This window comes from Schistocerca piceifrons, chromosome 1 (genome assembly GCF_021461385.2).
Source record: "Schistocerca piceifrons isolate TAMUIC-IGC-003096 chromosome 1, iqSchPice1.1, whole genome shotgun sequence".
In the NCBI taxonomy this organism is placed as follows: Eukaryota; Metazoa; Arthropoda; class Insecta; order Orthoptera; family Acrididae; genus Schistocerca; species Schistocerca piceifrons.
The window spans coordinates 571,466,830-571,538,918 of NC_060138.1; positions in this window are offsets into that span (position 1 = coordinate 571,466,830).

Here is a 72,089-nt window from a genome sequence, read left to right on the forward strand (position 1 = left end):
ACCAATTTCTCCAGTATCGTTCTGCGGTCACTTTTCATTTGCACTACAGGAACACAACTGTAAGGTGTTGTGAGCCCAATGTCCTTTCCAATAGAAAGCCGAGGAACACAAAAATGTAGATAAAGGCTACTACTTATGAAACATCCCCTTAGAAGAATTAATGAATTACGTTATTTGATTTTCAAACAGCTGAGTAGAACTGAACGTACTCAGACATTTCTCTCTTTACTTATTCTGCTCAACACTAAACTGACACACAATATTTTTTAGCGCAACGCAATCTGACTTTCAATAATCCCTACAAAAGAATGGCACTGACTAACAATAACCTATACCTTTCATGAATCACTTACCTCACAAAAATCGCCGTTACTCGAAATACTGCAATGCAGCGAGCGCCAATACTGCCAGCTAAATAAAAGATTCTAACTACTGAAGGAACTAACTACTGATAGGCATACTTACCAAATGAAAGATTTTGATAGAGAAAAAACAATATATTTACCTCAATAGGGTTCAAAAATTATGATAAATATATAATTTTGTGTAATCCAATTAAACAAATTTCCTTTTTCTGACGGGTACACGTCCAGATCGTCTGCTCATAGTAACCTCTCAAAATTCTGGCACCTCTCTCCAAACATCCACCACTGCTGGTGGCTCACCTCCAACTGCTACGCGCTGTTCACATCCAGCACTACAATAGCAAATATTCCAACAATGCAAACCAGCCACAGACTGCACTCAGCACAGTCAGTGATTTTCATACAGAGCGCTACGTGGCATTACCAACATAAAAACCTAAACAGCCTACTTACATATTCCAACAGTACAAACCAGCCACAGACTGCACTCAACACAGTCAGTGATTTTCATACAGAGCGCTACGTGGCGTTACCAACATAAAAACCTAAACAGCCCCCATGCTCCCCACAAAAAATTTTACAAATTGTTTTGGGCAGTGGCCAATAAAGATTTGATAAAATTTTTCATAATTACAATAACTACGTTATCAAATGCACACACTTACTGATACACTGTTGGTCAAAAGCAAAACTTGTTCTCATAAAGACAGTCCTGATCATTCATCACAGTAATAATTGCATTGACAAAGTCTGATCAGTAAAAGAAAATGGACACGGAAGTAGTGGATTTCCATGCAGTCTTGAAGAAGTAGTGTTGTCCTTCCAATTGAAAGACAGTGCTAACTCTTGACATGCAGACAGGTAATTGGCCACAACAGAACAGATCCACAGCAGAGTCATTCTAAGTTTTGAAGAATATTGGTAGGTAGATCATCACAGAGCAGACCCACTGTAGTCCTGGTAGAGATTATGTTATTGGTGGGCCACCAGAGGTGCAGACCCACTGCAGTCCTTGTAGAAATAATGGTATTGGTGGGCCATTAAAGGTGTAGTTCCACCGAAGTCCTTGTAGAGGTGGCCAGCAGCCATCTGTTTCGACTGTGCAGGTGCACAATCGCCATTAAAGAGTCTTGCAGACAATATAGCAAGTCCATAAACCATGACTTGTGCACTAACAAACTTTTTTGTATGTCCTTAGTACCAGCAATGATGTTAACCAGTCCCTTGCTGAATTATCAACACAGCACTAACAGTCCCCTTTTTTCTCACATATTGTGCATATACTATGACCAACAAAAACGTGTGCAGTGAAATGAAACTTAATTTGAAGAACTGGTATCTATACAATTACAAATGTACGCAAGAGAATACAATTACAAAAGTACAAAATACATCATTAAAGAACATAATAATAATACAGATAACATTTGTAGTAATACAGGCTTTACAAAAAGAGTAGAAATGAACATATACATCAGTGTTACAGAAATTATGACATAAATTAATATATTAAAAAAATGAGAAGAGCTTTCGAAACATTAACTTCACATATGAGCATTAAAACAGAACAGAATAAATAATGTCTAAACATCCTTACAAAGTAAATAACATATTATAAATGCAAATTATATTTGAGGATAACAGTATTCCTCATCATAGTGAATGTAGCTGAGTATTAGAAAAATTCTACAACATGAGTCTTATCAGATAAACACGTAAAGACAGGAAGAACACAAATACGCAAAGGTACACAAACACATAGCGGAATAACACAAAAGGAAAGGACAGGGTTTGTTTTCAGTGTTTCATTTGGTACTGCAATCCAACCCAAAACTTCATTCCATAGATCTTTCCTCTCATTTCAACGTTTGTTCCAAAAAAAATAAAAATAAAAATCGTATCCAAGCATGCCTTCTGTATTATATGTTCACATATTTCTTACCTCATTATTTATTTTCCATTATCAGACCTCATTATTTGTTTCTAAGAAAATCCTACCTAAACCTGTTTTCTATAAATACTACTTTTTGTTCATATCCTCTCTCAAAACAATTATTCTTCATTGTACACTATTTTTTTGGCCAAACCTTTCTCTTATACCTTGTCAATGCATTTCTTCCAATTCAACATTACTCATTCTCTCACATAGCCTACCACCTCTTAAGGTAACTTAAATCTACTGAGCTCAGATGCATAAACTAAGGGACGAGGAAATGCAGCAGCACAAAACAATTAACACAAACAGCAATGACAAAAAATGCAAATTGACAAAGGAAGCAGCTATAAATATAAATTAGCAAAGCAAATGCAATATTATCACTAATATGAACCAATGTGCAGCAAAAAGAACAATAAATCAGTAGTAAAACTGACTTAATACAATGCAAAATTCAGTAGAACTATGCCTGGTAAACAGCAGCAACAAATGCAATAACTTATACCTAAACATGATAAAGCTCAAGCAAAAAGAATATTTCAGTAAATATAGGAAATGTCTGATCTTAACACAAGAGTGATGCATCACAAAAACTTACTCTGACAAAAATATTACCAAATCGTTGAAAAATTATGTATGCAAATCGCGTGAAGGGAAATGTCTATTTGGGCCCCTCCATTTTTTTTAAAAGAAAGTAGATCAAATAATTATTATTTAATGGATTTGTAGGCATTAAATAGTGATATTAGTACATCTATTACATTTTCTTTTAACCAATACTGCAGTGCAACTAGAAACTAGATATTAAACAAAATAGGCAAATGTATACATAAAGCAAGGCATGAAACGTCATTCACTAGCCATATGGCATCTCGTAAGGCAGTAAAAAATCTCTCAACTAGCAAGACAATGGACGTAAAATGTTTCTCATCATTTCATTAGGCATTTCTGTATATATCAGACAAAGTAGGCGTGTACCCCCTGAGAATTAATGTAATTATAAACTCAGGTGTTATAGATTACAGCAATCGAATGAAATGTATCACCGAAATATTTCTTTTTTTTCTTTGTGATTCAAAAATCTTTAAATATAAATGTTATAAGTACAAAAATTAATCACTCAAATGTGTGTCCTGTAGCGCTAAATGTGCGTCTTGCTTTAAGATAATTCTGTGGAAGTGTCGTAAGCAAAGTCCTGCAGAAGTCAATGTACTTACCTCATCATAAACAAAAGTGAAATGCTTTGCGTATAGATATCGTAGTTATTACCCTTATTGCCATGATGAAGAAAGTACAGTACTGTAACGTATTGTTGAGCTACGGAAAAGACTGTCTCGTTGTACTATACCACAAAGTTACTATTAAAACATGTCTTACTTTCCAGAAAAATACAGAGAAACTGTGCAGATATAAAACAGATACACCGCAAAAGCAACAATGTAAATTGTGTCACATGTTAGTAGCGTCGTAATATCATTGTGTAGCTGTCAAAGAAACCAAATACTAAGTCATCTGGTATCTCTCAGAAAGTACTGTAAATCCAGAATGTATTTTCAAGTAAACCAAAATGTTGCATTAAAATCTCATTAGCAATACCGGTATATGTTCTAAGTATGTAGGCCTTATAGCCGTTACGTAATCGTACAACGAACATGGAAGAATGTACACACACAATAACTGTGTCGTCTGTTCACTATAACAATGCATTTGTAATTACTCTCTAAATAAGTCCCCTAGGTTCCTGACTGGATAGTTAACTTTAAAACATTGTTGCATGTTAACAGTTTCTAAGTGTGACAAAGCATACTAGTAATGTGAAGTGAAAAATTTTATGACAAAGACTAAGTTAAAAAGCAGATTATCTCTTAATAAATGGTTTTACATGTGAAATGTAGCGTAAACCTTTACTCTTCCTAGTACTCAGAGTTTCTACTTGAACGCAATTATCATACGGTATACGTCGGTAAAGAATACTGGAATTTTTCTCTAGGTTAGCTTATGTTATTTTTCTCAAGCTCAGCCGGCGCACGTAGCCGCCTGCGGTGCGGGTCATTGTCTGTTACCTATGTTGTCGTGTGTCGTTGCTGGGGTTTGGAGATCTAACTTCAACAAATTCACCTTGTCGAGAGGACCCTGTCCTGTTTGAACTACGCGAATTCTGGTTAAATTCTGGTATGTTCTTAAGATTTTATCGTCTGTCGTCATGTCGGTAGTTTCTGTAATTTTTGTCTTGTGGGTCACATGGTGGAGAATTTCTCCATGAGTCGTAACTGCGCGGTGGACCGTTGCGTCTAAAGTTATTCTGTCTCCCTTGCTAATAATTATTTTGGTTCCCATATTGTCTGTTTCTCTGATTGTCTCTGTGATAGTCATTACTGCGGAGAGGTGATCTTTCCCTGTAATTATTACTACTCTACCAATGGTTGTCATACAGGTGGTGTATGTTTTCGTCACGATTGATGTTGTAAGAATAGCCTTGTGTCGCGTCCAGTTATTATTTATTTCATCGCGGAATTGTGACAGATGTGACCTGTAATTGTTGTGTTCCTGTTTTCATGTCCCGCGATTGTCAGTGTCAATTTCCAATTCTTGTAGCAGTCCCTGAAAAGCTTCAATGTCGTCTTTGCAACGTTCTGCCAAAATAGTATGTCGTAAATGTTCAGGCAATTTGATTAAGCAAATGCCGATGAATTCTTAGGGGCTGTATGGGTTTGACAGGTACTGATTCTTGTGCAATATGTCTTCAAAATATTTCACAAGACTGGAAAATTCAGATTGTTCGAAATATTTCAGCATTATGATGCTATGTTTTACTCGGTCTTGTGTAGCTTGAGACCAATATGCTGAGAGGAAGGCATGATAAAATTCGCCTTCACTGTGACATTCGTGAATGTCCGATCGCATTCTTACAGCTGGTTCATTCTCTAAATACACACACATAAATTCTAATCTGTGCTCTAATGACCAGTTGGGAGGAGAACAATGAGAGAACTGATGAAGCCATGCTTGTGGATGAATGTCGTTGCCAGAATTCTTAAATGTATTGAATTTACGTGTAGTAATGAACAGCTTGTAGTCAAAGTCATTGTGTCGGCGAGTCGCATACCGGTCATTGTTATGTCGTGTCGGCTGTTCCATCTCAAAATCCGGTGCACCTTGCCAATTTCTTTCATAATTTCCGAAATTCTCTGTGTTATTATTTTGCGGCTTTTCCGTATTTCTAAGTCCCTCTTCCCTTGTTGGAGCGCAAGTGTCCTCTGAAATATGTAATTCTTGCACTACTTGTGCCAACTGATCTTGTACTTCCCGGATTTCTCGTTGGTGTTGCGTATTAATTTGATTCTGATTTTGTTCGAATTTCCTAATTTGTTAGTACTCTTCTGTGTCATTAAAGACTACCGGTCTTGTGTCATTCAGATTATCATCTACCTTCGTAGATAAATTATTTAGCTGATCCGAAAGTTCGACTACTTTCTCTGATAATGAACTAATTTCTTCCATGTGACTTTCTGAACCAATTTTCAGAGTATATACTGTGTCCTTTAAGTTTTCCTGACTTTTTGCAAGTTGCGTAACCGAATTGGTAAATACAATTGAGTCAATTTTAGCCCTCAAGATCTCATGATTTTCATGAACAATAGTTTGCAGTTCTTCTATGGGTGCTTGGTGATTCTGTAATGCATTTACATGTCGCGAAAAAAGTTCCATTTGTTGACGTGTTGCTGTGTTTCTCTCAGGTGTTGTTCCATTGTGTCTAACTTTTGAAGCTTTTGTCCCATTTGTTGCATTAATTGTAATAACAATGCACTGGTGTCTGAAACATGTTCATCCGTGCTATTCGGCAGTGCATTTGAACCGGCAATGTTCGCATTCTGAAAAGCAGTAAATGTCTCTTGACTTATTTGAGAAAACGGTGAGGACACAAAACCTGGATCTACAGCATTTGCAAGATTGTGTCCTGTCATTTCGGATTCCTGAGGTGAACTGTTGCTGACCGATCGATCGATAATGCTTCCCTGTTCACTAATTCTTTCACTGTCTACACCATTATTTGCAGCCTGGTCCATTTCCCTGTCCACAATTACCAAATTACAATGCTGAACATTAGTTAATTCATTAAGTGGTGGTGCTAACACACTACTCTCGTCTTCACTGTCATTTCTCAGTTTACTTTGGAGCCTAGTATTACGTTTTTCACACGCCATAATTGTCACAATATTTCACACGATAACACAGAAAAACAGAATTTGAAGAGTAAAATAAGAAAACATATTAACATAGCACTGAAAACAATATCTAGTTAATTGCAAGCGCAGCTACGAAATACTTGATGCAAAACTACAAGCATGCCACAACTGTTTTACAATACAACAATGAAAAACTACAACTACAAAGAAGATTCTCTCTACAATTCCACGCTAGCAATAACCAATAGCTACACTAATTACACAAACTACAAGAAAAATGAGAAGATTCCAGTGAGGTATCCTCGGTTAAGGGTCGACATATGAAACATCCCCTTAGAAAAATTAATGAATTACTGTACTGATAAACCTCTTACGTTATTTGATTTTCAAACAGCTGAGCAGAACCGAAAGTACTCAGTCGTTTCTCTCTTTACTTGTTCTTCTCAACACTAAACTGACACACAATATTTTTAGCGCAACACAGTCTGACTTTCAATAATCCCTACAAAAGAATGGCCCGGCCTAACAATAACCTATACCTTTCATGAATCACTTATCTCACAAAAATCTTCGTTACTCAAACTAATGCAATATAGCGAGCGCCAATACTGCCAGCTAAATAAAAGATTCTAACTACTGAAGGCACTAACTTCTGATAGGTATACTTAGCAAATGAAAAATTTTGATAGAGAACAAACAATGTATTTACCTTAATAGGGTTCAAAAACCATAATAAATATATAATTTGGTGTCATCCAATTAAACAGATTTCCTTTTTATGACGGGCACGCGTCCAGATCGCCTGCTCATAGTAACCTCTCAAAATTCTGGCATCTCTCTCCCCACATCCACCACTGCTGGCGGCTCACCTCCAACTGCGGAACGCTACGCGCTGTTCACATCCAACTGCCCAACAATACAATAGCAAATATTCCAACAATGCAAACCAGCCACAGGCTGCACTCAGCACAGTCAGTGATTTTCATACAGAGCGCTTCGTGGCGTTACCAGCATAAAAACCTAAACAGCCTACTTACACTCACATAAAGCAATGTCATCACAAGCAGATTCATGCTCAGTATTCTCTGCAGATTCTAATGAAGTGGGGAGACGAATCAGTGTCAGGATATTCCAACAATACTCGTTCACGGCAAACTAGGAGTATTTTCAGTTACAAAAAGTGGTGGATGCTTGACAGTTATTAATGAGAACGAATAATTCTAAGTGTCAGTTCTACAGAGGAAGATAAAAGTAAATGTTGGGACCACAGTAATAGGTCCACAAGTTTTGGTAGCTATGGCAACCATACTCTTTGTGTTATGTTTGTTTTTAACGACATAATTTAGAAAATACAAATGTTGAAACACAGAATTAATGTCAGTCACATATGGATTTAAGAGAATGATTGGTGTTAAGCTATAATCTTTGAAATTGTGCAGACACTATCACTAACTTCTGGAAGCTGCTGTGCGGCCCCCGTAGTGTGTCGTCGATATATGCTCCGTCTGTCGTAGGGATGAATTTGCCAGGACAGAGCGTGCATAAGGCGTCTGGCGCAGGTCTCAGAGGGCGCAGATATTACGGCTTCCTTGCGGCCAGCGCGGTGGCTTTTATCTGGCTCTGCGAGCCGCCGCCACGTGAAAGGGCAAACGTCTGCGGTCGCCCACTGACATCTCGCAAGGCGGCGGCCAGGACAGGAAGCGGAAAGAGAGGAGCGGACTAAATTATTCAAAATACTCTCAGAGATAAACGTTGCGAGATATTCTCGGTATGAATTATGTTCGTCTTGGCCTGCGGCATACAGAAAAGAGACTTAACGTGAGGCGTTGCCCTCTAGCAAGGGGCCAGTGATGTTTGCAAAGGAGGCACTTCTGTCAGTTCGCACCGATCTTCCTGTAACAGAGGAAAGTGCCCAAAAGCGGACACAAATTTTGTTTTTGATTTTTAAAAACTAGAAAACAGTAAAAAATTATGTTTTGTAAGCACTTATTGCGTCTAAGCGTCGCTTTCGCCATTTTGCTCTAGAGGGCAGTAGCGGCATGTGGTGGTTAGAGAGCCTGTGTAGGGAGAGAGTGGCCAACCGGACGATACGGCGGCCATTTTTCTGCCAAACTGTGGGCGGGACTTTTGAATGGCCAGTAGTGAAGTAGTGAAGACAATATGGCGAAATCATTCGTTAAATGCCTTTGTTTATAAGAATAATTTTCACACAGCCAATTTACAGATCTGTTTGCAAATTTAACTATATATATTGCAAGTTGTTTTATATGTAGTAAAAAGCAAAAACGATTTACTTCGCATAGATAAGAGTACTTAGTTGTTTTCCACAAGGCTCCTGTTTGATTTATGTCAGCCCTGTTGACTGCGACTGCCCACTGCTTTCGTCTTTCTTCACTGCGTGGAAATGCTAATATGCGAAACCCACCTTCGCCTTTATTGGAACAAGCAAATGCAGCACAACCTGGCATCGTTTACGAACGTCTGCAGAATGAATCATAGATGTCAAACACAATACTGTACAATTACTAACGTGTTTACTTCAAACATGTAGGCCTACCGACTTCATCACAAAACGCTTCATTATTTCAACTCGTATTTAAGATCGCAAACGCTAATTACGTACTACAAACTATATACAACTACATTGAACATGCACGCACAACGCATAACAACTCTCTCAATAATTCAAATACCTTTTAATCGATTCCAAAAGTCCTCTGAACTTCAATTCAACTCAAAAGCACGGCGAACATAGGAAGCGTGAGAGACGTTTGGCGCCATTTTTCTGCCAAAGCTATTCAACCAGTCACGGACAACTTCACCTATGGCCACTGTCTCTGTATACAGGCTCTCTACTGGTGGTTCAGGCGTGTCATACGATAAGCTTAGGCATTTGTGAAAACAACGCGAGTGCGTCATAAAGATATACTCAACTGAATGTGTCAATTTACGAAACCAATGCTCGTCATTTGGGGCAAGTATGAGCCGACGCGTGTAAAATGCTGGTAAGATCTATGGTGAGGCACCTGTTAGTGAAAGAATCGACAGAGAATAGTTCCAGCGCTTCAAGAACGGTGATTTTGAAGTCCAAGGCTGGCATGGTTTTGGAAGAGAGAAGGTATTTGAAACAACTAAAGTGGAAGAAAACAATCACAGAAGATCGTAATCGAAAGCAAAAGATGCGTTTGAGCAGAGCACTGAAACGCAAACGACCACAGTTCAGCGATAGACATGAAAAGGTTCTTTTGTAGCATGATAATGTTCGACTCCATGTCACAAAATCAATGAAAAGATACTTCGAAACGTTGGAATGGGAAGTCATACTATTCCCGCCCAGTTTTCCAAACAGTATTCACTCTGAGTACAACTTTTTCCGACCGATGGCAGACCGCCTGGCTGGACAGAAATTCCGATCATATGAAGAAATGCAAAATCAGATCGATTTATGGATCTCCTCGAAGGACGCCCAGTTTTTCCGGTGCGGGATTCGTATGCTGCCCGAAAGATGAGAGAAAGTAGTAGCCAACGATTGCCAGTATCTGAATCACGAATTTTGGTGAGTTTTTCAGAATGAAGCCTCGAACTTACAGAAACTAGCAGTGGAAGCAATGTTGTAGGACAAATAATATCTACTTTATAATGTTATGGACCACTGAGTTTCTCTCTTACAAAATATCACTAAAAATTTTCATTAAAAAATTATTTTCAAAAATTTTACAGTTAGCAAGTTCGAAAAATAGCTGTAAAAATGGCTTTCTTTCGAAAGTCTGGTTTTGTGACGTTTAAGAAAAAGGCTAACCCCCTTTTTCCCAGCAGCTTAGTCACTAAAAGGCTGTTCAGTAATATTTGACTCGCCAATTGTAGCGTCACTTTCCACAAGGCATTGCGGGTAAGCGCCAAGTAAGATCTTTACTCAAAATTGAGGGTATCCCTATTTTGTTCAGCTTCTTTTGGTGTACCGTACTTAACGTTCGACAACCTCAATAACGTTCCCATGAGAACATTAAACTTTTTTCTATCCTTCTTCCATCCCGTCTCCTTTTTATGAACTGCATCAATAGTTTTAGCCATTCTAGAGGCACTTCACTATCTATGATCAACCATTGGCGATTCCTATGATCTTCATAGAATTTGCAATAAAATCCCAGGAAAAGAAGAACGTGTTCTAATACAAGCAGAATTTAAAATATGATGAAGTAAGAGGTCTGGTTTCAGCAACTGAAGGGGGTCCAGTTTACGCAACTACAGCCTACATTTTACCTACAGTCTACATTTTATCTACGGTCTACATCTTATAAACGAAATCAATTTTTAATCACACATGTAATTGAAGCCTTTCAGTCGTAAACATTAACCTTAAATTTTAATACTCAAGAACAACACACGCTGAAAGACTTACCTGCCAATATCTAGGAGAAAAAAAATTAGCACAATGTAAGAACCTTCTCCATTGTCAAAACATGTAAAGGCGAACTGGCAAGTAACAAGTTAAGCGGATGACGTGTGCACTCCGGTACAGAGTGGTAGAAGCTTAAGCTACTATTTACATTTGGTTCCACTGGCGATCAGAAGAATGCAGAGCCAAGAACTAAGGGGCTAGGGGAGTCCAGTTTCGAGCAATTTCCACTACATTCTCATTCCCAAGTGAATGAAGTTACTTGGACGTTTTTTCTGTGTAATACTGGGACAGGTTTTCCATGTTGTACAATTTTTTCTCTTTTTCTTCCTTTAGTTAATGATGTAGATGAACTGAATATCTAAATCTGTACGAATGTAAGTGTTCATGAATTTTCCGTCACATGGGTGATGCGCCATTGAGAGATTAATATATGTGTAAAACCGGCGAAACGGACAGTTGGACAATCAGTAGGGAGAGAGAGAGAGAGAGAGAGAGAGAGAGAGAGAGAGAGAGAGAGAGAGAGAGAGAGGGGGGGGGCACAGGGTAGTGTGTGAGTTTTTCTGTACGTATAATTTCTGAAAATGACTATTTTGAACGACCAACTAACAGCCACCGAAGAAAATGTGAAGTAAATGATGCGCTTTTAAGTGGTCAAAGCTGTTGAGATTATGCAGACGTTTTGTGAGCACAGGGGAAATGAAGTGTTAGATATAAACGACGGAAGAGTGAAGGGCTTAATTACGGCCGGAACAGCTTTTCGGCATCTCTCAGGACGTATTGTTAAGTCTCGGGAACACGTCTGCACCGGAGATTTAAAGTAGTACATTTGTATTAAATCGCAACGCAACTATAATTTGCCAATGAGACATATTATAAAGACGTTCAAGTGTGTTGCTTATTTGTAGTAATGAGTATGAGCTTAATCCAGTTATGATACAACTCAATGCGTACAGGACAAATGGCGTTTAAAGCATTTGCTACACGTATAAGCCAGTGTCTCATGTCACACCATTTTTTTTTTCATTACTTTCGGGATGTCGGAAACGTATGTGACCCCAATAGACGATGAATATCTATAACATCATTAATCGCTAAACGCTAAATCATCTGTTTGTCAAAACTGGGCACATGTTGACCGAGCATTTAGAATGGAACTGTTCGAATGCTGCGGCTGGTAGCAGTTGAAAACATTAATGTCATAGTCGCCAAGACTACCGGCTTCGGCGGTTAAAAAGAATATCGCAGCAAGTGACGCTGCTACGGGACCAGACGGTAGCATCTGTTATTATTGTGAAATCTTGTGTTTTGTTGCTTTGATTATGAGAAATTATGTTTAGAAACCTGAATTTTAGATCAGTATGTTATAAAAAATGATTTCTAACTCTAAATTTTATCACTATTTCTCAAGAAATGAAACATGTGATGATAGGTGGGGCGGCGGGATGGTTTATCATTTAAGGTGCATTCCGGCACCCAGAAATTTAGAAATTAAGCACAGGAAGGATGGATGTGACCTTTTACTGAATTGCGGTGTAGAGTGATTACTTAATAAGGGTGTTGCGAAGGTGTAGCACAGCTGCCCGGTTTATGTCTCTTTCCTGTTTAACAAAGGATCAGTCTCCCACAACTGTATATATTATGGGCTTTGCGATCCAGTATAACAGAAAATCGGCGCTTATGCGTAATTTGAAAATGTTAGTCCCACCTGCATATTTCTTTCATATATTTGTTCGACTTCCTTTGCGCTTTCATGGAAGCTATTTAATTCAAGCCAGTTTATTGCGAAAGAGCATCAGTAATTATTTTAGTCTATATTCGTCAAAAATCAATAAAGTTGTCACGCCATTCTAGCAAAATCATCGAAAAGATAGAGAGATCGCAATATCACCCACTGTTTTCACACGTCACGAGGTAGGAGAGACTTCTAATGAGTTCTTCCTTTCATGTAGATGAATATATTTAAAAACGAACTCGCAGTCAAAATTAACCTGACAGTTTATATAGTTACTTGGTTTTGCTGTAAGTTTCGTATTGAAATTTGTAATTAAGTAGAATCCGATACAGCTACAGTAAAATTGCGGTAATCTGTTTCACATATTCTTCATTGCTCATTGTTTTCTTGTCTACAATTTCGGTTCTTCATAAAAAGGAATTAATGTCTAGTGGTATGAATAATTTGGTTACCACACAGCCAGAAACGTTCTAGTCAGACGTGTTTGTACGTATAATTTTCATACAATCGGTTACGTGCTCGAAGGGGGTGTAACAGAAGAACAAAATGGCACGAAGTTAACGGCACGTGTCCATTGGCTACGTATCGGAACAATTTTTCACAATGGCCGCTTCTTGTGACAGGAACTGATAGCGAGACCGTTAAATTCAATCTCAACGAAGAAGTCTAAGATCAGGCCTCTGGCAGAAATCGGCCTGACAGCAAACTAAACACAGTCCAGGTCTTCTATCATTTCTGGGGGAAGAAACGTGCTACAGAAACTAGTTGTGTTTCGGAACATGGGAAAAGCTGTCTACAGGACAACATCTGCGCCGCGCCCGACACTGAAAGCCACCGAGCTCACAGTCGTCACGACAACCCATGTAGTATGCAGAGAAACTCTTTAAACGTAGCAAAACCCCATTGTAATTGTTTCTCTGATGCCTTCGACGCTAAACCGAATTCTGTGCGTTTTCTTATCATGGCTCGATCATATCAAATTAATTAACAAACGCAGCTTTTACCAGGATTCATGTTCATAAATTGTTTTTCAGGATAATCACAAATACCACACTGTGTGCTGCTGTCTCGAGCTATCTTACTGCATGATAACAATACTGTGGTTCAAAGTTGCAAGTACTACAGAACCGACGATGTTTGATGGCGCAAATTTCTATGAATATGGTATAGATTAATACAAACATTTATTCTTGCGGAGGAATCATCTAGTAACAGTAAAATGGTGTCCGTCTTTTGTTCATTGATTTCAACCAGCCGAACATGCACACCCTGTCGATTAATCAGTGAGCAACGGGCTATTAATTAATCTGAGACAGAGACCGTCGGTGGAAGGGACAGGGTGAATACTACATTTTCTTGATGACAAAGTAGAACGCTTTGCCACTTCAGTACAGCGCATCGCTGCTCCCATGGGAGTTGCGGTCTTACAGCAGGGACGTCGGTGTAGTTTCACAAAATTATAATTTGCCTTATTTTCTTTCTGAGAAGGGGAACGTTAGTGTTCTTACTATGGCAGTGTGGTAAGTGTCAGATGTACCGTCCCACGAGACTCATTTGTTTTTATTCAATATCAGTCAATTTGAAGCTTAATTTTGCCCAAAGCAGATAAATTTTTAATGTTATTTGTCTTTTGTAATTTATGCTTCCCTGTCAGTATGTGCAAATTTTTAAAAGTGAGAACAAAGCAAGATATTTAAAGTGTATAACGCAGTTCTAAAGACGAACAGACGGAAAAGAAGAAAATACGAAGACAATTACATCAATTTCGGTTTCAAGTGCACTGCTGTTTCAAATGAAGAACAAACTCAATTGTCATTTATTTTTAATGCCCTAGCTACTGAAAGCATGTTTCTCAATAAAATGAGACTACATCCGGAGTCAAATCACTGTAGCTTGACAAATAAAGCACACGAATAAGTTCCCATCAAGTTAAATGACAGGAAAATTCAACTTTCACTGAACAAGCTACGTTTCCTACAAAGGATGTTATTTCATCTTGAAAAGTTGCCTACTGTGCAAAAAAAGATCAAGAAACTGCACACGATAGCCGCAGAATTTACCTGCTGTCCTGGACACCCAATGTGGCGGGTCGTTATAGTTAAAGCGCAGCTAGTCATGGAGGATCAGTGTGGGCTGTAATTATCGTATGGCGCGAAACTTGGAAGTTACGCTAATGCGGAACCCATTTAAGCTGGAAAAATTAGTTCGAATTTTGCCCACCAGGTGCAAATCTGACGCTGTACAGCGTCTCGTCCACGTCTCCGGCGCACATATTTAGTAAACTGCGAAAGCAGCTGCTAACAATAAAATCAGCATTATCCCTTTCTCACTTGTTTGACCTTTTCTGCCCTTATCCCGTTCCTAAGCCATTACATATGAAAACATTTCTCTACGCCTTTCTTATAGTAACAGCGTCAAATTGTAATAATTTTACTTTTTTTTCAGCGTCAATCGGTTTAGCATTAACGCGTTAATATATCTACCAAGTTTCGCTGCAATGTGATAGTTACAGCTCACACTGGACTTCTGTGAACAGCTGCACTTAAGTTAGAATCACACAGCATTATGACAGGAAAGTCAGTTGCCAAGCAACTGGCAAGAATGCCTTTGTCAGACACCAACATTAGATGTCGAATATTCGATATGTCCGACGACGTTAATGATCTGTGGGTTGAGAAACTCAAAGGATGTATTATTTCGGGAATGAACTTTATTCTTAACTTGTTCAAGAGAAACATTTGCATTTCGAGAAGTTTTAGACAGTGAATTTGTTTTTAATGTGCTTTATCTTTGAGTCATATTTGAAAAAGTAAATCATTCCTTTAAGGTGATGAGGTCATTATTCTACAACTGCTAGACAAAATTTCAGCCTTCAGAAGGAAATTACAAATGTGGAAGAAAAATTGGATGATGAAGATATACATTGCGGTTCCCCTGCTGTTCACACCGTTTCAGGAGACAACGTGTTGCATTGAATGAAGAGTTGAAGTCTGTGTTTTAGGATCATTTAACTGAACTCAGTGATTAATTAGTGAAGTTCCAGAAGATATTGGTGAATACAACCAAATCAAATGTCCTTTCAGTAGAGAATATTCATTGACACTTCCCACTAAATAACAAGAGAAATCGAAGTTCGTTTCCTCATTACTGCGTGAGTTTCGGAGCTTGGTGATGCTGACGTATCCGCAGGTAGGTAACACTGACCTACAGGTTTTGATAAATGTTTCAACATCCTATGTGAGACATATTTTTGGCAGTCATCAACACGAAATATAGATCGCGAATGATTGTGGAGAATGAGACGCGAGTCAAAGTTTCCAATATTGTATCGAAACTTGAAACGATTGATGTACAACCAAACACATCATTTCCATTGATTTCGTTACAAGAATAATATGCAATAACATTAGAAGTTGATTAAAATGTCTTAGGTCAACAATTAATAAAGAATTAACTACTTTTATTCGTTTATTTACGAAACTTTACTTCACACTTAGAGTAGAATTTCATGTGAGAAAGGAGCCACGGGTGTTCATGTTCAGGTTATGGGAGCCGTGGATACAAAAAGTTTCAGAGTCACTGCTCTAGACAAATAGTAGAAAAGTAAATTAATATTAACCGTTTTAGAATTTTCAAGGAATGTACTGCTGTCAACATTGTCAAAAGACTTCTCTGAATACACAAATTTTATTAATGCAAATTTGCTTTTCTTTAGCCTGTCGTCTAATGTAAGTCACAGAGTCAATATTGACTCATGTGTTCCTATATTTCTTTAGAACTCAACTCATTTTATCGGAGGTAGTCTTCTGTGAATAATCTGCTCAGTATTTTGTAAGTACGAGTTATTAAACTAAAAGGTCGGTAACATCACACCTGTCAGCACCTGATTTGTTTGGAATTGGAATTATTACATTTGTCTTGAAATCTGGTGTCTCAGATATCCTGCACGCCAGGTGGAATAGTTTTGTCATGATCGGCTCTCCGCACGATCTCAGTACTTGCGGGGGAATGTCATCTATGCCGGGAGCTCTGTTTCGACGTAAATCTTCAAATACCCTATCAAATTCTTCTCACAGTATCATATCTTCTAGCTCGTCTTCATCTACTTCCTTTTCAATAGGATTCCTTTTCCCTTGTATGGTCCTTCCATATGTTGTTTCTTCTTCTCAGCTTTCCCTTCCCTGGTTAGTAGTGGGCTTGCCATCTGAGCCCTCGATTGTCATACTTCCCTTTTCTCCAAAGGTCTCTTTACGTTTCCTATACGTGGCACCTATATATCTTCTAGTTATGCAGGATTCCATTTGTTGTCATTTCTCCTCTAATCATTCCTACTAACCCATTTTGCACTTCCGTGAACAAATGTTTACAGACGCCTGTATTCTCTTTTGCCTGCTTCAATAGCAGCATTTTTATATTTCTCCCTTCTTGTATTAGATTCAATAACTCGTGCTGTATCTATGGATTTCTACTGGGCTTTGTCTTTCTTCCTATTTGGTCTTCTGCTGCTTCCCTGTTTCATGACTCGAGGCTACCCATTCGTATTTTCTTGTGGTCGTTACCGCTACTTCAATTAATTGCTATGTAGTGCTCCCTTTAAAACGCTCAACAACCTCTGATTTTCCAACTTACCCAGATCACGTTTCCTTAATTCACTACGCTTTTTGCAAGTTCGCTATTTTTAATCTTCATTTCATAGCCACGTTCACAGTACATACACGCTATTGGAAATGTTTCTCGGTTTAAGAACTGGCACAGAAATCATTGTCTTACCAGTATGTAATCTATATTAAACTCCAGGTCCCTTCCACGCATACAGCCGTCTGTCATAACTATTAAACCAAGTGTCACAGGTGGTTAAATTATTCTCAGTGCAAAATTCTACCAGGCGGCTTATTGTTTCATTCCTGTTCATCAGTCATGTTCTTGTATCATAGTTCTTTCCCCACATTTTTCCTAATAGCGACCTCCAGTCACCCACCACAGCGAAAGTTTCGTCTCCCTTAGCTATATAAATAAATTATTTTATGTCATCATACATTCTTTCGCTCTCTCATCATCTGTGGAGCCAGTTGGCATAACCTTGTACTATTGTCCTGGCTGTTGACTTCGTGTCTATTTCTGCTAGATAATACGTTCACTCTGCTGTTGATAGAAGCTTACCATGCTTTGTATTTTCTTATTCACCACAAGACCCTTTCCTGCATAAAATCTGCATAATTTTGTGTTTATTACACCGTACTCACGTGAACAGAAGTCGTGTTCTTCTAGTTGCCGTACTTCATTATTTCCAGCAATATACAATTTCAAATTGTCTATTTCCTTTTCTAAATACTCTATCCTATATATCCACTTAATAGGCTTTAGATTCCACTTCCCGACCCGTGGAATGCCAGTTTTATTGTTCCTGGTTAGGAAATCCTTCTTCTATCCGGAGGTGTGATTGGGGGATTATATTACCCCTGGAATATTTTACTGCAAAGTATGACATCCACATTTCAGAGGAACACCCTTAGCAAAAGTAACAGCTGTAGATTCCTCTTTATTTCAGCTGTTCGCAGTAATAGCAGACCAAGACCATGTTGACTGTTCTTACAAGACTTCATCAGTCAGTCAATCAGACTGTTGATCCAGCAACTACTAAAGACGCAGCAGCTCCAATTCATGATTCATTGGTCAAGCAGGTCTGTCCACTGATACCCCTCTGTCATGGATGCAAATGGATACGGCTATGTGTATACTTGAAGCAGGAAAGCCGTTACATGTTGTTAAGCTCAATGGATCACGGCGGTGTTCATTGCTGTTATCATCATTTTATGGAGGTTGGAGTACGAATAAAGGTGCTGACACAGAACACCATCCAAGAGTATATCAGTAATGGCGAAGCTACAGGTGTAACTAGATGAATGATGAAGAAATTGTCCGAATGACAAGGGAATTGGTAGTTGTGATGTACGCGGACAAATTAACAAACCATTAACAGTTTCAGAAAAAGTTGGATGATTTACCTCAGGAAAAGAGCTACTCAAATTGAGCAAGTCAAGAACGCGTTCGGCCACCTCTGCCCCTTATGCAAGCAGTTATTCGGCTTGGCATTGCTTGACAGAGTTGTTGGAGGTCCTCCTAATGGATATGGTGCCAAATTCCGTCCAACTGACGCTTTAGATCGTCAAAATCCCTAGGTGGTTGCCCATAATGCTCCAACCGTTCTCACGTAGTGAGAGATCAGGTGACCTTGCTGACCGAACTAGGGTTTGGCAAACACGAAGAGAAGTAGTACAAACCCTCGCCGTGTATGAACGGGCATCATCTTGCTGAAACGTAATGCCAGGATGGCTTGCCACGAAGGGCAACAAAACAGGGCTTAGAATTTCAGTGCTGTGCTGTAAGGGTACCGCATGTGACAACCAAAGGGATCCTGCTATGAAACAAAATGGCATCTATTATTATCGGACCGGCAGGACCTATTTGGTTGTCATTGACGGCACCCTTACAGTGCAGCGGTGCGTCGACAACATTCTACGACCCATTTTGTTACTCTTCATGACAAATCAAACCGGATCACACACGGCGAGAGTTTCTCCTGCTTGACTTCGTGCTTGTCAAAACCTACCTTGGCCAGCAAGGTCGCCGGATCTCTCGCCACTTTAGAATATTTGGAACATTATGGGCAGGGCCCCACAACCATCTAGGGATTTTGACGATCTAACCCGCCAGTTGGACAGATTTTGGCACCATATCCTTCAGGAGGACTTCCAACAACTCTGTCAAATAATGCAAAGTCGAATAATTGCGTGCATAAGGGGCAGAGATGAACCAACGCGTTATTGTCATGTTCAATATGTGAAGCTCTTCCTATTGAAGAAAGAATAAATTTTTTCTTGAGTTGTAATCATTTGTTTTTCTGTGTATGCGCATCACATCTACCGATTTGCATCCCATTCGGATAATTCCCTCGTGGTGCTTTCTTTTAGTTTATTTGGAAAAATTAAACATAACGAGAGCAGAATCCAGGCCGTTTCTTCGGCGTCGTAAAATGTGAGAAATCCAGCAGGACCATTTCTTGAGACATACTTCCATACCTTCTTTTCCATCGCGGTATCAGAATTTTACTGAAACGATGATTACGTTCTTTGTCATAGACACATGTGTGGGTCATGATGGAACATTGTGCGTTCGCATCTTGAAATACCTGGTTCCGTGTTACTGGCATTTGCATTGCCGGCTGCATTAACTGACCGTTTAGGGGAACTAGTAAAAGTAATTTTTTAGCACGGTCGTTTCCCCTAATGACTATTGAAATTTATGTATTTTTTTATCTTTTGTGGTTGTTATATTGAGTGTTACTCATTTTCACGCGGCTGGAAGTACACCACGTATCAATACATCCAGTGGTTTACAAAAAGAAGCCAGTATTCTGTTTATAATTTCACGAAACATGCGTGAGCAATACATACAAATATGAGACGCATAAATAGAGCCGCCAGTCCAAACACTAAGCGGGTACGATCGGTCTTCACGTCGTGGAGCACACAAATAAACACAGAACCAGATAAAAACTACAGCAATAACATATTTTCACGCTTTAGTATGGTTGCACGTGATAGTCGTATAAAAATTTGATACACAAGCAATATGGAGACCACATGAAAGACATTATGACTGATATCTACGCAGAGATAGTAAGCAAAGGCGATGCAAAACTTCGCACGTAATTTATTGCCTCAAGGGGACCGATATGAACATTAGAAAAAATGTTATTGTCGGTTTTTTGGTTGTGTGTTTTATGACTTGGTCACCGTTCGTGTCAATACTATCAGCTGTTTACACATTTAGATTTGAGATTTATAAGAACCGCCGCTTCAGTTTCTGTACTTTCATATACTGTAGTACACATTGTCTTTGTGGACCAGTGGACGTAACTGATATGCGGTATCATTCCACTAGCCTGAATACGAGTAAGACTCGAAACTGGAATCATAATGGAATAGTTTTGGCAGCCATGTAAGTCGGAACGACCATGTTTGATATTTGTATGAAGGGAGATAAAAGAAACGTGTCTACCGCTACCGTCCCGGTCCGGACACCTTCTAAAGTATACTTACGGTGTACACAACGAAAGTGACGAAAAGAGTGTAAGAAGATCTTACCGCCTACCTTTACTGATATTTACACCCGGTAAGAATAGAATAGAGCACTTGTTTGGTGGAGCGGACACAAGAAAGAAAAATGATACCATGGGGGATCGGAATCCATACTTTCGTAAAATAGTTCTCTGTGCTCTAATTATTTAACAGCGCGCAACTCACCGCCTTGTTAGCATAGGATTGCGTGAGGCGCTTTTACAATTTGTTAAATTGAAACCTACGTGGAGGGTCCATATAGATAAAAAAGCGTATACATAACCTCAGGGATTGTATTTCGTGTTATCACATTAAAATATTTCTGCAGGATATCTTTACTGTAGCGAACTTTACAAAAGAAACCTTTTGAATTAATGAAAGTATTTTCCTTTTTTAAATGTAATGAATGATATTTGTTTAGCCGAAAAGCGGGCAATGTCTGAGCAGAATTGAATGTTCTTAGTTTGTGCGACTAAATTAATATATGCGCTTTCTTTTCCTTAATAATTATGGGGCAAGTCCTTTAAAGCGTCTGTTGATGACGGAATGCAATGAAATTATAATGAAATTATTCTTACGCAAGATGTCTGCCAAGAAAGGTCGATTGTTCGACCGTTCTTGTCCGTTTTCCAGCGTGCTGAAAACCTTACAAACAGTATTTTTAATTCTGCATGAATGTCACTAGGCACATGAAAGAAAAAAAGCACAATCAGCATAAATTACTATATATTATCTAAAATTCAGAACTTACAATGGGAAATGGCCGCCGTAGCGTGTGTTATCTTCGAGAATAGAACAAAGAGTGAATAATAACGCTGATCTTTTTGGTTTCTTGCACCGGCAAGTAAAATAACAATTAATTACCACAAAGAACCTATACAGTTATCTTGTAGAGTCTGTTTGTACCATTATTATTTCATTTCATTATAAATTACCATTATGACAGCTAATTGCATGCGCGTTTTCAGAGTTTTTACAATTTTCATTTTACGTTGTTTTGTCTCTGACTTGTCGTCATAAGACCTTTATAATACTTCTCACACGTATGTTTTTTAGACACATGTCACTTTACGTGTCTTGTTTTTTACACATGCGTATATATACAGTATATATAACTTTACAATGGTTGATAATTTACATTCATTTTGTTACAAAGAACATTTTCCCTTTTTACGAGCATTCATCTATTTCGATTATGAGCATTGCTCTAGCTTTCGCCCTTACATTACGAGACGGGTGAGAACCGCTTGGTATGATTGAACAATTAGGGTAAACAATAACTTTAGTCCCCTTCTTAGTTCACAGGCGACGGGAGAAAAACAGGTTAGAAAAACCTGCCCGGAGTCTTCAAACTGTTCGCACGCCCGCTGCTATCATGTATGGATTGTGAATGATGTAATCATTTGATTACCTTGACTTGTAGACGATCATTTTTGCAGTGAACAGTTTTACACAATATTTACAAGTTACATATCTGATTCGTTTTATCGGGCATACAATATTAAAATATGCAGTTGATGGTTAATTTTTATACGCTCTTTCACTTTTCTAGTCCATCAACTTTCAATACACGTCCACTTTACATATGTAACATAGATTTTAGGAGATGCATACAGCACAAAAACCTTTTCATTCGTGTCTCTCGCAATCAATACTGCAGAATATATCAAAAATTTGGAGTTACAGAACGTTACTTAGGTTTTACAAGAAATTATGACGATAATCTCATCGGTTGACTTTGTGTTCGGTGGCACTGGAATGCTGGACAAACGACTGGGAACTCGCCTCCTGCCGCCGGTCGTTGAATGCCAGACACCTGCGCATCGTTGACGTAGTAGTGGCTTTCGCCCACCGCGCGCTGATCAGCTGTTGAACGGCAGGCCGGCTCCGACATCGCGCCACCCCGAAGCAAGCATGAATCTAGTCCACCGAGCATCAGCTTTCTTATCATGAAGATATATGCACATACAAACTGAAAAAACGTTTTGGTTAGTTCACAATCACTCTTTAGCCACAAGTGTCATTGTCTTGCATGTGTATATTCTTTGTTTTGAATGTCACTAGTCCAGCACATTACAACATTTAGGATCAGGCTTCTGCTATCTCATTGATTAATAAAATGCACAACCCATAGCTTGTCAACACCTCCCGTCACACACGCACTGCATTTACTCTTCCTAGAGCGTTCAATACAGTCGTCGTGTTCCGTTAGGATTTTCTGTTGTACGTGGGTCCACCTGTTACTTTAAGATTTCAGATGTTTCGTGTTTTCACATTACACATTGCCGTAAGCGGATTTCGCAGTTGGACAGTATATCTAACACTTTTATGCAGGTGATATTTCAAAAGTTTTGTACACTGCTTATAACTATTTTGTACGTGAAACTTCACATTAATACTTAGACATTTCCACGCGCTACGGACTTTGGCCATAAATTTACAGTCACAATATTTTCTGTGAATCACAGTTATTACTTGCTGTGGTTGTGCTCACCACTTTTTCCACCTACACAGTTCGTGGATTTGTCTTTCGTTTGTTTAAAGGTTTTGACCTTTCACTGTCACTACTTTAGCGTCCAGATCGTTAGACACTTGAAATGCACTTTTCGCACACAGTTTGTACGTTCTTTATGTGAAGATTCCATTATAAACACTTTCACTTTTACATTATGTAGCACATATTGTGCATATTTTACAATAAAAGTCTTTATATTTCGGTAGGATTCATGTAGCCAGTGCCCCCTCATTCAGAAAATTCGACCGATTGGTCACCTGGACTATTCAGTTCAGTATATGTAATCATTATAGTTACTCTCAACACTGATTCATCCTCTAGTGTTTACTTGGCTTTCTGACAACAGGATCCGAGCACATTGCTCCAAGCATCTAACGTGTGAAGGATTTATACCGTCCACCGCGACAATTTCATATCAATACTTATGTTTGACAATTCCGTCATTATGTTTATTCTAAAATTCTTTGATATTGGTCTATGATTTACAGGCGCACGTTAGTCACCTAGGGACCATGCAAATTGCTTACATTTCCTTACTCACATTACGATTTTATGAAATTTGCACTGTCCTCATTAGTAATTCACTTTTTGTTGCCATTGATCACATGTCCTCTCATGTATTCATGCAGACATCCTGCTTTCATACACAGACACATAAATGTGCACATACATAAACATTTAGACACGTATTTACAATACACACACAAGGAAAATACAAGAATGAACCTAAAATTAATGAAATAATCTTACACTACTGTAACTACTTGTGTTTCGTGATATTAATTTCAGGTCGGGTTCTTACAGACTTAATGATCTCACTATCTCGGGTATCCAGCACTAACCACATACTTCCACCTGCTTTCGCGACTGCTATATGGCAACAGTGAATGTTATATTAACTACCATTTAAGTATTTGTTGAATCTCTTTAGCTACGGCTTGCTTTTTAGCCCATGGCACGGAATACGTGGCGCGCAAAACGTATCATGTATTTTAATTTGCATGTAATGAGTGAGTGTAAGCGCCTACGAATATCCGCGATGCTGTGATTTTCCGCCAGTGGAAACTCGACAGCTCTCTGCTTGGAACACACGTCTGTCACAGACGCCATTATGAAGGCTACGTATAGCGCCGTCATCTATCGGAACTTCATGAAACTATACAGGATGGAGCAGCATTGTTCCACGATGTTCCACAACGTATTCCGCATTTTTTCAACAGAAACTGAGCGAGAAAATAAATATTTTGCATTACTTATTGAACGCCCCTCGTAATTTCAGGTAGGGACTGAAAGGGATACTTGTGGACCTCTGCGTTAAGTTCAATGCCACAAAGAGGGAGATGCGAGGACTTACTCGTTTGAAAGAGAAGCATCACGAGCATGAAGGGACGGAAGTGGAAAACGCCATACCTTCGACATCCACAATAGTTTCGAGGAGAGATAGAGACACAACGACACAACCAGTGACAAGTGGATGCTATAGTGCGTGTAGTCTCTACTGTCCTTCGGCTACGTATGCTGCCTTTGGATCACGGGGTCCCGGGTTCGATTCCCGGCTAGGTCTGGGATTTTCTCCGCTGGGGGATTGGGTGTTCGTGTTGTCCGTATCATTTCATCATCATCGGAAAAGTGACGAGTCTAGACTGTGTAAAGATTGAGAATTTGTACGGGAGTTGATAACCGCGCAGTTGAGCGCCCCACAAAACAAATATCGTCATCACCTACTGTCCTTCAAGATTATCAATGGAGAAAAATTTATTAGTCTTTGAAAAGAAATAATCGATACTGGTGCCAAGTACGGCACAGTGAGTGCACAAGAGATGTTTCATTCTAAAAGAACTGTGTTTCGACATCTACAAAACTTAGCCAATGATGTGAGAAGTGAGATTTTAACTTAAATAAAGGAAGCCATTTACGAGACGGGGAGTGCTATGACGGTCGATCTCTGGACTCAAAATTATTGCAAAATACATTACCGTTGTGTCACATCCAATTTTATTGTAGACTCTGAGGTCGGTCTATGGAGTCTGATAATCAGTGTGCGATTTTTTGTTCTTATAAATTTTTTGAAGTGTAGCCCAGGTAATCAATCCATTATTTCCGTTACCTGTCGCTTCACTACATAATGATAACAGAGGGAGGTTATTTAAAATTGCATGTGTCAGTACTAATTAGTACTCAAATATTAGGTTGATAATTTTGGAACACTTTCACTCGTCGCAATTTAACTACTTCAGCATGGACGAGGTACCTGGAGGGAGACTGGCCGCTGTGATGGAGCGGCTCTAGGCGCTTCAGTCTGAAACCGCGCTGCTGTTACGGTCTCACGTTCGAATCCTGCCTCGGGCATGGATGTGTGTGATGTCCTTAGGTTTAAGTAGTTCTAAGTCTAGGGGACTGATGACCTTTGATGTTAAGTCCCATGGTGCTCAGCGCCATTTGAACAATTTTGAACCTGGAGGGAGAAAATGAGAAAGGATCAGATAGAACGCAAGCTTACAATTCGGAGCTATGAACCCCTTTGAAGGGTATGTTGAAGGGAGTACTCTAGTGCCGCCAGCGCATCCCAGTGAGGTGAGTAATGCCGTCGCCACTACCGAATAGCATTGACTGAAACAGCATAAGTTGTTTCGTTTTTTGTAGTGTACAACTCCTCTCGCATCAAAGTAAGGCATTTCAAGGCCCTAATAACCCAATATGTGAAATGGTCACGTGATTTTAGTTGCATCAAAGAGAACAACCAAGTGAGTATACTAAACGAACAAGCTTCTGTCCTTTCTGAATACACTGAGGAAATTTTTGCTTAGAATGTGGGAGGTAAATTACGAGCAAAGTTCTCGGAGCCTCCAGGGAGGGAAATTCAATATGGCCGTCAGATCTATGGGCGATTTGTTGATGGGTAGTAAGGGTGTACAACGGTCCGAGTGTGTAGTAATGTGGCTGCTAAGCTACCAACTCCCTTACTTCGCTCGTTACAAGAGACTTCCAAGCTTCTGACTGACACATTAGATCAGTTGGTTTACAGGAAAGATGAATATTATGACTTGGGTGTGGGGCTTTTTTTTCTTTATTGTTATTTTAAACACCTTGTACAAAGGTGGGCTGTCAGCAGCATAGTACGCAGCTCTTCAGCCTCTTGATACAATAAAGACATAAGGGAGGCACAGATGATACAATACAAATGGCGGGCAAAAAACTGTAGACACAGAAAACAATATACACGAAGCCGTTCACTGGACAAGAAAAGACACTAAAACCTGTTGACACGACGCACAAACACTGACGACTGCGACGGCACAGGTGAACGGTGGAGCTGATGGCGAAAGAACACTAAACACAAACACGAAGGCATACACACGATACACTGATGGCGAAGATCTCCGGCTCGCGAATGTCCACTGAGCATGTACGAGTCCGGGGACCTGCCAAGAGAGGAGGAGGGGGGTGGGAGAGGGAGAGGGGAGAGCAGAGATGCCAAGGACAGGGGAGATAGGGGGGAGAAAGGAAGGGAGGAGGGGGGTAGGGGAAGCCCAGGGGAAGAGGGGTGGAGGAAGGGTGGATGGAGGGATGGAGGGAAAAGGAGTGAGAAGGGTGGGAGGGCGCCCAAAGGAAAAAACACAGGAAGTGGGAGGGGAGGATCAAAGTTGATAGGAGGGGTAGATGGAGGGGAGGAGGGCATCATCAGGGAGGGGGAGCTGGCGGAAGCCACCTTGGAAGAGGGTAAGGAGGGTGGAGAGATGGAGAGCAGGTGGGACAAGGGAATACAGGGGCGGCAGCGGGCGGGTGTGGGAGAGGATGGGTGAGACAAGTGGGTGAGGAGGATCGAGTTTACGGGAGGTGTAGAGGATCCATATCTGTTCGAGGAGGAGGTGGGGGAACGGAATTAGGTCGTACAGGATCCGCATGTGGGAGGGGAGACGGATGCGATAGGCAAGGCGGAGAGCATGGCATTCAAGGATCTGAAGGGATTTGTAAAAGGTAGGGGGCGCGGAGGTCCAGGCGGGATGGGCGTAACAGAGGATAGGGCAGATGAGGGATTTATAGGTGTGGAGTATGGTGGAGGGGTCCAGACCCCATGGACGGCTGGAAAGGAGCTTGAGGAGATGGAGTTGGGAGTGTGTCTTGGCTTGGACTGTCCGAAGAGGGGGGGTTAAGGAGAGGTGACGGTCGAGGGTGAAGGGTGGAGGTGAAGGCGATAGGACGGCCATAGATGGTTAGATAGAAATCGAGGAGGCGGAAGGAAGGGGTGGTTTTGCCTACAATGATCACCTGGGATATGGAGGGATTGACCTTAAGCAACCACTGGTTGCACCAAACGGTGATCCGGTCAAGATGGGATTGGAGAAGGTGTTGGGAATGCTGTAGTTTGGGGGGCAAGGACAAGGAAGGCGGTGCCATCGGCGAACTGGAGAAGGTGGACAGGGGGTGACGGCGGCGGCATGTCCGCTGTATACAAAAGGTACAGAAGGGGGGAGAGGGCGGAGCTTTGGGGCACACCGGCGGAGGGAAAAAAGGTGTAGGAATCCGTGTTATGAATGGTGATGTAGGAAGAACGTTGGGAGAGAAAGGAGCCGATCAGACAGACGTAGTTAATGGGAAGGGCGAAGGTTTGGAGCTTGAAGAGGAGACCAGAATGCCATACCCGGTCATAGGCACATTCGAGGTCCAGGGAGAGGAAGATAGCGGAGTGACGGGAATTAAGCTGTTCAGAAAGGAGATGAGTGAGGTGAAGGAGAAGGTCATCAGAAGAGAAGGACAGCCGAAAGCCACACTGGGTAATGGGAAGGAGGCGGTGCTGACGGAGATGCTGGTGGATGCATCGGGTGAGGATGGATTCCAGGACCTTGCTGAAGACTGAGGTAAGGCTGATGGGACGGTAGGAGGAGATGGCGGACGGCGGTTTACCAGGTTTAAGGAACATCAGGATATGGGAGGTTTTCCACAGGTTGGGGTAGTAGCTGGTGGACAGGACTACATTGTAGAGCCTGGCCAGGGTGGAGAGGAAAGAGACAGGAGCTTTACGAAGGTGACGGTAGGTGACACAATCGTGACCAGGAGCAGTGTTGCGTTTTGTGCGGAGTGTAGCAATGAGATCCTGTGTAATGATAGGGGCATTGAGTTCTGTGTGTGCTATGTTGTCCAAGTACTGGAAACCAGGTGCGAGGGGGGGGGACAGAGGTGTCAGTTCGATCGTGGACATCCAGAAAGAGGGAGTAATCGAACTGGGGATCATCAGGGATGGAAAATACATCGGAGAGGTAGGAGGCAAAGTGATTGGCCTTACTAAGGGTGTCAGGAAAGGGGTGATCATCATGGAACAGAGGATAGTAGGTGGAGGGTTCTGTTCCGTTAAGGCGACAGAACGCTGACCAGAACTTGGACGAGTTTATAGGAAGGGTAGCATTTAAACGGGTGCATGTGCGTCGCCAGTCCTGGTGTTTCTTAGCCACGAGCAAGTTTAGGTTGTGTCGCTGGAGTTGCCGGTGGCATTGTAGTGTGTCCGGGTCATGCGTGTGGAGGAAGGCCCATTAGAGACGGCGGGATTCATGGAGGAGGAAGATGGCCTGTGGGGGGAAGGTAGGACGGTGGGGGTGGATGGCGACAGTAGGGACGTGGGCCTCCACAGCCTCAGACAAGGTCTGCTGGAGAAAGGAGGCAGCACAGGTAATATCATCAGAGTGGTGGTAGGTGAAGGGGTTGCTATCGACCTGGGTGGAGAGGATATCCCAGTAGGCATTCCAGTTGGCACGGGAATAATCATGGACATACTTCAGGAGAGGGTCATTATGAGTGTCAGAGCGGGGGCGACGACCGTCTGAAATGGTGAGGAGGACAGGGAGATGGTCGCTACCAATGGGGTCCAGGACATCCACCGCTATGCGGCCAAGGAGGTTAGGGGAGGAGAGGATGACATCGGGAGTGGAGTTGGATTCGGGGCGGGTGTGCTGGGGAATGGGGACAAGGTCGCCTTGGAGGGAGGAGAGGAACCGATGCCTTCGCCGTAACTGGGTGGCAGAACGACTATGGATGTTGAGGTCGGCGACGATCATGTAGGAGGAGAAGGTATGGTCAATGTGGGAGAGGAAGTCGAAAGGGATAGGGGCGTTAGGGTGGACATAGATGGTGGTGCAGGTGACGGTAAGGCTGGGGACGAAGAGACTAAGGATCAGGTGTTTGGTGGGGTCGGGAAGGAGAGGTCTGAGCCGAATCGGGATCTGGCAGTGGTGACCAATTTCAACTCTGCCACGCGCTGTCGGGAAGGGATTATCTGAGCAGTGAAGGAGGTAGGGCGAAGGGTGGATGGTGTGGTGGGGTTGGAGGAAGGATTCATTTAGGAGGAAGGCATCCACACGTTGAGTAGCAAGGGTGTGCAGGAAGAGGTTCTTGTTGGCGGGAAGGGATCGGATGTTGTTAAACAGGATATGGTGCTGTCGTGCCATGACAAGGATTTAAACGAGGGTGTCAAGATGGGAAAAGGTGAAATGGGCCTGGTTGTGGGAGTACGTGGCATACATTTTAAGGTGGAAGATGGAACGGGCGGCGAGGGATATCTGCTGGAGGCGGTGGGGGCACTGGAAAGGGTGGACATTTTGGAGTACGATGGTAAGGAATCTGATGATGTCCTCAGCGGTAGGGGGGGCTAAGGGAATTGCCAGGAGGGGTGGGGGTGTCCAGAGGGCAGACAGTGACGGTGAGTTCAGGAGGGGATCGGGCCTTACATTTTTGGGAGTACGTAGGATGAGGGAGGTTACAGTTGTTACAGGAGGGAGGGGACTGTAGGTTGGGGCACTACCGGAGGAAGTGTGCTTGCTTACAGTGTGGGCAGGTGGGGGCCTCTCAGCACTCACATGTTGGGTGTGCATTGCACCGTAAACACCTCTGGCAGTGCAGGGATTGAGGAGGGGAATGGGAGAGGTCGACCTTGTTATGTTGGTTAAAGAGGAGGGCACCCTCCTTCAGGAGACAGTGTATGGAGAGGGTGTGTTCGGAAGAAACCCGTATAAGGCGGGTGGGGCTGGCGGAGTTGTGAATGCGGCGAACTGCACGCACCTCCAGATAGGGATGCACCTTGAGCTCCGCCAACACCTCCTCCTCCATGATCGTCGGACTGAGCCGAGTGATCATGGCGGTGAGGGTTGGCGGGCGACACGGGGGCTGGGGTTGGCAGGAGGGAGGAGGGCTAGGGGCAGGGGTGATGGAGGCGTTAGGGCCAAAGCGGGTGATGGGTATGCGGGAAAGGATATCGGTGTAAAGGGTAGGGCTGGTGGAGGAGATGAGGACTGAGTCACGGTGAGGAGTGAGGAGGGAGATGGGGGCACCGGGAAAATGCTGGCGAATGAAGAGGGTGAGGTTCCAGGCCTGAAGAAGGGAGGGATCATGACGGGAGAGGAGGTAGTGGTAGGAGGAGGGGGAGGAGGAGGAGGAGGGGGCAGGGACAGGTGGGGAGACATCCATGGCATCCTGGACAGGGGAAGAGGGATGAGGCGGAACCTTTTTAGATGCAGAGGGGGCAGGGGTGCCACTGGGGCGATTGACGGCGGCGGAGGAGGTGTGGGGGACGGGAGCAACTGGAAGGTGGTGTGGAGTGGCAGGTCCCAGTGCTGGAGCCAGCGCCGGAGACGGTGAGGGCGAAGGCAATGGCAATGGCTATGATGTAGACGACAATGAGGGCGAAGGTGAAAGTGGAGCATGGGCTGTGGCCCTCTGGGCCACCACCCTAGCGGGGGCCACGGAAACAGAAGGAGCAGAGGGAGGGAGTGGAGGGAAGGGATCAGTGGAGGCGCAGGAGGGAGTAGCCGGGGATGGGGCCACAAAAGGTGAGGGATTTGGGAGAGTGAGGAGTGGGGGGATGGACTGAGGGGGGGGGGGTGATTGGGCACACCACGTGATAGTGGTGGCAGTGGCAGAGGGAGATGTGTAGATGATGGCAGTGGTGGTGGCTGTAGTAGTGGTGGTGCGGGTCGACATTGTGACAAGGAGAAAGACACAGGACAGGAGTAAAGGACCGAAGCAAACGATGGACGGGCAAGTGGACAAAAAACAGAAGAAAAAGGACATAGAGCGACGAAGAAGACTGGGGCCGAAGCCCCACTCTGCTGCTGCTGGTGGGGGGCGACCCGGCTGGCTGGCAGGCAGGAACGCTGGCTGGCAGGAACGCTGGCTGGCTGGCTGGCGGGGACGTCGCCGCCGCTATTGCTGCTGCTGCTGCTGCTGCTGGCTGGGACCGCTGCTGGCTGGGACCGCTGCTGGCTGGACTGCTGCTGGCTGGACCGCTGCTGGCTGCTGGCTGGACCGTTGCAGGGTGGCTGTCTGTCTGTCTGTCCGGCTGGCACCTGCAAAAACCTATCGCTTCGATTAGTGACCAAACGTCACAATCGAAGGGCGGTATTCTTGCGAATTACCGCCAGAGATGGGGGTGGGGCAACAGTTCTTTAAGTTTATACACCCAAATTGTAAAAACATTATAATGGACTACGTTAGTACAGCAATGGTGGCGCAGTATAGTCTCAAAGAATTCCGTCAGTATGTGTGTAAGGAAACGTGCTGTCGTACTGCAAGAATTTGTGAAAAGACGCTATTTGTGAGTACAAGAATCCGGGCAATCATCAGCAGAGTATTTGCGGTATATCAGGCGCACAGTGAAAATGTTACACTTACCATACGCAGAAACATAGTCGAAGGAACTGATGCAGAGTGTACATCTAGCTTGTTGTTTGTGCCGAAATCACAATCATTCGAGGATATACAGGACGTACTACGAGAGGTTAGGCCATACGTTACTCGAAAGGTAAAGTGAAAAGCAGAGACCTGGATATATGAATCGAAAGTTTCATTGGTAGACAGGGAATTCTATTATGAGAGCAATAGAAAGCGGTTTAAGTGTTTTATATGTGGGAGCGCTGGCTACTTTAAACAAGATTGTCCTGGCTTGCGGTCAAGGAACAGGGAAAATTGTGAGTGACTAGGCGTGAGGAACAGGAGCAGGATTAGAGCAAGTACCGTCTAATCGGACAGTTGCTTCTTCTACCGCGCCTGTTCCACTTACTTGTCTTAGTGTAAATGAGGTACTGGTTTGTGCTCCTCTTGACACGGGAAGTTAATTAACATTAACTAGCGAAAAACGTTACCACAAGCACAAATCACCGTGTCGTTTAGCCTCATTGACGATTGGACTCGGGAGCTGCAGGTTGGACAGCTCTGGTAAACTGAAATTATTGGGGGCATTCGCGGTTATTTACATACCCAGAGATTCACTTTGAATTTTAAGGCGAAGCTAGTTCATTACTTAGCGGTTTCTGTTATTCGTGGTCGTGACCTTACCCAACATACGGATCTTATTTTTAATTGCAGTCAGTTTTCTTTCCTACTTTGTTTGAAACGAGCACATAAATTTTTCGAAGAACCTCGTAAGGGGGCGCTGTAGGTTGATGGCGTCATGGAAGCAGATAAATGAAGAATGACAATTATAGCCATTTCGCTTCTGAGAGGACTCGCAGTTGTGCTGTATGTATCAGTCGTGTTCGGATGTGTTTACCGATGAATTTGTGGATGCGTGCAAGACTGAGGTTTCTGATAATAATCAGACCAGACAAGCGTTGCACCGCCTTTCCCGTGCAAGGATGAGGCAATAGCAGTTTGTCATAGATGAAATGCTTCAGGATGGAATCATTGTACCTTCCCACATTCACATTTTTTATTTCAAAAGGAAATTGTGAATTCGGGCTTAGATTACCGTGCATTACGGAAGACTAGGGTTGAACAATTAGGACACCTCCAAGACGCTGACTAGATCTCAGCTTGGTGACCGATTCAGTGAATAGACTGTTTCCAGTATGATCATATGGAATGTTAAAAAAAGTCGCGCAAGGGAACTATTAAACATCTACGCTGAAGAGCCAAAGAAACTGGTACACCTGCCTAATATCGTGTAGGGCCCCCTGCGAGCACGCAGAAGTGCCGAAACACGACGTGGCATGGACTCGACTAATGCCTGAAGTAGTGCTGGAGGGAACTGACACCATGAATCCGGTAGAGGTGCCCATAAATCCATAAGAGTACGAGGGAGTGGAGATCTCTTCTAAACAGAACGTTGCAAGACATCATAGATATGAACAATAATGTTTCTGCCTGGGGAGTTTGGTGACCAGCGAAAGTGTTTAAGCTCAGAAAAGTGTTCCTGGGGCCACTCTGTAGCAACTCTGGGCGCATTGGGTGTCACATTTTCCTGCTGGGATCTCTCACGTCTGTCGGAATGAATGGATGAAGGTGATCAGACAGCATGCTTAGTAATATGTCACCTGTCAAAGTCGTATCTAGACTTATCAGGTGTCCCATATCACCCCAACTGCACAGACCCTACACCATTACAGAGGCTTCCACCAGCCTGTACAGTCCCCTTATGACATGCAGAGTCCATTGATTCATGCCGTTGTCTCTATACCCGTACACGTCTATCCGCTGGATGCAATTTGAAACGAGACCCGTCCGAACAGGCAACATGTTTCCAGTCATCAACAGTCGAATGTCGGTGCTGACGGGCCCAGGCAAGGCGTTAATCTTTATGTTGTGAAGTCATCAAAGGTACACGAGTGGGTCTTCGGCTCCAAAACCTATATCGATGATGTTTCGTTGAATGATTCGTACGCTGACACCTGTTGATGGCTCAGCATTGAAATGTGCAACAATTTGCGGAAGGGTTGCACTTCTGTCTCATTTGAACGATTCCCTTCAGTCCTCGTTGTTTCCGTTCTTGCTGGATCTTTTTCAGGCGCAGTGATGTCAGAGATTTGATGTTTTACCGGATTACCGATATTCACGGTGCACTCGTGAAATGGTCACGTGGAAAAATCCCCACTTCATCGCTACCTCGGAGACGCTGTGTCCCATCGCTCGTGCACCGACTTTAACACCGCGTTTAGACTCACTTAAATCCTAAGGAGCTGCCATTGTAGTATCAGTAACCGATCTAACAACTGTGGCAGACGCTTGACTTATATAGGCGTTGCCGACCGCAGCTCTATATTCCGCCTCTTTACATATCTCTATATTTGAGTACGCATGCCTATACCGGTTTCTTTGACGCTTTAGTGTACATTCAAGCAGGGATGGCAGAACTAACACGTGTATCGCAGATGGTTATACTGAGAAAAGGGTTTCATCGAACTACGAAATGAAACCCAAGGTCATAACAAAATCCTGTTTATTAGTAAGGTCCATGAATTCGCTTCCAGCCATTGAACTGACAAAACGAATAACTACAAGTGCACAAAGGTTCAAATGACTCCGTAATCATACACGATAATGATAATTAATTGAAACCCTCAGCTACCGACAGGTGTTGTTGACATACCTTGATGGGGACTGCCGAAAATGTGTGACCCGACCGCGATTCGAACCCGGAATCTCCTGCTTACATGGCAGACACTCTATCCATCTGAGCCACCGAGGACACAGATGAATAGCGCGACTGCAGGGTCTCACGGGAAGCGTGCAAGGGATAAGTCCCTGCATTTGCGCTATTCATCTGTGTACTTGGTGGCTCAGATGGATAGAGCGTCTGTCATGTAAGCAGGAGATCCCGGGTTCGAGTCCCGGTCGGGGCACACATTCTCAGCTGTCCCCATCAAGGTATGTCAACAACACCTGTCAGCAGCTGAGGGTTTCAGTTAATTATCATTTATTCTAGATAAGCTGCAAGGTCATCAATGGTATCTGTTCTTTCGAGAACAGTTACTATCTTCATATACACGACAATGCATTGGCGCAGGTGGATGGAACTGAAAATGAAGTGATAGAATTAGGTATGTCCAAGTAAATCCCCAGCGATTGCTGATTTTGGTAACAAGTTATAGAAAAGAGCTTATATCCTACAGTTCCCTTGCCTAAGTGCAAGCTGAGTCTAAGTAACTGACTATGTGAATTAATTTAGAAAAGCGACGTCCTAACTGGAAATAAACGACTTCGGCGTTTCCTCATCAAGACTCGTGCAATTTTGACTCATGCTTACCATCGTTCAAAAACTCAAGGGTTGAGGATGGCTAAAGTGTTATCTTAGAGGTATAAGTTCCGCCCCGGCGTCTATGATCAGCTCTAGGACGGAATGCTCTCTCTCTCTCTCTCTCTCTCTCTCTATCTCTCCCTCCCTCTCTCTCTCTCTCTCTGCAGCTCTAAAGTGAACGCATCATTCCCTCTAATGGTCCGAGATGAAGAAGTTTCCGCCATGGAAATAAGGTGAAGTGTTGCCTCTCTGGAGATCGAAGACGAAATTGCGAAATTTGAATCTGTTCCCTTTCTAAAAAATGTGTATATTCTGCCAGTACTGAATTTTCATTAGCGAGTCACTGTACACCTTCCGAGTTCCAACCGAAGATAAATTTACGACAGCAATAGTTTCCTTTCTCCTTAAGAATCTGCTGTTATTAATCAATAATACACATTTCTTTCTTAGAGTGGGACGGAGAGAAGAATTTCTTTCCCACCATGAAGGTGGTTTCTTCACATTTTGACCAACGATAGGGGATAACGTACTCATTCGGGAGACTTCCTGCATGCTACGACGATAAATTTGGTGAACCAACTGCGGAATCCCCTTATAAAATTTAAACATAAACTTCTGTGGATCTTCTTTGGTTCCAACAGATTCTTCTCACTCAGAGTGCGGCGTGTTTTCTCATCCCATCGCAGATTTCTGTCTCTTCTTGTTTTAGTGAAAAAAAAAACAGTTTTATGAAACGCTTGCCGCTGTACCCCTGCAGTATTCACTTTCCCACAGTCTTCCGGTGGATCTGCCTTACAGAAAAACATAATACTTCTCCTTCACTGAAAAAAATGAAGTTGAGAAGTTTTTCTTATATTCGCAATCATTGGTGTTGTCTCATCTACATCCGCACATTTATGTGTCGCTGATAATTTGAATTGATCTGGTAGTCTAATTTGGTATAAAAGTACCTATTTTTGGCGTGCGATCTTGGCTGGTCGCGAAGTTCATAGGCCGGCGGGGAACGATTGTGTACACTATAGTTCCTGTACACGGCCGCGGGATAAGCTTGCGCTCTACCGTGAATTTTTGTTAAGTCCGGAATGGATGTATAAGGCGAGCGCTTAGCATCTTTGAGTGGTCTGGATCGGGCTGCTGTACGGGCAGATGCAAAGAACGTCAACATACCTTCTAGGAGAAGATACTGCCGTCGTCCAAGACATACAGTGTATAAGTATACAGACAATATAGGGCTGACTACTACATTTAGTGAAAAGAAGAATAAAAAATCTGTTACATCAGTGGCCGCTCATGACATACTTGATGGTCCATCTGTTTTTGTAGAATATAATATGAACCTTGTGAAGCAGTTTTAGGTAAAACTGGAAAAAGACAAGATTACAGTTCATGTTGTTATCCAATTAAGATTATGGCCTCTAACGGTTTTTCTTCACCACTCTTGATCTCAATCAACCCTATTTCCAGTTTCCATCGTCTGAAGATTCCAAGTCAGTTATAGCATTTGTTGCCAATTGGGATCTTTTAGATTTTATCTGGGCTGTATTTAGGTTCTCAGGTGGAGCAACACTCTGCTCCCATGTGTCAGCCCGTCACTGTCTTTGTTACCTGAACTTACGCGGAACGTTGAGGTGGTCTTGTGTCAGGTGAGGGAGGTAGGGTTCACAGTTAGGACAGATAAAATTTGCTCATAGGTAGATGTCTTTTTGGGATGTTAGTGATATTAGTGATTAGCAGAGCCGCAAAGAAGCTATTTACACCTGTTCGTTAGCGCAGAGTCTGTATCTGATAATGTCTGTAAAGTTCGATGCAGCGATTCGTCTGAAATGCATGCATGTCTGAAGGAACTGAAGATTGATAGCCATATGAAATACTGAAATGCATTCCCAAACTGCAAATACAGTACCACAACAGATATACAATTTACTGTGAAAAAAGGAAACTTTACGTCATACTAGGATTCTAACCCGTCTTTCCCGCTTTACAAGAGATGTCGCCTTAACTGCTTCGTCTGTCCGAACACGCTTCACAAACAGATCCAAACATCCATATGTCTCAGTATCTGCATCACATAATGCTCACACAGTTATGTGATTCTCAAGCAGGGAGAGACATATGTAATTTTCTCGTCAGATAAACATGTCTTTGCCATGAAATACGTTAGCGTAGGGCCTGTTTATAGCTGTGTCTGTAAAGTTCGTTGCAATGTTCCTTAGGACATGCATGCATACAGACACTGTCAAATACAGATCCTGCACCGAAGTTTTTAATGCTAAAGCCAAGGAAATCTGTTGAGAAAACTAAAGAAGTGTTTCCCTGAGCGGGAACCACATAAACGTGCGAGCACTATGGGAAGCACACAATGGGGCATATGCAAGTTTGGGTCTGTCTGTGAAGTGTGTTCGGACAGACGAAGCAGTTAAGGTGACCGATCGTGTAAAGATAGAATTTGTTGGCATTATTTTGTATAGCTGTGGTATTACCGTGTTCGCAGTTTGCTAATACATTTCATGATACTTAAACTTGGATACCACCTAAGAATCTAATTCTAAATTTTCGGAAGATCATATCAAAAGTTGCTCAAATTGTATGTTAGTTGAATGAATTTAGAAAAAAGGAAGGAATTTGAGTAGAATCCTTCTAAGCAAGCCGGCTTTGAGGCCCTTAACACCACTTTAACAACTGCGTCTCTATTGGCGATTCCTGGCTTCAAAAGAATGTATAGTTGAATGGGTAGCAGCGATTGCTTTACAAGAACACTCGTGTGGAAGACACCTGGTGGGGTATGACCCTTGCGCTCTGTCAACATTAGACTCTAAATACTCGCTTTATGAGCTGGAGGATTTGGAGATGATTTTCACCATTCAGAAGTTTTCGTTTCTATCTGGACCATCGGCCGTTTACTCTTGATACAGATAACCAGGTCCTTAGTTGGATGTTAGAATCGCTAAGGCAGACTGGCCCGCACTGACTCCTACCGCCAGGCAGTAGCAGCGCTGCTCAGTCGCTGCTGAAGTACTGGTTATTCTTCGTGTTTTACTGTCCCTGTAAGCACATATCGATATCACTAATGTCGCGCTAAACTAATCTGGGACCGTCCTGCCGAATGGACTCATAAATTTCCGTTCTAAAAATAATATTGTTTGTAACGGGAAAGATACCGATGCTTTCCGTCCACACTGGACCTTGCATGAAAGACGCGATGAGCACTGTTGATAACTCCAGCTACATATTAAAAAAAAAAAAAAAAACGAAATCGCAAATATTTGGCGAAACAACCAGAGAAAAAGAGTTTGGCGGCTCTTAGGAGCCGGCCGCTGTGGTCGAGCGCTTCTAGGCGCTTCAGTCCGGAACCGCGCACGTGCTACGGTCGCAGGTTCGAATCCTGCCTCGGGCATGGATGTGTGTGATGTCCTTCGGTTAGTTAGGTTTAAGTAGTTCCAAGTCTATGCGACTGATGTTCTCAGATGTTAAGTCCTATAGTGCTTAGAGCCATTTGAACCATTTTTTGACTATTAGGAGAGACATCTTGTATAGTACAGAGGGTCTGATAACGGTGTATTATATCGCAAAACCAGTAGTCTACAAAACAAATTGAAGATAAACTTACAGCTGAAGGTGTCTTCATGCTTTTACATACATATTGGTTGTTATTCTTCCACTCAGCAAAGCAAGAATGGCTGCACCTAAGACGAGTAAGATAGTTTCGTCCTCAGGATTAATTTCCCTTACATGTAAATATTACCACGAGTTACCAATACTCGTAGGTGGGCACTCTGGGATATTTAGAATCCGAATGCAGACTTCGGAGAATTTTGTTTGGCGCGGAATGGTTTAAGAGATCAAGGAGTGGACACAGTCTTGTAAAGTTAGTGCAGTTAGTAAAGCAACGCGTATCCGAGAGGAAATATTACCTTCAGAGGCTGTGACTTCACCAATGGAGAGACTACAAGGATTACGTAGACTGTTTTGCACGGCCGCGAAAGGGGAATAAGTTCATATCTGTATGTGTAGACGACATCACCCGCTTTTGTTGGTTGTTTCCGTCTCGCAGTGCTTCCACGCAACGGACGATTCGTATACACAGTCCTTGTTTGGCACCTTACTGCCAACACATAGTCTCTATTGACGCCGTAGCATTTACATCTTGGTAGCTTCGGGATATCTGTTTTGAAAGGGGTATACTATTAAGACACCACATCATAAAAACCCGTCCTTCGCAGAGCGTATTAACCGTAATTTATGCTCAAATTTCATAGCCTGCCACCTACAAGTCGCCCCTTGTGGAATAGTGGTGAAGCACATCCCTGGAAACCAAGAGGTTCTGGGATTGAATCTTGTACGGACCACATAAGCTTCCAGTCTGCCTTTAATCTAACTTTTATCTCTAAAAATGAGAGGAATCGCCATGAAGGGCAAGTGGTTCTGATTCCACGTTAACCTGTAGATCTTCTTTCCCTGATTGTCTGTGTACATTATGGACCGCAAGTCGCCGACGTGCTGTCCAACTGTAAGGCTTCCGCCTGGCCATCGAGCCACAAGAAATTATTATTATTATTATTACCACATGTTCGTTCTCGCTGGAACTAATCCCTTCATCGGTTGACTTGCATCTTTAACACCGCTATACATTAATCCCACAACCAAACTCATGCCAGCCGTACGCTTGTGCATAAGCCCAAGTCACCAGTAACAAATATATGGTCGACCAACCAACTTGTTGTGGACAAAATCGAAGTAATGCAATTTCGTGACAGTTGGAAGTTCAGAATGAGAGAGAAACCCAGAGATAGCGGGGGAGACCGCTAAAAAAACGTCAAACCGGGTTACAAGATCTGGTGGGTAATTGACAGGCAGGGGGTAGAGGGAAAGTTGTTGCTCAGGTATTGGGACAGCGTAAGTATCAGGTTTTTAACTCCAATCACGTTGCTAGTAATGTATCCTCAGACGAGCAGAATTTTTCTCCTCCATGTATTACAAAATAAACCTTTAAGTTTTCAGATTTGGGAGCGAACGTGCAGTGTACGGGTTGAATTTATATTAATTTTGTACCTGTGTAAGTCTATGAAAGATTGTAACTTTATAATTGAGAATGTTTTTAATGTTCCTTCTAAATACCTTGCTAAGGAGCTGATCGAAGAGCTCTCTTGAACTGACGCATATATGTGTGTGAATAATACCGTTGTTTGGTTTTATATTGTGTGTAAAAGACCCTGGTGTGCAAAACTTAAGGACGAAATGAACTTTCGCATTACGTCTCCCGGCCAAGTAACTTTGCCTCATGAAACTTGGACTTTACAGAAATGTTAAAATGTGTGTGAATTCCTAAGAGACCAAACTGATTAAGTCATCAGTCCCTAGACTTGTACACTATTTGAACTAACGTAAACTGACTTATGCTAAGAACAACATCCACACCCATGCCCGAGGAAGAACTCGAACTTCCAGCCTGAGGGGCCGCGCAATCAGTGAGATGACGCCTCTAACCGCGCGGCCACGCCGCTCGGCGGTCACACATAGAAAGGACTGGTACAGTACAGTACAGTACTGAAGCTAACTGAGAGAAATATATAGTACAGAAGGTAACTGAAAGAAATACGCTAAGAAACGAACCCCGAAAAGGCACTCATATTCATGGCAATAACTACACTAAAGTCAGCACGATTTATGATGGCCCACATTACAAAAGGCGTGACATAGTTTTTACTAGAGCGTGTGATCACCACGGACGGCAACGCATGCTCTTCAACGTGCTGCCACGTTGGCCACAATGACGGTAAGGAGTTCTTGTGATGGAGAGTTCCATTCATCCACCAGCGAAGTCGACAACTGGTGGATGTTCGCTGGTGGATGTGGACGTGCCGCAATGCGACTGCCCAACGAAACTGAAACGTGCTCGCTGATATTTAAGTCGGGGTACGAGCAGACCAGTCCATTCACGGAATATCATCTCGTTCCAAGAGCATCTACTTCTCCTCCTCCTCCTCCTCCTCCTCCTCCTCCTCCTCCTTCCCCTTCTCATGCACTGTCCGAGGCGTTCACCCATTGTCATGTACAAAAATAAATTCGGGCCAAATGCACTCCCTAAAAAGACGTAAACGGGAAAGGAACACAGTGTGTAACATTCACCGTGATTAAAGATATGGACGTCAGCAGACCCATGAAACATTACGCCTCCCCACACCATAACAGGTATACCACCAATGGCATAACCTTCGAATATTTTGTTGCGTGCATTACGTACCCTCACTTGGCGAGAAGTGGGAACACGGATCTACCACAAGAACTCATTACCAACGTCGTGCCCTAAATGGGAGCACCGTCGGTGCAGACCATGCACTGCCGTCCGCGTTCGTCACGTACCCTATTAAGAACCACATCCCGTCTTCTGTAATGTCCAGGAGATCATAGTAACTGGCGGTGACCTCAGTATAATTATTGTCTGTGAAAAAAAACTGTCATTTCTGTTACACTCATTGTGTATTTCTTTCATTTACCTTCTGTACTGTACTGCAATGTACTATACGGCAACAACTCTATGTTCGGTCCAAGTTTCATCGAGCTTTGTTACTGTGCAGTGACACATAACACTGAAGTTACTTTCTTCCTTAAGTTCTGCACACTTGTGTAGTACACATTCCTGGAACTGTTCAGTTGTCAGTGATTATTTGCAGCACATGTGCAAGTCGACTGTCGTGTGGTGAACCTAATATTTTTTTGACAGACCCTCCCAGGAAATTCCCGCCCATTGCGGTATTTAGGGTGCTGGAGAGTGTGTCGTGGCGGTCACCCAAGCTTGCCGTTGGTGCCTGAGTGGCATTTAAAATTCGCGGCGGCTGCACAGAGCGACACGGCGTTGCCAATTGGAGCGATCCGTTGTGCTTCCTGTACAGTTCGATGAACTTCCTCATTGCTCACCTTTTCAGTCCACCTAATTTTCAACACTGTTCTGCAGCATCACATCTCAAGTGCTTCGATTCTCTCCTGTTGCGCTTTTCCTACAGTCCATGTTCCACTAATATACAGGATGATTCAAAAAGAATACCACAACTTTAGGAATTTAAAACTCTGCAACGACAAAAGGCAGAGCTAAGCACTATCTGTCGGCGAATTAAGGGAGCTATAAACTTTCATTTAGTTGTACATTTGTTCGCTTGAGGCGCTGTTGACTAGGCGTCAGTGTCAGTTGATGCTAAGATGGCGACCGCTCAACAGAAAGCTTTTTGTGTTATTGAGTACGGCAGAAATGAATCGACGACAGTTGTGCAGCGTGCATTTCGAACGTAGTATGGCGTTAAACCTCCTGACAGGTGGTGTATTAAACGTTGGTATAAACAGTTTACAGAGAATGGGTGTTTGTGCAAAGGGAAAAGTTCTGGACGGCCGAGAACGAGTGATGAAAATGTAGCACGCATCCAGCAAGCATTTTGTTCGCAGCCCAGGAAAATCGACTCGCAGAGCTAGCAGAGAGCTGCAAATTCCACAATCAACCATATGGAGAGTCCTACGAAAAAGGTTAGTTATGAAACCTTATCGTCTGAAATTGGTTCAAGCACTGTCTGCAGCTAATAAGATTAAACGAATCGATTTCTGTGATTTTATCCTTGCTCAAATGGAAACAGATGAATCTTTCGTTTCAAAGATTGTGTTTAGTGATGAAGCAACTTTCCACACTAACGGGAAAGTCAACCGTCACAATGTCTGTATATGGGGCACTGAGAATCCGCGGGAAACAACTCAGTATGAACGTGACTCGCCTAAGGTGAAGGTTTTCTGTGCCATTTCAGCCATTAAAGTTTTTGTCCCTTTTTCTTCGAAGGTGCTACTGTAACTGGACTACAGTATCCGGAGATGTTAGAGAATTGGCTGTTCCCTCAGCTCGAGCAAGAAGCACAACAATTCATATTTCAACAGGATGGAGCGCCACCACATTGGCACTTATCTGTCCGTAACTACCTGAACGTCAACTACCCGAGGCGATGGATCGGCCGCCAGGCAGCCTGTGACAGAGCACTTCATCACTGGCCTCCAAGAAGCCCTGATCTTACCCCCTGCGATTTTTTCTTATGGGGGTATGTTAAGGATATGGTGTTTCGGCCACCTCTCCCAGCCACCATTGATGATTTGAAACGAGAAATAACAGCAGCTATCCAAACTGTTACGCCTGATATGCTACAGAGAGTGTGGAACGAGTTGGAGTATAGGGTTGATATTGCTCGAGTGTCTGGAGGGGGCCATATTGAACATCTCTGAACTTGTTTTTGAGTGAAAAAAAAACCTTTTTAAATACTCTTTGTAATGATGTATAACAGAAGGTTGTATTATGTTTCTTTCATTAAATACACATTTTTAAAGTTGTGGTATTCTTTTTGAATCACCCTGTACAATGCCGTGCGGCAAACGTGCATTCGCCGCGCGGGATAGCCGAGCGGTCTGGGGCGTCTTGTCACGGTCCGCGCGGCTTCCCCCGTCAGAGGTTCGAATCCTACCTCGAGCACGAGTGTGTGTGTCGTCCTTAGTTTAAGTTAGATTAAGTAGTGTGTAAGCTTAGGGTCCGGTGACCACAGCAGTAGGGTCCCCTAAGACCTTACAACAAATTTCCAAATTTCCAAACGTGCATTCCTAGAAATTTCCTCCTCAAATTAAGGGTTATGTTTGATGCTAGTAGACTTCTGTTTGCCAGTAATACGCTTTTTTGCCATTGCTGGCATGCTTCTTATGTCCTCCCTGCTCCGTCCATCATGAGTTATTTTGCTTCCTAGGTAGCAGAAGTCCTTACCTTCCTCTACTTCGCGAGGCCATTCGGGAGGACGACGGTTCAAACCCGCGTCCGGCCATCCGGATTTAGTTTTTCCTTGATTTCGCTAAATCGCTTCAGTCGAATGCTGGGATGGCTCCTTCGAAAGTGCACGGCTGCTTTCCTCCTCCAATACTTTCCTAATCCGAGTTTGTGCTCCGTCTCCAACGATTTCGTTGTCGATGGTACGTTAACCACTAATCTGCTTCTCCTCCTCCTACACTTCGTAATCCGCAATTTTAATATTAAGTTTCACGATGTTCGCATTTCTGCCGTTTGTCATTAGTTTCGTCTTTCTTCGGTTTACTGTCAGTCCATATTCTGTACACATTCAACAAATCCGGTAAGTCTCCTTCCTTTTCACTGAGGGTAGCAGTGTCATAATCGAATCTTATTATCGATGTTCTTTCATCTTGAATTTTAATCCCACTGTTGAACCTTTATTATATCTGCATCATTGTTTCTTCGATGTGCAGATTGAACATTAGGAGCGAGAGAATACATCCTTGTCTTAGAGCCTTTTTAAGGCGGGCACTTGTTTCATAGTTTCCCAGTCTTACTGTTCCCTCTGGGTTGTTGTACACATGGTGTATTACCAGTCTTTCCCTAAAGATAACCGCTATTTTCTTCAGAAGTTCGAACATTTTGCACCATTTCACATTGCCGAATACTTTTTCCACGTCGACAAGTCCTATCATCGTGCTTGCTTTTTCGTCAGTCTTGCTTCCAATATCACCCGCAACGTCATGACTGCTTCTCTGCTCACTTTACCTATTCTGAAGCCAAACTGATAAGTCATCTAACACATCCTCAATTTTCTTTTCTATTCTTCTGTATATTATCCTTCTCAGCAACTTGCAAGCATGAGCTATTAAGCTGACTGTGCGATAATTCTCGCACTTGTAGGGTCTTTCTATCTTTGGAATAGTGTGGATAATGCTTTTTCCGGTAGTCTGATAGTATACCGCCGGTCTCATAAATTCTACACACGAACATGAAAAGTCGTTTTGTTATCACTTCCCCGAATGATTTTAGAAATTCCGATGGAATTTTATCTCTCCCTTCTGCCTTCTTTGACCTTATGTCGTCGAAGACTTTTTTTTAAATTCAGACGGTGATACTTGATCCTCTGTCTCGTCCTGTCCACAGCTCTTCCTTCTTCTATTACGTCACGAGGCAAGTCCTCATCTCTTGATGCCTTAGTACTTCCTTACACACTGATTATTCCCTACTCGTCATCATTACTAAACCTGTAGGTTATTGTGGTGTCACCGCCAGACACTACACTTGCTAGGTGGTAGCCTTTAAATCAGCCGCGGTCCGTTAGTATAGGTTGGACGCGCGTGTCGCCACTATCAGTAATTGCAGACCGAGCGCCGCCACAGGGCAGGTCTAGTCTAGAGAGACTCACTGGCAATCGCCCCAGTTGTAAAATGGTTCAAATGGCTCTAAACACTATGGGACTTAACATCTGAGGTCATCAGTCCCCTAGACTTAGAACTACTTAAACCTAACTAACCTAAGGGCATCACACACATCCATGCCCGAGGCAGGATTCGAACCTGCGACCGTACCAGCAGCGCGGTTCCGGACTGAAGCGCCTAGAACCACTGAGCCACCGCGGCTGGCCCCCAGTTGTACAGCCGACTTTGCTAGCGGTGGTTCACTGACTACATACGCTCTCATTTGCCGAGACGACAGTTTAGGATAGCCTTCAGGTACGTCATCTGCCACGACCTAGCAAGGCGCCATATTCAGTTACTACGAATGGTTTCAGAACAGATAATATTGTGACTCATGTACCGTCAAGAGCGACGTTCATCATTAATGGATTAAAGTTAAGTATCAACTAATTTCGTCCGCTTTCCTCACGTCAGTGTAGTCCTTCCCTCCTCGCCAGCCTGTGTGAGCTAAAACGCGTGTATTTCGGCCTCCATTAGTAACACGGTGTTGGCTCTTCTGCCAACACAATAGTTATTAAACATATGTCATCCGTAATTCGAAAAATAATTGATTGTTGAGCTGTATGTGATACTATCTTTTTTAATTTATTTTTATTGGCGGTGATATTTGATTTTATTGCGTATTTAAATAGACGCGGGTACCTGATGGTTACCCGCAATGGCGTCTTTTCCAGTAAGTATTGTGAGAAATAACCCGTACTCTCAACCCAGTTCTTCCTGTCATCTGTTGCTCCGACACACTTGCGTTCAAAGAAAGGGAACAGAAGCAGTGTTCCAACAGTAGACAAAGCGGAAGAAGTAACAGGAAGGAAAAACAAATTTGTGGGTGGCGGCCTCCGCTAATTCCAGGGGCTCGCCCTGCGGGCCCACAGTTCTGTGCCGTAGCACCCCCTTTGAACTCTGGCGGGACGCAAGGAGGCGCCGAACGGCCCGTCTCGTTACGTGGAGTTGCCGCGCCTGCCAGCGGCGTGCGGCTGGAGTAACGAGGGCGCGCGCAGGCGCAGCCACGCCGGGCTCGCGGCGTGTCACTGCATGCTTGCTCATAAAGCCTGAAGGTTCTCCTTTCAGCTCGCACCCTGCTGAATTCTCTGGTGAACAGCACAACCAAATGGAGACCACACGAATAAAGACTATGTACCAGGTGTTCGGAAATTCCCGTTACAAATTTCTGGGACTTGCAACGTGAACTGAGTAGATCCTATCCTGAACTGGAACCGTTGTCCGGAAAGGTACCGTTTCTGTGCTACAGCGACTTGAAAACACGCGGTAACACCACCACTTTTACAAGTAACTTACTAGGCGTATATCACTTGTTTTACAGTTCCATTCATTAGTAATCACAGACACTGTGCTTCGCTGTTAAATTTCCGGTGTCTCCACGAAGCAGCAGTCACGATTGCTCACGGTGAAGGTACCATTTCTTGTAGCCGTTGCACAGCTGTGGCGAAAAGGGTATGCGATGGTGTCGGACGTTGTGGGTGACGATCCTGATCAAGGTGGCGAACAGCTCTTTCATTACCATGAGTTTTGCCACACGGAAACATCATGTCGATGTATTATGCACATGCCAATGAAACTTTCGCCTTCAGACTGCTTTCGGTTACGAAGATGTAAGCTTTTACTTCAGCTTCTTCCTCAGCTGATTCAAAACAGTTAACTTGATCTTATCTGCAGCATTTTATTTTTCCTTCTTGTTTCCTTTTCCTAATGTGTTCAGAATACAGTCAACTAGATAATGAAAATGGTTTAGCACATTACTCGAACTGTCTGTTGTATTTCATCTGACTGTGGTAGGTGTTTTTGTTACTGGCTGTGTCACTCTTTCCGTCTGGTGAGCTCCAGTTTGCTCAGAGACGGGACTCAATTTCCCACACGCGGACTATTGTGTTCATTCGATTCCGAATCGGATCGGGTAGCGTTCTGCTCTCCGTCTTGTTCCAATAGTACGTTATTTATAGTTCTGCCTTCGTCTTAGTAATTACTGTAAAGCGCAGGCTGTTTACCATCTCTTCCTGTATCCCGGCCTTGACCACGACCCTTAAATCGTGCATTCTGAACTTTCATACTTCTATCATTCACATTCTCACTTCCATTATTTCAGTTGTTTATATGGCTATTAAAGAACCTCAGTTTACCTTCCAGTCCCGTGATCACCATTTCCCATTTCATCTTCTCTGTCAGATGTGACAGCCGTGAAACCCATTTTCTAGAGAACTCTTAACTGATTCACAACTTCGAGTAAACTTTTTACCGCTCCAGAATTCTCGCAAAAACATGGTTTTGTTTTTTCTGTGATCAGTACTCTGTAAGAAACGCAGTTTTAAATTCAGAATGAGTTGTACACCTCATCATCAAGTCAGGTGACCATCACAAACCATTCCCTGACAACTGACTTCTTAAGAAAGAGATTTTCTCACATTATGATTACGAGTTTGGTAAAAAATCCTCAAAATCATTCCAGAACTCTAGCGGGTGAATTTTCTTGGCTGGATCCAAATGTTAAAATTAATAATATCCGACAACAGCAACTTCAGCTGAAGCAACATGCTGTACAGTAGCTTTAGAAGAGCTACCAGAGGTTGCTCTATTTTCTTTCTTCGCAATACTAGTGCTTAGTCTTCTACTTGTAATTGCACTGACTCAACTCTGTCAGAAAAATTTTTATCAACGTCCTGATATAACTTCACACAGTCAGATCTGACTTTCTCAGAATCCTCTTGACAAGCATTTATTTTATTAGTTACTCCATCAGACCAAGTAGAGCAATGTTTGGATTTAGTGACTATTATTTCTGACCACCGCCTTTCCATAGGATCATCTGTGTCTTCGAAATCTTTACGAATTTCACTGATTTCCGTTTTGAAATTACTAAGCAATTTAATTGGCTGTTGCCGCACTTTGACCTGCAGATCATGTTGGTTCGAATCATTTGAATAATTTAAGCTGTTGAGTTTTTAGGTCATTTCATCCTTTATCTCTTTACAACAATCCTTTAGTTATTTACTAACTCTTACTGTTCAGTTCTTTATGATGCGTTTCAAGTTTAGAAAACGGTAATTGCATCCAATTTGGTGCCTCTACCTTTCCACTTGGCATTTCAAGCGGTTTTGAAGGAGTTTCGATCATTCCACGGCGTAGCTGAATTTCAAAAATATTGAACTCAGTTTCATTATTTGATAATTCTATTAATTCCACGTTTTTTTATGACTTCAGCTTCAATTACGTCGTCGTCAGAATTGGTTCTAACTTCGCAGTAACACTGAAATTTACCTCGATTCTACTTTTGACAAATCACCTTCAGATTTTGGATTTATCACTTTGACGCAACCATCCTCGTTAATTTCAATTTTTAATTGTGAGCATTTATTGCCAGACACTCATTCCACTTTAACTTTCACATCATCCTTACGATTAGATTCCACTTTTAATAGTTTCTCAGAGGCAATTAAGAAATAATTTTAATAATCTTGACTTCACTTAACTGCTTGACCTCGGCTAGTGATTCCGGCGCGCTGTAACAGTAAACGTGATGCGACGTGTTGCGATGTAACGCAGGCAGCAACAGCTCTGCGTTGGAGATAGTGGAGGGTATCACTTACTGCAGTAGCTCCTGGCGAGGGGGGTGGGGGTGGGGTTGGGGGTGTCTAGGCACCGGAGAGCGCCCGCAGTGGCTTCCAGAGTCATGTGAGGTTGGCACCCGACTTTCGAGAAACATCCATTTTTTTCAGAGTTCTTGGTTGATATGCTAAAGTTCTAGAGTTCACAGTAAAAAAGTCTAAATGTTCTGTAGAATTCTGTGAAAGAAAATTATGATCACAATTCTCAATAGCTGAATAGCTGTAAAATTGGCAACCGATTTTCGAGAAATATACATTTTTTCAGTGTTCTTTGTAGATATGCAACAGTTTTAGAGTTCTCTGTACTAAATTTAAATAGTTCTGCAGAATTTCGCGAAGAAAACAATAGTAATTGTGAAAATTTTGATCTTGTAAACAAATTATTTTCCAAATTGCGAAAATGAAATGGTAATCACAATTCTCAACAGTTCTTCAACAGTTCTATAGAAAATCTTAATGACAGTCATTTGTGAAGGTAATATTTTATGAGATAATGGCAATAATGAGGGACCCATTTTAACTGCAGAACTCGTACTAGATTTTTGGTGACAGTCCGATCACAGTTCTGGATAAAATCCCAAGAATTTTATAGGAAAACCAGTGTAATTTCTTGCAAAAATAATCGTCTATAATGGCAGTAATGTGGAAGCCACTTCATTAACATACGTTTTTTCGTTCAGAGGCTGAGCTTCGCTGTCCTAGTTGTGATCAGGTACTGGTTGGTACACATCATGACAACGAACAACCCCAGCAATCTAACTGTAGTTGCCATTTTTGCGTTTGCTTACTGCGTCACATTATAACAACTTTAATTTGATATTCTTTGCTACAATTAAGCACCGGATTCTATGATAGCTGTCTCTATAATGGGCTTTAACGAACTCCTGTTAGTTCCGTGTTCGCCTGACATCAGTCAAAGGTATCGAAGGTTGAAATCATTCCATCACATCCTCGTTATGTCCTCTCATCATCAGACTGTAAACATGCGCCACTGCAACGAGTGGTAATCAGGAGGTGAAAGACAGCTCTTCGACCAGGGTGCTCATTAATGTTGCGCTGACGTCGGCTTTATCATCGTACGGAAATGGTGGGCCTCTGCTTGTACTTGGATGTTAATGAGATCCATGGCAGATGAGGTGGGTGTATCGTATTTACTATTGACCCTGCGGCAAAGAGAGCCATCAACCTGTGTACCATCATCTTTGGCATCGGTAAAATGGTAGCACGTGAGATATTCTGGGCGTCAAGTGAACATTGATATAAATAACCCTTTTAATCATCTTTAATGTCCAGAGTAGGTTGCCCTGGACGGTCATGCATATCCCCTGAAGACGTCGGGTACAATTAATCATCAGCGTCCTCTTGGTGTCACGTGTGAAGACAATCCCCAAACACTGAAGTGTATCTTGTAATCGGAATGTGGCCACACTTCCTTCCGGGAGTCCCCTGCCTATGAACATTGCTCTGGTCTTCGTTAAAGTTGTATGGCTGCCCACAGCAGCTTCATATCTAGCAATCTATTCCAGTATTCTTCGCTCTTTGTAAGGTGGCAGATTAAATGAACGTCAAGTTCGCATCTTATAAGAGAGATTTTATACATTGTAACAGGAAGGCGAATATTTCAACTGACATACTTCAGCGAAAATGAGCAGACTTGCCTATTAAAATGTACAGTATGTAAGGCATCTGGATTTTATCGATCTTAAATTAGATTGATCCATAACAACAGTATGATACAGTATGAGATCCTCAGAAAATAATAATTACATTATATCAATAAATGTCAATTGCAGTAATCTCATTCAACAAAAACTAACTAAACAATATCTACCAATATGGACAAGGGCATGAATAAATAAGTTAAAGAGAAACGAATTTTGGAGACGAATCGAGCAGTGGTTAATGGCATTGGAAAACACCATTTAAGAAAAGAACGATGAGCTTCTGAGCAGAAAGGGATAAGGTCAGAACAATACGTTATTCGTTTTAACGTAAATACGGCCGGGACCGAGGGTAAGTGGCTGGATGGCTTTAACAGGGCTAGGCAGCAACCTGGGAAGAAAAATAAAATTCAGCTCTAATGAGATGGCGACTGACTGAAGGCATACTGGTGATGCAGACACGACATGGTGGGGAGAAAACCACTGATATATAAAAGCATTTTGAGAACTAAAATTTATAGATATCTCTCTTGTCTCACGGTGGACCACACAAGTGTGTGGAAAATACTGAGGGTGTTGAGAGCTTTGCTTTCTGCAAAATGTGACCGATACGCTTCACGTATTGGGGTGACATATAGCCAAGAGGTAGTTAATCATTCCTGTGGGACTTTTTCTGGGCAAAGAAATTGTGCACATCGCTCCAACCCTTAGCGACTGTACAATGGGCATTATTTAGACTAGGGAAAAATTAACATTCTACAGAATTTAGGAAAGTTGAGACTGAGTGAATTCAGTCAAGGCCAGAATAGGGAATTAGCGTTTCAGATCCAGCACAGAGACAATGCCATTGCAGATGCGACGTGGTAAAGTACCACTGTACATTAGGCCACAGTAAATGTTGAGTCGACATTTTGCTCATTCCAACTTGCATATGCTTTGACAACTGAACATCAAAAGTTAGGATACTAACCTACTCTCACATTGAGTACATGAGAGTTTTTTCATTGGTTTAAAAAGTAAATTTATTCTCCACCAACTCAGTGCAATGATCAGCTACAACATTGTAGATGTAAATGAGCTAATGAAGATTTTAATTATTCTTTCCTGCGATAAAAAATGTTTCATATGTAGAGATAACGATTTTAATAATTGTCAATTCAATATGTTCTAGAGTTAAATATTTTGTTATTGAGTGTTGTGTATCACTTGACCCCTCAAAGCACAGCTGATAAATTATATGTAGAATAAAAAAAGGGAATAGCTGTTTTGTATGTCTAGAACAGACCTCAAACTTTCACTTTTATTAATTCATGCATTCTAGTTACGTGACAGCAGCATTTCTAATGAAATTTGTTACAGTTTGCACCTGATATTAGCTGCCTTACGGGTCCACATTTATATAGAATGTCTGTTCAACATCCCGGGCTTGAGAAGACAGTTCAGATGTTATGTCCATTTGTGCACTATGTGGTAAGCTAAGTTTGCATACGTTAGTTCACTCACTGCACAGATACAAAGTGTGAACAACCTCACACGTATGCAATGCAAAGGGATTACACTCAGCCGACGGCATTAACACACTGAACATAAACCCTGCGTGTCAATGAACAAGAGAAGAAAAAAGCTGCCGGAAGAAACGTTTTAGTTTGGGAGCAGATGCGAGTTGTTACGTCACGGCTGGAGTACAAAGGAACACTCTTAAAGTGACCCGTGGCGAGGAACAATGAATGCACTGGGTGACTCATCAAATAGGGCAGGTAGTGGGACAGCAGCATAGTATGGAGAGAATCTTTAGAAATTTCCAAATGGATACAAACAGATAAGCAGACTAACGACACAGTCGATCATGTGAACTGCACGTGGTATACTTATGATGTACGTGTGTAACTTTTAGCTGTCTGGAGTGAGCACGAGATGTCCGATTGGCTGACATGAACAAAGAAGGAGTAAAGTGCCAAAATTTCGACACAGTTTGATGGTAGGCCCTTTGCGATTGGAAGAGATAGTTTCCACAAAATGAAAGGAACGCTCGTATTGGTTGGAGAAAGCTGTGACGTGGAGCATGAAAGGACCCAATTGGGGGACAGTTTTTCTACGAGAGAGACAAGACCGAAAATTTTGGGGACTCTCATCTGAACCACCCTCAACTGCAGAACAGGATGCATCACGCTCTGTAGAATGCAAAGGAAGAATTTTGTGTGAACACTGCGTTCACTTTGGCTGACATTCAGCTAGATATTAGCTGTAACGTCGTTGAGCTCCAACAGCGGAGAAACGAAAGAGCCACGAAGTTAATTGTTCTTGCGAGAACTGAGAGGGCATTGTAATATGCATGCTGCACCATCCATGCAAATGCATATCGCCATATTTCAAGACTAGGGATGAGTAAATGTTTTCTCGCCTAATGAGAAACGTAAGACAGTTTATGCTGATAAAATCAGCAATGATTTTGATTAGCTTTTATAGGACTTTCAGAGGACGAGAGCAGCCATGCAGCCGACAGCTCATCGCAGCTAAGGTAAATACCGCTAGCAGAGGCGTAAACTTGTTGGTTCACCAGCTTGCGTCCACTGTGAACTCCAGCAACCTTGGGTAATCTTTCGCTCAGCTTGTCACAAAAACAAACCATCCTCCGTAGACTTGATTGTCATCCTAAATAGTACCGAACTTAGAACCGGAATCAGATGATTTGTAGTAATATTGGCCAACTTCACGATGTAGTAGTAGGAATAATTTTGTAGACAACCTTCTGGTTAAAATTTGAGATTGCTGTGTTCAGAGTTATTTCGATTAAACAGGACGAAATGCGTGTGTTATCTTGACAATTGTCCGAACATTGTCATTTTACAACCTACTCGTATACTTCTTTGACAATAATCCTGAATTAAAAACAATTTGTGTACAGCTGAAGAACGTTGTGGTCTGTCATAGAATAAGGGTCCACTCCTTACCCCAGTCATTTGTTCTATAGACACTAACGTACTCACAGAGTGTTTTTACTGATGTCTGACGGTAGAGAAAATTAGTAGAGTGCTAGAGATTTGTCACCCGATTTCGCCAAAAGCACCATATTGTCCGCATACACTCGACAGATGAAGACATGAACTCTCTATGCAATTTCCGTCAGCCAGCACCGCAGACAATGAAACAGTGTCTCAAGGGCGATGGCGTAAACAATCATTGATAGTGAACATCTCTGCCGAATCGTTCAGGAGATGGTAATTAAGCCTGTGTCCATTCATTATCACTTGTGACATAGTACCTTGGAGTAGACGCTTGACAATATTAGATTAAGGCCGGAGAGGGGGGGGGGGAGGTCATATCCGTCGCAACACCGCCTCGAGGTAGTCTTGATTCACCCTATCAGGGACGAGGTCGAAGTCCACCGACACCAAAGCTCCACTCAAGCGACAGGCATCTGCCGGGGCGACGATGTCCCTATAATCTCCGAGAGTGCCGTCTGTATACTAACGCTACCATCCATGCACATTGGGCCCAAGGAATCAATTCGGGGCAGGACACAGCGAATGCTAGAGTTTAAAATTCGGGTAAAGAGTTTGAAGTCACTGTTAAGTCTTGTGAGGAGGCGATGATGTTCCACGCCCCTGCCACCCGACAGGCTGGGCATCGCTAGGAGGCCTTCGACGAATTTAGGTGCTATGGGGACGCCGGTTCAAAAATGGCTCTGAGCACTATGGGACTCAACGTCTGAGGTCGTCAGTCCCCTACAACTTAGAACTACTTAAACCTAACTAACCTAAAGACATCACACACATCCATGCCCGGGGCAGGATTCGAACCTGCAACCGTAGTGGTCGTGCTGTTCTAGACTGAAGCGCCTAGAACCGCTAGGCCACGCCGGGGGACGCCGGGGATCATCAGTTTCTCGTAGATCGTTACTCAGCAGGGAGCCATAAGGTAGTTGAAAACGAGCTGGAACTCTAGCAGGAAGCCATCTGAGCCCAGTGATTTCTTGGCAGCCGCTTTTAGAAGAGCATTTTCAGTATCATGGGGCTTATTAACGTCACTACTGCCCCTCCATCGAGGACACCAGTCAGCTAAAGGAGAACGTCGTCCGTTTCTGAGACGTCATGATTCTCCGCATCATAGAACCGCTGGTAGTGTTCCGCACCATTAGGCTGTCAGAGAATGCAACACAGTCAGGCCCAAATTTCCGTATGTCATCAACTATGTGTTTACAACCTGCACTCGCACATTCATTACGTATATTCCCATACAGGGGAGACCTTTTAATTGAAAGTCGCTTGCTCGATGTCGGTGAATAAATACAATAATGTAGTGCTTGTGTGGTTAAGAAGAACAATGTAATGTTCCTTCGGACATACCCACATGTTTAAAGGAACATTCCATCGTTCTTCTTAATAACACAGCCACTACAGTATAGTATTTATTCGCCGACACCGAGCAAGTGACTTTCAGTTAAAATGAGAGTAAACATAATGAATGTACGAGTGTATGTCGTAAACACGTGGTTGACGACGTGTGAAACTTTGGGTCTCGCCGTGGAGCGTGCTCCGGTAGCTTAATGGTAAGGCGATTGCTCAGGATAGGAGAGAAATTCTGGTTCGAGGCCCGGTCTGGTACAAATTTTCATTGTCACCATTGCATTATACATGTGAAAAGATTTTAAACGCCACTACCAATCAAAAACTTTGTTGACTACTACATTACTGATTTAGCTGCCTACTTAGAGGTGATACCTCATCAGGGTATAATGGCATTACATAAACATTTAACGGAAGTGTACACAGACATTAAAGTTACTTCACATGATCGTTGTGATCATCCTGTCGAGAGTGAGAAAGATAACCTAGTAAAGGGTGGTGTTACTTAGTACACTGGTCTGTTGTTCACACGGCCGGCCCTGGTGGCCAAGCGGTTCTAGGCGCTTCAGACCGGAACCGCGACCGAGCGAGGTGGCGCAGTGGTTAGACACTGGACTCGCATTCGGGAGGACGACGGTTCAATCCCGCGTCCGGCCATCCTGATTTAGGTTTTCCGTGATTTCCCTAAATCTCTCCAGGCACATGCCGGGATGGTTCCTCTGAAAGGGCACGGCCGACTTCCTTCCCCATCCTTCCCTAATCCGATGAGACCGATGACCACGCTGTCTGGTCTCGTTCCCCAAACCAACCAACCAACCGAACCGGAACCGCGCAACTGCTACGGTCGCAGGTTCGAATACTGCCTCTGGCATGGATGTGTGTGACGTCCTTAGGTTAGTTAGGTTTAAGTAGTTCTAAGTTCTAGGGGACTGATGACCTCAGATGTTAAGTCCCATAGTGCTCAAAGACATTTTTTGTTGTTCACAAGAAAATTTTGATAAAACAATCGCTGAATTTGCTGAGTACTGACGCATCGCCGTTTCCATGCCTCTATTGTGCTACTTCACCATTGCATAGCGAGTTTTTCATTCTGCAGCGGAGTGTCCGCTGGTATTAAACTTCCTAGCAGATTAAAACTGTGTCGGACAGAGACTCGAACTCGTGACCTTTGCCCTTCGCGGGCAAGGAATCTACCGTATGAGCTACCCAAGCACGACTCCGGCTTCAGTCCTCACAGCTTTACTTCTGTCAGTTCCTGTCTCCTACCTTCCAAACTTCACAGAAGCTCTCCCGCGAACCTGTAGAACTAGCACTTCTGAAAGGAAGGAGTTTCTTCACCGTTATTTACAAACTTCACAAGAGTGTCGTAAAAACACGCTAACACTAAACAAACGGCGGTTAAAACAATACTAGTTTCGACTGAAGTATCGATATGTCTATCTGGCGTTGTCAGTAGCAACGCTTTCGGCATGTCTTGCTGTCGTATTACTGATGCTGGTTGGCGTAACATATTACAAAACGAGCGACTACGATAATTTTATAATGCACATGACAGTATGCAGACTTTTTATTTTGAGAATTACGAAGATATTTCTGGGATCTGAACTCACATATAACTATAATGTATGTACTTACTATCTCTAGATTACTAAGTTGAAATTCATGAAGAAGGCTGAGTTTCTGAACTCTGTCATTTTATTTAGATTCTCGTTTTTCGACTTATGGCCATGGATGATTATTTCCATTTTTTCCAAGATGTCCATTCTCCAGAACTTTTCCAAAGGATGCAGTACTTTGATGTCGTTATCTATAGCAACAAAAAAATGGCTCTGAACACTATGGGACTTAACATCAATGGTCATCAGTCCCCTAGAACTTAGAACTACTTAAACCTAACTAACCTAAGGCCAACACACAACACCCATCCATCACGAGGCTCTATAGCAACACTTTGTCCTGTTTCTTTTATATGTTATTCTTAAAATAAAAGTTTTTATGAATTTGCGAAATACGATGGAAATGAGAAGCTGAGAGTCAGTCCATGGCCTGTCTGAATAATCACCAGTGTTGAAGCTTTTGTGCGATGTAGCAATCTATGAAATATGAGCTTTGCCAGCCGCGCGTTACGGGAATCGATGGCCCATCCACATGTTTCCGGCGGAATTATTCCCTAATGAATACCGTTCCAATTTATCCGCGAACGCAGCTTTGTTATTTGGTTACGACGTTGGCTGAACTTTGCCGAGTGTTGGGAATACGATGTGCGAAACTCAAATACGTAAACAAGCTACGGAAAATATGGAGAATGCTTGCAAGAAAAACTGATTTCCAATATCCGAGTTCTGTTTACGTTCATCCTAATAATTAACGGTCAAAAGAAGAAATCATTTACCTTGCTTTCATTAAAGTATTCTAAATTAGCTATCTGCTTGACGGCTGGAATATAACTTTTTCCACAACTGGTATGTTGTGATTACGCTGAGAATACACTGACCTCCGTGTAAGGGCAGTACTTCTGATTAAGTTAAACGTGATTGATATCATAGTTAAAGACAGACACCAGAAAATGTATCTACTGGATAAATTAAGACGATGTTATGCAATTATTTACAGCAGGTATCACACGCATGACTGATTACAATTTTAAATCGTGCTGATGAGTATTAATTAACCCCTAGAACGTGCGCGCTGTCGCGAAGACATTTATCATTCGCCTGTAAATTGCAGCGTTGCCTCCAACCAGCAGAAAGAGAAAGTTAATGGTCCACGAGCAGCAATCTGCCTCACCCACTCTACAACAGACCCTCATGTTGGTGTACTAAAAACGTAGAGTATAACGTCATGGAAGTGAAAGTTTGAGGAAAAAAGCGATCTATTCAGATGTAGTGCATATATGTTTAGCTTGTTCTGACTGTTAGCAGAGCTGTAAATGAGTAAACATTAGAGTACAGTCACGTTACTTTTATAAACTTGCCGTGTTGTAGGAGCTCTGTTTCATGACAAGCTAATAATTTGTTCTCAGCCCAGCAGTAGTGCTGTCAGGACAGTAACTATATCAGAAATAAAATTAAAACAAGAGTAGTTTTTATTTCTCTGACAGCAACATTTAATAATCTTGCAATACAACGAACATCGTAGATCTAAACTTAGGTAATCCCGAACTACATCAACAAATTTTTGGAGGAACTAAAACCACTACACCTAGAGCCGTCAATTTCGAACTCTTTATTCCGCTACCGGTTTAGAAATTACATTACATTTCAGCAGGCATCTTGATAAAAATAAACTGTGTGAGATTCAGTTGCGTGTAATCATTGCAGAAGCCACAATAAGAGTCTCGGTGTCCGTAGACCTCTGATTTAGTCGACGTGATCACTCCATTCGTTCACCGAAAACTGTACATTCTAGGAGTTCATAGAAACTGAGTCAGAGGTCTGAGTAGGTCGGTTTAATATGTTTAAACGAAACACTGGGGGCGCGATGAAATGGCCTTTGACGCAGATTCCAAATTACTGCCATAGTATATAGACCAACACCACACACTGAGCCAAATTCCGTTCACTCACCTGGGTGACCTACCACTTCATAGAATTATCTTCCAGCGCTCTACAGACCAATAGTTGTCTCGAAATCAGTGGATCACGAGCGGCAGCATACATACTCTGAAACTTAACTGGCGCTCGGCCATTGTGATTTAGGTTTAGTGGTTTCCCTAAGTCGCTTCAGGCAAATTCCGGGATGGTTCCTTTGAAAGGGCATGGCCGAGTTTCTTCCCCATCCTTCCGCAATCCGATGGGACCGATGACCTCGCTGTTTGGTCCTCTCGCCCCAAATCAACCAACCAAACAACGTGAAACGACGCTCATTGTCTCTCGTCCCTTTATTCTGTCAGTGACCGCTGTACCTCAGCAGCAAAGGGATTTCTCTGGAATAACTGGCGAAGTTTTCTAACGATTTTTTAGTACTGTAGGCTGTAAAGTTTACTGTTTCCGCGTAATCACTAACGTGTTCCATGTGTCATTTATACGACGTATCATAGTGCCATTTACGGGCTGTTTGACGTAATACATATTTAAATACGTCAACTTGCTGACAGTTTATAGATGATTTAACAAAAAAATTTTGTGCATTTGGATTGATGTCACACTGCTGCAATATTTCCGCTGTTCCCGGATATGAATTACCTCAAGATACACAAGAAGCTTATAGCTACTGAACTGGATCTTGTCTGTGAGAGGTTGTCATTAGTTGCCTACAAATTAATATTACTGTTTACTGGTGTTTTATGCCAGTACGGTAGTGATTCTATTAATATGAAGTGGTTTGCAAATGTGGTGTGCGGTACGTATTTCCACTTTTAAGCGCTTTAGGTTTCCAATGTATCTTATGCTACACGTGTTTGTCTTTCACTCGTGTGCTAAATGACAGACGTTGTAGCACGCATGTCTACACAACTTTAGAGAAATACAGGGAAACAAGAGTGTTTATGACTTGCTTTTCATCAAGAATTATCTCGAGTATGTTACAGAATGTTTCTCCTGTCATCTAATATATTCGTAAGACTTGTCTGGTCATTCCCATAACTAAGCAGAGACTGTATAGTACTTGCCACGTTTTTTACGAGACGGGAAAGCTGATTCACTTGCACTCGGCTATGCAGCAGTTGTATCCATTTTATTATGGGTTTTCATTTCCATTTTATAACGGCACCTCTAGTGACGTGCTACGGTACTATGGCGAAGGCATTTCATTGTGTTCAAGAACTGCAGGCATGTACGTGTAAATAAACAAAATTCTGATTACGTAAAATTATTTTTACGTATTAATATTTGCAATATGTAAAAATTTATCAATACCCCTGTCAAACTTTTCGCTGTAGGTAAGAATGCCCGCCCGGCTAGCCGTGCGGTCTAACGCAATGCTTTCCGGACGGGAAGGCATGCCGGTCCCCGGCACGAATCCGCCCGGCGGATTTCTGTCGAGGTCCGGTGTGCCGGCCAGCCTCGTGATGGTTTTTAAGGCGGTTTTCCATCTGCCTCGGCATATGCGGGCTGGTTCCCCTTATTCCGCCTCGTTACACTATGTCGGTGATTGCTGTTACACTCGTCTGGAATGAGATGTTCTCGAGGGGGGTGGGGGGTCGAACCGCGGTGGGGTGAGTGGCCTGTTGTGGGGTTGTGTACCACTGAGGGCTACGGCGGGGACGAGGCCTCTCCGTCGTTCCAAGGTCCCCAGTTCAATACACACATACATACATAGGTAATAATTCCGATTGCAACACTTTTCACTCCTTTCAGAAGTCAAATCACCTTAGGTAAGGATAAAATAAAACTAAAATACCAACTACGCGACCAACTCAGGAGGAACACGCGATGTCAACAGCCCACCGCGTCATGCTCTGCCTTATGGCGCCATTCTATGATGATAATGTTTGGTTCAGCGCCCGTACCAAGTCCCAAGTTTTACACAGTCCAAGTTTTTTAAACTCATTTCAGTCTAGCAGCTGTCACGAATGAAGATGCTGAGGCTGATGAAATGATGAGGACAACACAAACACTCAGTCCCCGGGCAGAGAAAAATTCTCATCCCGGCCGGGAAGCGAGCCAGGGACCCTGTGATCCAGAGGTAGCAACGCTAGCCACTAGACAACGAGCTGCAAACGGCGCCATTCGAATGCAATATGGAGGGCATACCGCTCTCCTGGCCATTGTAGCCTACTTCACGTTGAAACAGCACTTCAATTGGCCACACGAGGCTGTGTGGACCAAGTTCCAGTCCTCTAAGGAAAAACACAAAGAGTTCTTCTTATGCCGTATCCGCAACTGAACTAGTCCAGATTGTAAAATAATGAAATCGCATAACAGTTGCTGAGTCAACAGTCTTATTGTGTACACGACCATTTTCGGAAAAATTAAAGTTCCATCATCTGGTGTAAATTGTAATAATGAAAATATTTTGTTACAAGACAATGGGAGGGGATCCTTGATAATGAACTATGCAGCTAAAATTTCTAAAATGGATTGAAGTAGACTAACAGAGGGAACAGGACGTTACTTAAAAATAAAATCGCTTAACGGTCAAATGTATCCTTACCAGAAAATTTGGGCAGCAGGTTAAGGGACTGTGAAGTCTCCAAAAAGGATTCTCTGTTTTATTCTGGCGCATGTTGGTTTCTGTGGCATGTTGTCTCCCAGTTTCGAAAGAAATGGAAGAAATAGAAAATTAAAAATTGACTGATAGAATCTTTTCATTAAGTTAACACCACTTCTAATGAAGTGTTCCTCGACAACTATCACTGTGTAAAGTAGCAACACAGTCGCTTGCAATTAATATGTTCTCGTAGAGATGGCCCCTCTCTCAGTAAGCAACAGACGTCGCACGCTTAGCGTAAGGACGTCGGGACACGGGATGAGTTAGCTGATGTTGATATGGTGTTCTACGAGTTTTGTGAAGTCATTTCCTGCTATTAGACATAAGGAGCCATTTCGTCATGTGAAACAAAATAAGGTCTGGAATATTTCGGTGACATGTCATGTAAAGAAAGCACGAATGCTGCCTATGTCGCAAGCAGTAAGCTTGAGGCCCGCAGGAACCAAGACGCCATATTGTACTTGCGTTCAGTAGAAGCCCATATTTCGTGGATTTTATATTATATCTTAAATCCCGTGAACGTATGCTGTTTTTAAGCACCAGTGCAGTGAACGTCTCGTGACAGCGTCGTTATTGGTACGATTTGCTGTAGTAAAACGAAGTTAAACCTCATGCTTGTGGTTAAAGAATTTTCGTATTTAGTTATTATCGCGTTTTAAATCTCGCGTTGTCAGATTAAGGCGTTCTAAGGTAACAGCACATTGAAGATTCATGAAAAACATCTCGTTCTTGTTAGGATTTGTTATAATTAAATGTACATTAATAACAGTTCGGTGATTAAAGCGTACAGAAGACTATAAGGTGAAGTCCAAAGTCGATGGTAACGAAGCTACAGCCTAGTGTTCCCACCAAAAATCATGCGATTGTATGGGTCAAGGGATGGACGATCACCTACATGTATAATGCTGGTGACAAATCACGCCTTGATTTCTGGCAGTACTTACAAACCGCCCACAGTGCAGTCGAACACCGACCGCGCTACCGCGCCTTCTTCGCCAATTACCTACATGCGATCTTTACGTCACCCGCGCTCAGTTGGATGGTGCCACACGCCGACAGCACTCCCCCCCCCCCCCCCCCTGCTGACATCTGAGACTCCCCGCGCTACTTTCTACATTGTAACCCACAGTGGAGTAGGTGCATGGACACGCGCCTCCTTTCTTTTATGCACTATACCGGATCACACTGGTTTTTCCCCCACTCCACTGTATATTGCCTCACACCTCTTAGCTTACATCGGTATTATTATTCTTTTTTTCCTACACCTTGTTCATACAAAAAAAAAAACTTGCCTGCTTTGTACGAGTGGAATGTCTTGCGTTATTGTTGCCGGAAGGATGGCATTTCTGTTGTATTTAAGTTTGTACCAACAAAGATCCTTTGTTCATTTACCCTGTTCCTGGTAAAAAAATATTATAATAACAAAAAAAGTTTGCAAAAACAGACATAATGTCTTATGGGATAACAGCAATCAGTGATTTTATAATGTTACTTTAAATCCGTCTTGATTGCAAATTTTTTTTATTATTCATATGACCGGTTTCGGTTCATATCAGATCTGAAGCTGGTTCTGAATGAACCGAAACCGGTCATATGAATAATAAAAAAAATTTGCAATCTAGACGGATTTAAAGTAACATAACAAAAAAGTGTATAAAGGCACCATGTTACAGAGAAGAGGTTAGGTCGGTATAGGGTTCCAGTCCTGTTGTAACTGTTTTTTTTTTTTTTTCACCTTCGTTTTCCAAAGGTTGTGGGACTTTCTAACGAAATTACTAGAAATAACTTCTTGATGTTATGTAAATATAAGTGTGTTCTGTGTCGGGAGTGAGTTTGTTCGATTTGGTGAACTTTTGTAAGCTGATGTCCTTACTGGACCACATCGCTATCTTTCCTTTTTTTTCTTTACATGTTCACAGTTACTACAATTTTCATTTGTGTAACATAGACAGAAGAGCATGACTAGTATATAGACAAGGAAGGAAATATGATTTTGATAGATCTAACGCAGGAATTTTATGCGCGCCCAGTGGACAGAAGACCGAGATCTACGACCTAGTATCAAGACAGCGAGGCAAGGAGCGCTGACGGGCCTGATAGACAAATACGCTCATGTTCTCAGACGCACAGCGTCGTAGGCGGTAGCTCAGCTCCTGCAAACAATGCAGCTTTCGGAGCACAGGGCACAATCTGTCGTGCTGCTACTGCGTCGGTGTCGAAGAATCAGACAGCATGACAGCCTACATCTACATCTACATACATACTCCGCAATCCACCATACGGTGCGTGGCGGAGGGTACCTCGTACCACAACTAGCATCTTCGCTCCCTGTTCCACTCCCAAACAGAACGAGGGTAAAATGACTGCCTATATGCCTCTGTACGAGCCCTAATCACTCTTATCTTATCTTTGTGATCTTTCCACGAAATATAAGTTGGCGACAGTAAAATTATACAGCACTCAGCTTCAAATGCTGGTTCTCTAAATTTCGTCAGTAGCAATTCACGAAAAGAACGCCTCCTTTCCTCCACAGACTCCCACTCGAGTACCTGCAGCATTTCCGTAACACTCGCGTGATGATCAAAACTACCAGTAACAAATCTAGCAGCCCGCCTCTGAATTGCTTCTATGTTCTCCCTCAATCCGACCTGATAGGGATCCCAAACGCTCGAGCAGTACTCAAGAATAGGTCCTATTAGTGTTTTATAAGCGGTCTCCTTTACAGATGAACCACATCTTCCCAAAATTCTACCAATGAACCGAAGACGACTATCAGCATTCCCCACAACTGCCATTACACGCTTGTCCCACTTCATATCGCTCTACAATGTTACGCCCAAATATTTAATCGACGTGACTGTGTCAAGCGCTACACTACTAATGGAGTATTCAAACATTACGGGATTCTTTTTCCTATTCATCTGCATTAATTTACATTTATCTATATTTAGAGTTAGCTGCCATTCTTTACACCAATCACAAATCCTGTCCAAGTCATCTTGTATCCTCCTACAGTCACTCAATGACGACACCTTCCCGTACACCGCAGCATCATCAGCAAACAGCCGCACATTGCTATCCACCCTATCCAAAAGATCATTTATGTAGATAGAAAACAACAGCGCACCTACCACACTTCCCTGGGGCACTCCAGATAATATCCTCACCTCCGATGAACACTCAACATCGAGGACAACGTACTGGGTTCTATTACTTAAGAAGTCTTCGAGCTACTTACATATTTGGGAACCAATCCATATGCTCGTACCTTAGTTAGGACTCTTCAGTGGGGCACCGAGTCAAACGCTTTCAGGAAGTCAAGGAATATGGCAACCGTCTGATACCCTTCATCCATGGTTCGCAAGATATCATTTGAAAAAAGGGCGAGTTGCGTTTCGCAGGAGCGATGCTTTCTAAAGCCGTGCTGTCTCTGTCTCAAGGCAATTCATTATATTCGAACTGAGAATATGTTCAAGAATCCTGCAACAAACCGATGTTAAGGATATTGGTCTGTAATTTTGGATCCGTCCTTCTACCCTTCTTATATCCAGGCGTCACCTGCGCTTTTTTCCAGTCCCTCGGGACTTTACGTTGGGCAAGAGATTCGCGATAAATACAAGCTAAGTAAGGAGCTAATGGAGTAGGGTACTCTCTGTAAAACCGAATTGGAATCCCATCAGGACCTGGCGATTTATTTATTTTCAACCGATTCAGCTGCTTCCCAACCCCAGAGATGTCTATCACTATGTCCTCCATACGGGAATCTGTACGAGACTCAAACGGCGGTATGTTTGTACGATCCTCCTGCGTGAAAGATTTCTCAAATGCTAAATTTAAAATTTCAGCTTTCGTTTTGCTGTCTTCCGTTGCCAGGCCAGACTGATCAGTGAGTGACTGGATGGAAGCCTTCGATCCGCTTACCGATTTTACGTAAGACCAGAATTTCCTTGGGTTTTCAGCAAGATCTTTTGCTAAGCTATGACGGTGGTACTGGTTGTATGCTTCGCGCATCGTTCTTTTTACAGCAGCACGAATATCTGCTAACTTTTGCCTGCCCTCATTCTCTAGATTTTTCATGTACCGCGAGTGCAACTGTCTTTGCTTCCAGAGCATTCTCCAAATTGCGCTCTTAAACCACGGTGGGTCTTTTCCGTCCGTAACCCACTTTTTCGGCACATACTTCTGCAATGCGTGATTTACAATGTGTTTAAAATTTACCCATAATTCTTCCACGTCCATTGTACCGGAAGTAAATGAAGTCGATTCATTTACTAACGCGTTTCAGTGACACCACGACGAGCTGCCCGATGATGGCCAACCTGCTATCTACTTCCTGACTTCAACATCGAGGCAACTGCACCTGGTGTGCGTACCACAGTCGTGGTTGTACTTGCTGTCTACTGGCTCATCGCGAACGAAAAGACCAATAAGCAGCCATCCCTTCTGCTCCTCTTGGTCATCGCTGGTGGTCTAAAAGCTGTTATCTTCGCACCGAGCAGCTGAGGCGCGTCCTCGCAGCGGTCCGTCCGAATCGTGAATATATGTTGCGGTCTTGATCGATTCGTGGTGGGTGACCAGGGCTTCTCTGCACCACAACCGGCTTTCTGTTCCACAGTCGACAGACTCCAACTGAGGGCACGTCGGAGCTGTTATCGAGAGCGCTGCGGCGGAAGCAGATCTGGGTCACTGCAGCACGTTGGCGGGCGACGCTTGCCTCGCCCGCCACGGTCTCCAGCACAGCGCGTGGCCGGGGCACAGGGCTGCGGCAGAGAAGTCACGATGCGCTGAGGCATGAGCGCCGGCGCCCAGCTGCCGCCTGCAGTGCTGAAGAAGCTAAATTCTTGTGAACTTTTCTCGAACAGTGAATGTATTTACAAATAACGCTGTAGCACTGACGCCTCTGGACGTGCACAAGATCTCTCACTCACACAGTTCTCTTAACTTCCTGATGACAACGCGACTCCAGACCCACGTCGTAGGACAGGAATTGGTCGTGGCTTGTAGCGGTAGAGTTCTGTCGCTATCTGTCTATCGCTTGCGCCTTTTGTCCCCCCATTTTGCGCGGGGTTGGCGTGGTTAAATCGGATTTGGCATGTTAAATTAAAGGGGTGGCCAGATGCCCTTCCTGCCGCCACCCCGTACCCCCTGGGACGGAATCAGAGTACCCCATCTGTCTGTGTCTAGTGTAAACCATGGAAAGGTGTGGATGTGTTCCACATGACTGTGAGTCGTGTAACTGAGGTGGGAAGTGGGGACCAGCCCGGTATTCAGCTAGGGGGATGTGGAATACCGCCTAAAAACCTCATCCAGGCTGGCCAGCAAACCGGTCCTCGTCGTTAATCTGGCGGGCGGATTCGATCCGGGGCCGGCGCGCCTACCCGAGTCCAGGAAGCAGCGCATTAGCGCTCTCGGCTAACCTGGTGGGTCCGGCGCGTAGTGGTAGAGTACCGTGCAGTGAATCGTTTTCAGTATCTGAAGGGTTGAACAATACCACAACACATGTTGAGTAGGTGGATGTGTACCCAACGATGCATCATCATATTTTGCCATTAATACTTCGATAAAAATAACTTTGTGATTTGCTTTTCAGTGAGCATTCATCGCAGCTCTTTCTTGTTCTCCAAGTGTTCACAGTGTTATCTACTCTGCAGACACAAGGCGCAGCCCTTCTGCGAAACGTGCTGAACTAGCACTCTTGGAAGAAAGGATATTGCGTCTTAAACGAAGTGCGACAAATTAAGATTGCACTGACGAAGCATGTGCCATCCTATTTAGTAATTGGCGGCTGCAGAGCCATTGTCATGTACGATGGACAACCGCGTAGTTGCGCCGGCTGTGGCCAGGAAGGACATGTCCGATCAGCCTGTTTTCAACGCCGACTGACTCAGACATCGGTTGGTGAAGTTCCATCCCCGGCGACACCTACGTCGCTCCCCATCACGTATGCGACGGCTGCAACTGCAACAGCTGTTCCTGCCCAGGATCGAAACATGATATTGCAGTCAATGGTCGATGACAGTGTGGCGGACAACATATTCCCCTCCACGACGTCATAGGCAGAATTACTTCAAGACGGTGATCAATTGTGCCACCGAGACGAGCCTAAAGAGAAGATGGAAGTCGAACCAAAAATTGTCCCGGCTTCTGCCTTCCTACCAATGGAGACAGCATCAGACGATTTCCGCCCGCACTCTGACACATAACATGTCCGAAAACAACGGCCCTCTCGAAAACGCAGGAAACGGCGCCATACGCCATCCGATGATTGCCTGCTTCGGATGTGTGAACCGCACGAAGATCCGGCCTCGAACGACACTCAGGACTCTACCACCACAACCCACCAGTCCCGTCACGATGCTACGGCGAATACAGTTTCTGAGCCTCGGACTGACAACACCATTTCTGATACTGAACATGCGCGCGAGCGCTCTACTGACGGCACTAATCAATAGTTACCAATTGCGGCATCTGATTCTTGGGAGGATGATGTCTAGGATGAGCCACAGCTCCCGGAGAATGCCTGGGGCAGAGATGCTCCCTCGGCTGTACCCAGCACCGACCAACCACAGTGACTACGGCTGTATCGTCAGCTTCTGTGGGGCTGCCCATGCCGCCCACACCTTGCCTCCTAAACAACCCAGTTGCCGACCTGGCTGACCAAACATACCGTCTAGCAACGATTAACATCAACAACATACGTGCCCAACATAGCCTAGCCATGCTACAGGATCTGCTCAATGCAGCAGACATCGACATTGCGCTCCTTCAGGAGGTTTATGTCACAGATCATTAAAACCACCGAATATCAGCCGCGTATAACACTAACGTATGTTAACTGAAACAATATTCACATGCGTCGGCCAGTGGCAGTGGTGTGGCGATCCTCCTCCGCGTAGGTATTCCCGCAGAAGACGTCGAGTATCTCAGCCGGCCGAAGCGGCCGAGCAATTCTAGGCGCTACAGTCTGGAGCTGCGCGACCGCTACGGTCGCAGGTTCGAGTCCTGCCTCGGGCATGGATGTGTGTGATGTCCTCAGGTTAGATAGGTTTAAGTAGTTCTAAGTTCTAGGGGACTGTTGACCTCAGAAGTTAAGTCCCATAGTGCTCAGAGCCATTTGAACCATTTTTTTGAGTATCTCCCTGACACCAGAGGCATGGCTCTTACTATCCAAGGAGTCAAACTTGTTAACATCTATGCGCCGTCAGGATCTGGTCGGCGTTGCGAACGATCCAACTTTTTCGCACATACAATCATACCCCTCTTTATGGGCCGTCAGGACACCTTGATATTCGGAGGGGACTTTGACTGTAGCCAGGCACCTAAGTATCAGTTACAACATCATTCTCCCTGCACAGAACTTGTGACAATTATAAATAACCTTCAATTGGTGGACTCGTGGGGACATGTTTGTGGCGATCGGCCCGGATTTACGCACTACACCAGCCATTCCTCCAGCCGCATCGACCGGATTTACATGTCGCGCTCCATAGCTGTGGGGACGAGAGCTGCCGAAGTTTAGGCGACAGCGTTTTCTGACCACGAGGCCTACATCTGCGCTATTATCCTCGGCCGCCAGAGGGTATGGCACAGCTGCGGCGCGACGTCCAAGGTGTTATATAACTGTGGCGTTCGCTGTTTTATTAATTGGTTTGGTATTTAACTAATTTGTAAATGGAAATGATAATGCTGTTTCATTACAGTGAGTAATTACATAATAATTTTTACTCCTGGCTAAATATTTGGTCAAGTTGCTAAAGGAATCCAAGTGAACGTTTTGTTAAAGTGTTGTCTGTAAGTTGTGTAAGTATCACTAAATCACAGTTCATACAACAGATTCTATACAGTTATTGATTATGATGGAAACAGTTATCTTCAGTAAAATGATCATTAAAACCACCGAATATCAGCCGCGTATAACACTGACGTATGTTAACTGAAACAATATTCTTCGCAACTCGTGCGTTATCAATTTCGGCTCCATACATCTGCAAGAAAAAGTTTGTTATATGGATCGTGTTATGAGCACTATTTTTAAAGAGCCAATCTGATTCGAATTATTTTCATTAAAATGAGTTCGGGACCAACGGTGCACATTTATTTTTACACATTTTTATTACCTTCAGCATTTATGTCTGCAGAGTTGCGTAATTTGAATTTGCCGCTGAGATAATTGTTAAGATAGAGGCAGACAATTGACAGAGACTTTCTATTGTTAGAGCAAATTTCCTTTTAACAGGATAAGTATTTGAATTAATGCCGATATTAATTTTTACTTTGACACTGTGCACTATTTAGACTAATTTTTATCAAGCAAACTTTTGATACTTTCGTAAGAACACAGATAAAATGCGATACAGATCGCTATCATCAATGGCTGCACTCCTTGCAGCGGAAGGAAATAATTAACTCAGATAATGCTTATTGGGAGACTAATTAAAATTATAAATAATTATTCACTCATATTTATAATAATAATGAACTCTATTCTCAAGTAATAATTAACAAATAACTACAATTTCTTAACAGACCTCAGTTTGACATGCGTCCGCAACCTACAAAAGCCAACCAACAAAAGGTAAAAACAAAGGATGACAAACGCAGATCATAAAAGGAATTTACAATTATCATTGTCTTTGTATGATACACATCGATATGTCCAATTAAATCATAGAATATTATATAAATAATTAATATTTATCATCGTTTTCACTATTTTTTCATATGTCGAATAGATAATGTTTATGACTGTTACAGGCATAATTTTCTCTCGTCGCACTGTAGCTAAAATGTATCTCGTGGATGTTACATAACGATCGTTTCCTGCCGCCGATACAGATCCAGCGCTCGGCGTGACAAGGCTGCCCTCTTTCGGCGATATTGTACGCCCTTGTCCTGGAACCACTCCTCTGCGGCCTCCGACAACGCCTGACTGGGATGTCCCTTGGTGGACACACTTTTTACTGCACTGCCTATGCTGATGATCTGGTACCCCTTCTTCGCAGCAATGACGATGTTCGTGCAGCACTGGCGTGGGTGGTGACCTACTGGACGGCATCGGGGAGCAGTCTCGATGTCCACAAATCGCACGCCCTATCTATAGGCAGAGGTCTATCCGACGAGAGCGTCGCACCGCTACGAATCAGTGGCACAATCCGCTGTATTGGCATTTTTTCACATCTCACATCAAGCGTTCAACAGCCCTTAACTAAAGGCGTTTATTGAATCAGATGAGAGCAGGAATAAGTGACCACCGTCTTAGACATCTAGACCTCCTGCAACGGACACGATATGCTAACATCTATTTGGCATCACGCATTCCCCATTTTGCACAGATACTCCCGATACCACCTACTCTAGCTCACCGCATGTTGGCGGTTTTGGGATCCTTTGTTAGTACAGGCATGTTATTTATGATTCGCTTCTAGTCCCTTACCCACCCGAGGAGCAGAGGGAGTTTAGACCTTTGTCCTGTTCAGAACAGAGCGACGGCCCTGTTCGTCAGCTGTCACCGGCAACTGTGGCGATGAAGCCCGACGTGCCTCACAAGTCTATTATTGGAGGCCTTAAGACCAACCTCACTCGCACCCCCTGTGATGATATCGGACATCCCAGCACCTTTCTTCTACATTAGCCAATTCTTCCTTGAATTAAGCTACATCTGCACCGCACTACTACCCACAAGCTTGATGATGACGAGGGCGATATATGCTGCCATGCAACTAAACAGGACGCAGAATGTGACTGAAAGCAAACACCCCACTACAAAATGGCGTGCTGTGTGGCAGGTAGTGAATGCCACCACCCTTGATACTGACTTGCAATCTGCATGTTACGTAACTGTTAGTGGGAAACAGTTGTGCCAGACCCGCCTACATCACATTCACCTTAGCGACTCACCCTTGTGTGCCACATGTCAAGTGATTGACACGGATGAACATCGTTTCGAATGCGGATCGGCAAAGGACGTTTGGTATTTGGTGCGTCAGATATTGGCTTTTCTCTCACGCAAGACTCCCGACAGGATAACTACCCGATCACTTCTTTTCCCCAATATGCTGTATTTCCCAAGAGCAAGAACGAACTCTGTGACATGGATTAGCGACTACGCTGTTCCCTGCCTATTCGGTTGAAACGTCCCCTTAGAAAAATTAATGAATTACTGTGCTGATAAACCCCTGACGTTATTTGATTTTCAAACAGCTGAGCAGAACTGAACGTACTCAGACATTTCGCTCTTTACCTATTCTGATCAACACTAAACTGACACACAATATTTTTAGCGCAACGCAATCTGACTTTCAAAAATCCCTACAAAAGAATGGCCCTGACTAACAATAAACTATACCTTTCATCAGTCACTTACCTCACAAAAATCGTCGTTACTAGAACTACTGCAATACAGCGAACGCCACTACTGTCAGCTAAATAAAAGACTCAAACTACTGAAGGCACTAACTACTGACAGGTATAGTTAGCAAATGAAATATTTTGATAGAGAACAAACAATGTATTTACCTTAATAGTGTTCAAAAGTCATAATTTATATATCAGTTCATGACATCCAGTCTTACAAATTTACTCTCTCTGATGGTCACACGTCCAGATCATCCGCTCTCAAAACTCCGCCATTTCTCTCCCCACATCCACCACTCCTGGCGGCACACCTCCAACTGCGCAACGCTACGCGCTGTTAACAGCCAACTGCGCAACGCTACAATGGCGAGTATTACAACAATGCCAACCAGCCACAGACTGCACACAGCACAGCCAGTGATTTTCATACAGAGCGCTACGTGACGTTAGCAA